We start from the raw sequence: 56,031 nt of genomic DNA on the forward strand, positions 1-56,031 counted from the left end.
CTTCCCTGGTAGACAACACTTCATACATGTTGTTTCAGTTTGATCTACAAGAATTAAGCACTTTCTGTGTGAACCCAAGGGAAAAGGACTCTTAGAAACTTCTACATACTTTCCTGCAGATTTTGTCTGATGCACCTTTTCCCTTTGCTGGTTTTTCTTTGTATTTTTTTTACTATATAATTTTACATACTCAGCCATGAGTATGACTATATGCTGAGTCTGATGAGTCTTTCTAGCAAATCACCAAACTTGGGGATGGTCTTAGAAACTTTCAGCATCCAAAGTGCTAACCATTACACCATGGAACCTCTTGGTCTTAGAAACCTTCAATGTCAAACCCTTTCATTTGTTCCCTGACTGGCAGGGTAAGAAACACTAGAGTGGAAAACCTGAAATTTCCCTTTCCCTAAGCAAGATAGTAAATCTTAAGTAACTGCACCCTAATTTCAGAGATTAGCACTACATTCTCAAACTCACAGTTTGCAGAGATGATAATCTCCACCATATCCACAGTTACTTCACTTGTTCACCCCCTGCAAAAACTGGATGGATCATAGTGATTTGATGACAATGGACTGCAATTTACTTAACCAGCTGGCAGGTCCAATTATAGCTGCCATACCAGTGGTTATCTTTACTGGAGTAGATCAGTATAGCCTTCAGCACTTGGGAGGTGGCTATTTTTCTGCTGAATGCATTCATCTTAAACTCCATCACAGAATAAAATCAAAAGTAGGTCATCTTCTCACAACAGGGCAGCAGAATACATTCACTGTTTTGCCCCAGAGCTATGTTAACCCTTTCTTTTGTAACATACTCCACAAAAACCTCAACATAGAACATTCTGTGGAGCATAATGTTAGACTGCCATATTGATGACATCATGCTAACTGGGTCTAATGGGCAGCAAATGAAAAGGACCCTAGATGGCCTAGCAGGACACATGCATGTCAAAGAGTAAGGGGTTAGCCCCATGAAGATTTAGGGGCCTGCCCCATCAATAAGGATTCTAGGGGTCTGGGGCATCCAGAAAATTCCCCCTGAGGAATTACAAATACAAATTATCTCTTGAATCTCTTGCCACTGAAAAAGAGGCACTGTCTTTAGGGACCTCTTTGGATTTTAGAGGCAGCATATACCATTTTGGAACTCAAAATGCTACCAGGTTTGAGCAGGGTGGGAGTAAGAAAAAGACACATATTAGGTTGAAACTATAATACTAGCCAATATGATGTGATACAGTCAATCTGATGTTGCATATGCCAATGCCAATAATGCATAAGGATGCCAATAGTGAAATGCCAATAGTGCATGAGGATGCTGTGCAGAGCTTCCAGCAACCCACAGCAGGAGGATTATAGTATAAATCTTATAGTGCAGATCCATGCCTTCTATTTATATAATAGATAGCTTCTGTGTGTTTATAATAGATGGTGTCATGTTTCTGAGCCCTAGTAGAGACTGAGTGGCTGACTATGTGACACCAAATGATCATCATGCCATGAGAGCTGCTCATTATGGGCTAGATACCATCAGAGCCACTAAATCGTAAGATTAGAGAGGTATAGGAGCTGAGCTTTGGCAAATGAATTTGCTGGTTGGCTCAGCACCTAGAAGGAATGCAATTATATTAGAAACAAGAAAACTGACTTACTGGACATATATAAAGTATGGAGTTCAGCAAGTACAGAATGCATATTATTTTCTTCATAATTTACAAAAATTGACTATGTTGTATATAAAAAATTTTCAATAAATAGCTAAAGATGAAATTTATATGAGCATATTATCTGATCACAAGGAAATTAAGCTAGAAATCAATAACAGAAAGATGTTTAGAATATCCCATGTGTTTGAAAATTCTAAAATTCAGTTTGAAATAACCTGTGGGTCAAAGTAAGCATCACACTAGAATTAGAAAATATTTTGAACTGAATTATTTTGATATATCATAACAAAACATGATGATGCAATTAAGGAGTATTTAGAGAAAAGCCAAGAGCCTTGAATAAACATATTAGAAAAAAGAAAAGGGTAAAGATTAATGAATTAAATATCTTTCTCGAGAATGAGAAAAACAGAAGAAAATAAATCCCAAAGAAGACAAGAAAATAATTAAGAAGAAACTAATAAGATAGTAAACAAATATCTAAGAGAGGGAATCAAAATACCTAAAAGTTGATTCTTTGAAACAGTAATAAAATTGGCAAGCCTCTGGCAATACACAAGAAAACTAAACGGAATGCACCAACAGCCAATATCAGGAATTTAAACAGGAATAGCAACTCAAATTTTGTAGACATAGACAACAAAAAGGTAATAAAGAAATATTATGCACAAAGCTATGCCAACAAGCTAAAATTTTAGTTGGAATAAACAAATTTCTAGAAATAATAGATTAACCAAACTATTCACCAAGATTAGAAAACACAGAAAAGTAAGATAATTCTTTAGGTTTAAATTCAGGACCAGTTGACTGTACTACCAAAAATTGAAGGAAGAAATAATTCCAATCTTATACAAACATTACCATGGAAAAGAAAAAAAAAAAGGGGGAGAACATTCCCTTAAAAGTTGTAGCATAACCCTGAGACGAGGAAAGGAAAATTAAAAGCCAATGTCACTCATTGACATAAAGTAAAAGAGAAAAAAAATCCCATGAAAAAATTTTACAGACACAGAAAAAGGATTTGATAAAATTCTGCTTATAATGGGGGGAGATTCTCAAACTAGAAATAGAAGACTTCCTTAATCTTTAAATGATATGAAAACATTTACAACAAAACACATTAATTGTGAAATGTTAAAAGCTTTCTTCCAAGATCAGAAACAAGACACAAATGTCCACTATTACATCTATTTGATACTGTACACAGGTTTAGTGAGCACAAGGCAAAGAAATACAAGTTACGAAGAATGCAGAGGAAGAAGAAAAGTTGTTATCATTTGTAGATGATATTAAGGAATACAAAGAAAATCCAAAAGTACCTACAGATAAAATATTATCATTAAAAGGAGTTTATTAAGATTGCTGAATTTGAAAAGTTAATAACATTGATTTGTTTTATAAAATATCAAAGAGAAATTGACATTTAAATAAAAATAGAATTTATAACCAAAAAGAAAAAATCAAGTAGTTAGGAATAAGCCTCACAAAGTATAAGACTTCTATGGAATAATCATATGACTTTGTGAAGAGACACTAAGATGACTTATATAAATGGAGAAATATTGGGTTGGCCATAAAGTATGTTCTCGTTTTCCCAGAAGATGCTGCAGAAAAATCCAAACAAAGTTTTTGGCCAACTCAATATATAGTGTTCCTAATTGGAAGATTCAGTATTATAAATTGAGGCTTAATTCAGACTTAAATTGAAGAAAGTAGGGAAAACCACTACACCACTCATTCAGGTATGATCTAAATCAAATCCCTTACGATTATACAGTGGAAGTGAGAAATAGATTTAAGGGACTAGATCTGATAGACAGAGTGCCTGATGAACTATTGACAGAGGTTCGTGACGTTGTTCAGGAGACAGGGATCAAGACCATCCCCATGGAAAAGAAATGCAAAAAAGCAAAATGGCTGTCTGAGGAGGCCTTACAAATAGCTATGAAAAGAATAGAAGCGAAAAGCAAAGGAGAAAAGGAAAGATATTCCCATTTGAATGCAGAGTTCCAAAGAATAGCAAGGAGAGATAAGAAAGCCTTCCTCAGTGATCAGTGCAAAGAAATAGAGGAAAACAACAGAATGGGAAAGACTAGAGATCTCTTCAAGAAAATTAGAGATACCAAGGGAACATTTCATGCAAAGATGGGCTCGATAAAGGGCAGAAATGGTATGGACCTAACAGAAGCAGAAGATATTAAGAAGAGGTGGCAAGAATGCACAGAAGAACTGTACAAAAAAGATCTTCACGACCCAGATAATCACGATAGTGTAATCACTGACCTAGAGCCAGACATCCTGGAATGTGAAGTCAAGTGGGCCTTAGGAAGCATCACTATGAGCAAAGCTAGTGGAGGTGATGGAATTCTAGTTGAGCTATTTCAAATCCTAAAAGATGATGCTGTGAAAGTGTTGCACTCAATATGCCAACAAATTTGGAAAACTCGGCAGTGGCCACAGGACTGGAAAAGGTCAGTTTTCATTCCAATGCCAAAGAAAGACAATGCCAAAGAATGCTCAAACTACCGCACAACTGCACTCATCTCACATGCGAGTAAAATAATGATCAAAATTCTCCAAGCCAGGCTTCAGCAATACATGAATCGTGAACTTCCAGATGTTCAAGCTGGTTTTTGAAAAGGCAAAGGAACCAGAAATCAAATTGCCAACATCCGCTGGATCATCGAAAAAGCAAGAGAGTTCCAGAAAAACATCTATTTCTGCTTTATTGACTATGCCAAAGCCTTTGACTGTGTGGATCACAATAAACTGTGGAAAATTCTGAAGGAGATGGGAATACCAGACCACCTGACCTGCCTCTTGAGAAACCTATATGTAGGTCAGGAAGCCACAGTTAGAACTGGACATGGAACAACAGACTGGTTCTAAATAGGAAAAGGAGTACATCAAGGCTGTATATTGTCACCCTGCTTATTTAACTTATATGCAGAGTACATCATGAGAAACGCTGGGCTGGAGGAAGCACAAGCTGGAATCAAGATTGCCAGGAGAAATATCAATCACCTCAGATATGCAGATGACACCAGCTTTATGGCAGAAAGTGAAGAAGAACTAAAGAGCCTCTTGATGAAAGTGAAAGAGGAGAGTGAAAAAGTTGGCTTAAAACTCAACATTCAGAAAACTAAGATCATGGCATCCACTCCCATCACTTCATGGTAAATAGATGGGGAAACAGTGGCTGACTTTATTTTGGGGGGCTCCAAAATCACTGCAGATGGTGGTTGAAGCCATGAAATTAAAAGATGCTTACTCCTTGGAAGGAAAGTTATGACCAACCTAGATAGCATATTCAAAAGCAGAGACATTACTTTCCCAACAAAGGTCCATCTAGTCAAGGCTATGGTTTTTCCAGTGGTCGTGTATGGATGTAAGAGTTGGACTATATAGAAAGCTGAGTGCCGAAGAATTGATGCTTTTGAACAGTGGTGTTGGAGAAGACTCTTGAGAGTCCCTTGGACTATAAGGAGATCCAACCAGTCCATCCTAAAGGAGATCAGTCCTGGGTGTTCATTGGAAGGACTGATGTTCAAGCTGAAACTCCAATACTTTGATCACCTGATGTGAAGAACTGGCTCACTGAAAAAGACCCTGATGCTGGGCAAAGAGTCGGACATGACTGAGCGACTCAACTGAACTGAACTGAACTGAACTGAATATTTTAATGTTATCAATTCTCTTCTCTCCCAGGACATTACTTTAAACATTACAACATTACTTTAAAATTCATATGAAAGAATAAAATAAGAGCTAGGAAACTTCTTAAAAAAAACAGTAGGATAAAAAATTTGACTTCCTTATACTTGACTTGTTATAAAGCTGTCTTAATCAAGATAGTCTGCTTTGGTGCACAGGCAGAAATTTTGACAAGTGTAATAGATTAGGAGCTCAAAAACAGATATATATATATATATATATATATATATATATGGAATGTTTGAATATTACAGAGATGGCAATCCAGAATGTCTTAGTCTACTCAATAGCTAAATACCATAGACTGGTGGCTTAAACAACAGGTATCTATTTCTCATCATTCTGGAGGCTGGTAAGTCAAAGATCAAGGTGCCATCAGTTGGTTTCTTGATGATGGCCTTCTTCCTGGCTTGTAGGCTACAACCTTCTCTCTTTATGTACATATGGTAGAAAGAAGCAGCTCTGGTGTTTCTTCCTGTTCTTATACAGGCACGAATCTCCTGCTTCCCTAATGGTACTGTGGATAAGAATCTGCCTGCCAGTGCAAGGGACAGGGGTTCCATCCCCGGTCAAGGAAGATTCCACATGTCTCAGATCAACTAAGCCCATGTGCCACAACTACTGAGCCTCCACTCAAGAGCCCTGGAGCCACAACTGTTGAGTCCACTGCAACTACTGAAGCCCACAAGCCTAGAGCCTGTGCTCTACAATATGAGAAGCACTACGATGAGAAGCCAGAGCACCAAAACAAAGAACAGCTGCCACTCAGAGCAGTTAGAGAAAGCAGCAATGAAGACCATTGAAACCGTAGGTAAATAAACAAACAAACAAAACGTGAGGTAGCTCAAAATTACTTGTAAAGACATCCACAGTTTAAAAAAAAAAAAAAGGGCACTAATCACATCATGGACTCCATCCTCATGACTTTACATAAATCTAATTACTGCCCAAAGACCTCATCTCCTAATACCATCACAGTTGGGGCCAGGGCTCAATATATGAATTCGGCAGGTGGAGCACAAACATTAAGTCTACAACACAGATCTATGGGAAAGATGAAATGTTCAATTAAAAGTGATTATCCATACAAAGATTAAATTGAGTCTTAATTTAAAAATCAACTTCAAATGGATCTAAGACTCAAATGTCAAAACAAAGACAAAACCCAAAACAACTTTTAAGCTCTTAGTGGAAAATACATGTATTTTAGACCTTGGAGTAGAAATAATTTCTTTAAAAAGACACTGATGATAGAATAAAAGATTTGTTGTTGTTCAATTGCTAAGTCATGTCCAACTTTGTGAACCATGGACTGTGGCATGCTAGGCTCCTCTATTCTCCACTATCTCCTAGAGTTTACTCAAATTCATGTCCATTTAGTTAGTGATGCTATCTAACCATCTCTATTTGTAATAAAATCAAGAAATTTTATTAATCAATAGACATCTTTAAAGGTGTGAAAAGGTACAAACCAGAAGAGGATAATCACCATATACACACTGACAATTAATATCAAGAATATATCAATATAAAGAAATTCTACAAACTAACATAAATAAAAATAACAATAGAAAAATGGTAAAAGACATGAACAGACATTTCACAGAAGAAACATATAACCATTAGACACATGAAGAGAGATGTTCTTTCACTGTAATCAGAAAAATACAGATTAAACCAAGATAAGGTAGATTTATTTTTTTCTTTTACTCACAGTTATTTGACAAAAATTTAAAAGCGTAACAATGCCAAGTGTTGGAAAGCACGTGGATACAAGAGATTCAGGCCTATATAGTGCAAGTACATGTAAAAACCAGTACAACTACTTTGAGTTGAGTATTATCTATTAAATGTAACAATTCAGTTCAGTTCAGTCGCTCAGTTGTGTCCGACTCTGCGACCCCATAAGTTGGAGCACGCCAGGCCTTCCTATCCATCACCAACTGCCGGAGTTCACCCAAATTCATGTGCATCGAGTCGGTGATGCCATCCAACCATCTCATCCTCTGTCGTCCCCTTCTCCTCCTGCCCCCAATCCCTCCCAGCATCAGGGTCTTTTCTAATGAGTCAGTTGTTCGCATGAGGTGACCAAAGTATTAGAGTTTCAGCTTCAGTATCAGTCCTTCCAATGAACACCCAGGACTGATCTCCTTTAGGATGGACTGGTTGGATCTCCTTGCAGTCCAAGGGACTCTCAAGAGTCTTCTCCAACACCACTGTTCAAAAGCATCAATTCTTCAGTGCTCAGCTGTCTTCACAGTCCAACTCTCACATCCATGCATGACCACTGGAAAAACCATAGCCTTGACTAGATGGACCTTTGTTGGGAAAGTAATATCTCTGATTTTGACTATGCTATCTAGGTTGGTCATAACTTTCCTTCCAAGGAGTAAGCGTCTTTTAATTTCATGGCTTCAATCACCATCTGCAGTGATTTTGGAGCCCCCCAAAATAAAGTCAGCCACTCTTTCCACTGTTTCCCCATCTACTTGCCATGAAGTGATGGGACAGGATGCCATGATCTTAGTTTTCTGAATGTTGAGCTTTAAGCCAACTTTTTCACTCTCCTCTTTCACTTTCATCAAGAGGCTCTTTAGTTCTTCACTTTCTGCCATAGGGGTGGTGTCATCTGCATATCTAAGGTTATTGATATTTCTCCCGGCAATCTTGATTCCAGCTTGTGCTTCTTCCAGCCCAGCGTTTCTCATGATGTACTCTGCATATAAGTTAAATAAGCAGGGTAACAATATACAGCCTTGACATACTCCTTTTCCTATTTAGAACCAATCTGTTGTTCCATGTCCAGTTCTAACTGTTGCTTCCTGACCTGCATATAGGTTTCTCAAGAGGCAGGTCAGGTAGTCTGGTATTCCCATCTCTTTCAGAATTTTCCACAGTTTATTGTGATCCACACAGTCAAAGACTTTGACATAGTCAATAAAACAATGTAACAATTACTCCTAGATAAATACTTGAGAGCCCCAGAATTTCTATTCCTAGTTACATAGCCCTCAAAATTCTTCCACATTTACATCAGGAAGTATATATAAGAATATTTACCTTTACATTACATTTTGCTCCTGGGCAACAGGAGCAAAAATCAGAATGCAATCTGTATGTCTATCAGCTGAATAAATAAATCATGGCATATTCACAAAATGAAATGTTTCACAGTAGTCTAAATAAATGAATTACAGTAACACAAGATTATTGGATTTTAACAATATTAAGAGAAAAACAGTACCAAAGTATCACATACAGCGTTTTACTCTTATTATAAAACAACTTATTTGTTAAAAAAAAACCTTTATTTAAAACAACTAGAAAAATATATTTGTGGGAGTAACATAATACCAAAAAAAAAAAAAAAAGGAACAAGAATGATGCACCTAAAATTCAGGATGATAACCATCTTCATTTGGTGGGGACCAGGTAGGTCCTCTCAGTAGGAAGGGCTATTTGTACGATTAGATATATACTACTACCAAGGTCCTGGCATTTAGTGGGGAGGTGCCGTGTTCACAAATTCTTCTTATTATTTTGATAGATAACCACATATATAGATATACAGTTAAATGATATTGGACAGGTAAGTAAATAAACAATGCACTTCAGGTATGGACTACTGATGACAGTTTATCATAATCCAATTCTGTGAATTTGAGGTCCAACCGGATAAAATTGGAAAAAAATAGCACATGTGATAGAATATAAAGCACATACAATAATTTTTCTTGCCAAAAATGTTTAAGTTCAACCAAGCCTTTAGAACAACCTCCCAAGGAGACACAATCTTGAAACCCAGGGGCCTCCCTGCCTAGCTCTTCACAGTAACAGAACAGAATCAATTTGGGGGGAAAACACTTGGAAATAGTGCAAGGTTATTATCGACACGGATCAGCTTTGACTCCAGATGGCAAAAAGAAGTGGAAAGGCAAGCATAAAAACAGAATCAGAGAATAGAAAAATAAAGAGCAGTGTGTGCTAAAATCCTTGAGCCATTACAAAAGACAGCAATGGCATCGCAGCAGCCTCTGAACTCAAAACCAAAGACAAACCCTGCTTCAGGACCACTCCATGACCAAGTGGGCACCTGAGTCCTAGAATATTCCCATGTCTGGGTGCTAAAGACACAGAGAAGGCTTTTTGTGGGCAACACCTCCAAGAACCTAAATCAGAGCCCAGAGCGTGGGATGATGAGTCTGCCCTTAACCGAAAGGCAAAAAGAACTCTTTGTTCCAAATGCACAAAAAAATTTGTAAATCAATGATCAAACAAGTTAAGTGAAAGGATGCTTCAATTAAAGTCTGCTCAGAGTCCAGGTTTCTGGGGAGGGCCCAGTGAAACTACTTTAGGCTGGAATAGAAACTCTGACTATATACACAATTATCCGGCTTCCCTATAACTGAAATAATACTCTTTCTGAGGATAATTTTTTCCCCACGGAATGTGCATAATTATTAACAGACATCAATTTTCTACAAAACTACTTACCTACCTGTGAAATTTTTTGTCTCAAGGTTCAGACTAAAGCCAGTAATACCAAATTTTCTGAAGGTATTTTGAAAAAAGCCTTTATTACCTGTTGCCATAAACAAAAGCATCAGAATAGATGACCTCAATCAACCTTTAAGAGAGAGGGATACAAAAGGGCCTAAGTCTGCTTTTTAAACATTATTTACATCACTCACAAGGAGCATGTATTTAAAAGTGCTGGCATTAGGACAGAACTGAAAACACAGTGGAACATGGAGCTCAAAAGGCAGATCACAGACATGAATGATAGTTTCACACTGAAATAATTTACTTTCTAAAAGGACTCTTAGAGAAGCTTTCTGGGCCATGACACATGAAGCTGGAGAGATCAGAGAGACCAGAGAGTGACAGACTTTGAAAATAGGGATTTCAGAGTTCAGAGGGTGCTTGAGTTGGAAATGCAAGCTCTGAACAGAGGGTACTTTCTGACTTGAGCAAAAAAAACCTGTGACTGTTTTATGTAACAACTTCCTGATAATAATTATCACTCCTTCTTAGAGATCTGGGCCAGAAGAAAAAGAACTTGCGTTTCTTCAAAATTGAACAACTTGGGGACATTTTCTTGTTTAATTCAAGAAAATGCTCAGGTTTGATCCACATAGAGTACAGGGAACTGAACTCCACAGCCAGATATGATCCTTCTGATACTTAACTGTTATAGCTTGGTATTTGATATCCCATGAAAGTTGGAACAGAGAATGAATTTCTAGCTAGAGTATCACTGTACCATTGCAAGATGCAGACCATCTGGCCGTGACAGTAGACCAAAGGGTATAATAAATATACCAAAGGGATAAGATATTTCAAAGTTGAGGAGTACCAGGTAATTCCCTGGCCCATGACCAGTGGTTAGGACTCAGCACTTTCACTGTTGTGGCCCAGGTTCAATCCCTGGTAGGGAACTAAGATCCCACAAGCCAGAAAACATGGATAAAAAAAAAAAAAAAATATGAGGGATACCAGAGAAAACTCTAATTTGAAATTATATATATGCACCCCAGTAATCATAGCAACACTATTTACAATAGCCAAGACACAAAAACAATCTAAATGCCCATTAAAAAAATGAAATAATGCCTTTTGCAGCAACATGGAGAGGTTTAGAGTTTATCACATTTAGTGAAGTAAGTCAGACAAAGACATATCACGTGATATCATTTATTTGTGGAATCTAAAAAAAATGATACAAGTGAACTTATTTACAAAACAGATTCACACAGACTTACAGCCATCAAAAAGCAATGGCAGAGGGATACACTAGAAGTTTTGGATTAACATATACACACTACTATATATAAAACTGGTAAACAACAAGGGCCTACTGCATAGCACAGAAAACTATACTTAGTGCTTGAAATAACCTGTAACAGAAAAGAATCTTGAAAAGTACATATATGTACACACACATATATGTGTAACTAAATCACTTTGCCATACACTTGAAATCAACACAACATTGTAAGTTAACTGTACTTCAATGAAAGAAATTTAAAAAGTTGAGGGATACATTTATATCTTGTGAAAGCGACATTTAAAATAAGGCTAGGCGTCAGACATATGGATTTGACCAATTTAAATCTTAGACATAAACACCATCTCAGGACTTTCCTAGTGGCGCAGTGGATAAGAATCCATCTGCCAAGGCAGGGGCCACAGGTTTCAATCCCTGGTCTGGAAAGATTCCACATGCCAAGGAGCAGCTGCACCACATGCACCACAACTACTGAAGCTCTAGAGCCTCAAGCTGCAACTACTGAAGCCTGAACGCTGCCAGGCCAGTGTTCACAACTAACAAGCCCCTGTGCCACAACTAGTGAAGCCTGTGCGCCTAGAGCCTGTGCTCGGCAACAAGAGAAGCCGCTGTACTGAGAAGCCTGCACACCACAGCTACAGAGTAGCCTCTGTTCTTGGAAACTAGAGAAAGCTGAGTATAGCAATGAAGACCCAGTGCAGCCAAAAATAAGTAAATAAATTAAGCAGCGTGTACCTGTAAAAAAATATACCATTTTACCTCAAATAATAGTAATGAATAAATAGTAATCTGTGAGGTAATAGACATTACTACTACTCAATATGTCAGGAAATTTGGAAAACTCAGCAGTGGCCACAAGACTGGAAATGGTTAGTTTTCATTTCAATCCCAAAGAAAGGCAATGCCAAAGAATGCTCAAACTACCACACAATTGCACTCATCTCACACACTAGTAAAATAATGCTCAAAATTGTCAAGCCAGGCTTCAAAAATACATGAACCGTGAACTTCCAGATGTTCAAGCTGGTTTTAGAAAAGGCAGAAGAACCAGAGATCAAATTGCCAACATCCGCTGGATCATCAAAAAAGCAAGAGAGTTCCAGAAAAACATCTATTTCTGCTTTATTGACTATGCCAAAGCCTTTGACTGTGTGGATCACAGTCAAATTCTGAAGGAGATGGGAATACCAGACCACCTGACCTGCCTCTTGAGAGACCTATATGCAGGTCAGGAAGCCACAGTTAGAACTGGACATGGAACAACAGACTGGTTCCAAATAGGAAAAGGAGTATGTCAAGGCTGTATATTGTCACCCTGCTTATTTAACTTATATGCAGAGTACATCATGAGAAACGCTGGGCTGGAGGAAGCACAAGCTGGAATCAAGATTGCCGGGAGAAATATCAATAACCTTAGATATGCAGATGACACCACCCCTATGGCAGAAAGTGAAGAACTAAAGAGCCTCTTGATGAAAGTGAAAGAGGAGAGTGAAAAAGTTGGCTTAAAGGTCAACATTCAGAAAACTAAGATCATGGCATCCTGTCCCATCACTTCATAGCAAATAGATGGGGAAACAGTGGAAAGAGTGGCTGACTTTATTTCTGGGGGCTCCAAAATCACTGCAGATGGTGATTGAAGCCATGAAATTAAAAGACGCTTACTCCTTGGAAGGAAAGTTATAACCAACCTAGACAGTATATTAAAAAGCAGAGACATTACTTTCCCAACAAAGGTCCATCTAGTCAAGGCTATGGTTTTTCCAGTGGTCGTGTATGGATGTGAGAGCTGTACTATAAAGAAAGCTGAGCGCCGAAGAATTGATGCTTTTGAACTATGGTGTTGGAGAAGACTCCTGAGAGTCACTTGGACTTTAAGGAGATCCAACTAGTCCATCCTAAAGGAGATCAGTCCTGGGTGTTCATTGGAAGGACTGATGTAGAAGCTGAAACTCCAATACTTTGGCCAGCGAAGAGCTGACTCACTTGAAAAGACCCTGATGCTGGGAAAGATCGAGGGCAGGAGGAGACGGGGACGACAGACAATGAGACGGTTGGATGGCATCACCGACTCAGTGGACATGGGTTTGGGTGGACTCTGGGAGTTGGTGATGGACAGGGAGGCCTGGCATGCTGCGGTTCAGGTTCATGGGGTCGCAAAGAGTGACGCAAAGACACAACTGAGAGACTGAACTGAATAAACATTAGTAATAGACATTACTAATAATTACACAGTAATGTCATTATGACATTATTAACCTTATTGTCATAATCATTTCACAATAAACACATATATCAAAGCATCACATTGTATACCTTAAACAAGCACAATGTTATCTGTCATTTATATCTCAATAAAGCTGGGGTTCTGAGAAGAGAAAGAAATACCATGGAAGTAATTTAAATGACAGAAAGAAACCACAATATAAAAACAAAAACACAATTAAAGAAAATATTTTGCACACATACACATCACTCATTTTACACACATACACACATATAATTTGGATGCTAATCTTTTGTTCTAAACTGTATTCTAGAAAATCACTCTTTTGACTGTAAAACATCTAGACCATCAGATCCTTAAGAACAGAAACCAGACCATTAATATCTGAATCCCCAGAGCTCAAATAGTATACTGTAAATAGTGTACATTCAATAAATACTTCAATTTAGGTAAATAATTTAATGACCAAACACTCAAATTTCTTTAAGCACAATATTTCAAGTTACTATATTTTTCTCTGAGAACAGGTCTGAAGTGCTACAAGCTGTACCTCAATATTGAACCATGAATTAAGCAAGAGTAGAAAACAATTCTGACTTAGGTTTCAATTCCTTACTCCCAAGCACTCTTGCTTGTCTCAAATTATTTCTATTGAAGCTATTTAGTTAAACCTTTAATGGACAACATGTGAAAAGGTCCACTGACAACAGGGCTAATCGAGACCAGCCCATGGATGCTGGGCAAGGGCCTGGAGCCTCTGAAAGGTCCACTTCCTGCGGAAGTCATTCCTGTTCTCTTTCCTGCTTTAATGAAGACCTGCTTGAATATAGCCTCACTAAGTAGCTATTGATCACTTATGTATGTAACATATAACTTAAATGTATAAATAACTCAGAAATAGAAAAATGGTTTTCTTTTAAGGAAAAAGCAAATGGAAGACCAGCCATTGCTCTGGGGCACACCAGACATGACACTGAGCATCCCTTCCCCAAATGTCTGCCACAGCCCCTGTTTGTCAACATCCATCACCCTGACCCTTTTGCCTATGGCAATATGGCTAGTTACTATGCAAACTTGATAGACAGCAAAAAACTGAAGGAAATTGGGGGTTCCACACCAGATGTACATTTCACCAGCAGTGATTTACACACATGCTATGGACGATCATTAAAACGGGAACCTGCCAGTTTTTAGCTTTACAAACTGCTTAAAAACACTTCTTAAGGAGAGTGACTCTGCTGCTCTTGAATCAGCAAGGAAATGTGAGGCTTACTTTAGTAAGAATGACCCTCTTACACCATAGGGCCAAAGAACAGATGCACGAGCGTGTAGGGGTCAGATAGACTATGTCGTTTTAATTTTTGTCAGTGCCTATATACATGCATATGGTATAGTTTAATAAAGTTGTTTTTAATGTTTCATTGTTTTGTAAGGTCTTATGTATAATCACCAGTAAAATTCACAGATAACCAGTACAAAATTTAGAAGGTTCCAACACTGTAAAAAACAAAAACGACTAGGAGTTATGGATCCTCAGGTAAGCTTCAGAATGGGTCCGCTCTAACATTAATCACTGTGAATTGCAAACACTTAAGTTCTGTCTAGTTCTGTTTGAGAGGAGAGGACTTCATTCATCCACTGGTAATATCACTTGATCACCATTAGGGAACAAAAAGTTCTCATGGCTTTTGCACTCGCTGTTCCCTGGAAAGGTTTCTCACTGGTGGAGGCAGAATGAATGATCCAAGGGGGATCCTCTGTCCATGGAATACTCCAGGCAAGAATACTGGAGTGGGTAGCTAATCTCTTCTCCAGGGGATCTTCTCCACCCAGGGATCGAATGCGGGTTTCCTGCATTGCAGGCAGATTCTTTACCATTAGCTACCAGGGAAGCCCCCCTCCCTAAAGAGGATCAATAACCCCTAAATGGGCCAACAGTAAATCCTGGAATTCTTCCCAGCCCAGGACCCTGAGACTGGAAGCTAAGAATTGTTGTCAGCTACATGGGTCTTCATCAAAGCATTTAAGCACAGCTCCATTCTTCACCACTATTTCAGTCTAAAGTAGAGCAGAGGGGAAGCTCTTTGGGAGAGAAGAGGAATGAAATTTGATACAAAGGCTAGGCTATTTCCCAGAGACCTAATGCCTAACTAAGCCACACCTAAGAGTATGGAATATGATCCCACTTTGAAAATGAGTAGCATTATTTTAAGAGTAGAGCAATCCTGGGGAAATCTGGGATGCCTACCCTGAAACTTTAACAAATGTGGAAGCCACATCAGTATGCAAGTATACTCTCCTCTTAAAAATCAAGATGAGAAAAAAAAAGATAAAATCTTGCCATTTGCATCAACATGGATGGACCTTGAAGGTATTAAGTAAAATAAGTCAGACAGAGAAAGACAAATACCATATGACTTCATTCATATGTGGAATATGAAAAACTAATAAACAAACAAAATCCATAATAAATGAACAACCCAAAACCAAACAAAACAAACATAATTACATTACAGAGAACAGAGTAGTGGTTTTGGGTGGGGGGAGGTTGGCAGGGAGGGTGAAGGAGGAAGACAAACTGGATAAAGGGGATCAATTATATGGTAATGAAAGAAAAAATAAATTATTTTTGGTAGTGAGCACATTGTAGGGTACATAGAAATAAAAATATAATGCTATAAATCAGTTACTCAGTAAAAAATAAAATAAATGAATCATTGTAGATGCAAAAAATTGTAGATGGATATTTTGGTTTTCAAGCACCACACAAAAACTTTTTAAAAACTTTAATTGGCTAGAACAGTGCACATTTTAAGCAGAGTTTTCCAGAGACCCTGCATCTTGAGTGGACTAAGCAATCATTTATAAGCACCTTCAGAAACATGCTTAACTCGGTGTTTTCTTGTGACATAAGATTAAACACAGGAACCAAGCTCTATTTAATTCACACAACACATAACCAACCAAACTGCACGTACATATGCAGATTTATGCAAAAACTCAACTATAATTCTTTTTCCCCCAACTATATTTAGCTTTTCAGATTAGGTACCTAGGACCACCCACTCATGCTGTGTATCTCACCAAACATATAAGAGCAGCAATTTTTCTATTTGAATACAATTATGGGCTGAAATTATATGATATAAAATGAAGTTTCTTCTACAAAGTTTAAGAGTATAAGAAGGAAAGACAAAAACAAAGCTCCCAGGAAGTCAACAATAATACCGCACTGGTCTAGAGCTTCATGAAACCGAGTTACAGTCCCCAAAGTCTTGTACTTGGATTCCGACTCACCAAGATACTTCAATATGCTTCAAACTGGCTCATCATCATTTTCCTGCTGTATTCATAAGCCAAAAATAGTGCTGCATTGGCAGGAAACGCTCGAATCAGAGTAGCTTTCAGACCAGAATATAAAGCTGCTATTCCTTCGGTTCTCACAACACTTAAAAGAGTTCTGATGAATCCTGTCTGTTTTCCAAACATGGAAAGAACCTGAATTCTGGATTTGATACAATCCACGGGGTATATGACAAACCAAAGGCAAATGCCAGCAATTCCACCACTTAACATCAAGGGGACAGGGCCTAGTTCATCTTTTGAACCCCCGGAGGCAAAAAACGATCGGCTCAGTTCATAGCCACCGAAGAAGAAGAAATAGCCTGGTACTACTTGAAACAGAGTACTGGTGAGTCCGTGGTAGAAGCCCCAGGGGCCATCCTTTCTAAGGATACTCTTCACGACGGACCAAACTGTATCATGGCTTTTGGCTATCCTCCCTGACATCTCCAGTTCGTGCATGGTCTGCAGCCGGCACTTCACGAGCTCAGTGGGGCACAGGGCCAGCGCGGCAAACGCTGAGGCGATGGAACCTGCGGCCGCAGTTTGCAGATCATTCAGCTTCGCCTGCTCGTCCAGTCCAGCCACTTTCCTAACGAAATGTTGGCAGAAGCCGTAGCACATGAAGAGGACCGAGTTCTCGGCGACGTAGGCCATTAGCGCGGGGCCGGTCCCCTTGTAGAAGCCCCGCAAGCCCACCTGGGAGTACGTCTTCAGGGCACAGTCGGTGAGGCCCTTGTACAGGCCGGGGAACGTCTGCATCTTCACCTTCATAGTGTCGAAGGGCTGCCCGGTCAGGACGCACGCTGTGCCCCCCAGGGCCCCCGCGGTGAGGTCGATGGCAGCCTGGATAGCAGGACTGGATTTCATGTTCGCCCACCCGCCGGTCTCCGCAGAAGTCCACTCTCTGGAGTTTAAGACGGGCGTCCTGTGTCCCACCCCCTACTCTTGGCTGTCTCTCCCCAGCTGGAGTAGCCGCTTAACCCCAGATTAGGCCTCGGGCCGCCCTCCCCGCGCACCGTGGCCCAGCGCTAACCCCCGGCGGTGGCCCAGCGCGCGCCGCTCCTCGCTCCGCGTGACCGCCGGACCCCCGACGCTGCGGTCTGTTAGCTCCGCCGCCTGTTAGCTCCACTCAGCCAGGCCGTCCCAGCTCCGGCGGGCTTGAGGACGGACTAGATAAACACTTCAAATGAATTACAATACAGCAGTTGAAAGCTATTCGATAAATTCCTGAGATTAGGGGAAGAAACTCTAGGCGCTGCTGCAGCGGAGGAAGAAATGCCTTCCTATACGGCTAGACCCCCGGCCTCCCGCATTTTCTACTCGGCCAAATAAAATGGGAGGTGCTCCCAGTTGATCGCGACTGGAGTCAAAGGGTCAATCTTCAGAGACAAAGGTTTATAATAGAGAAAACAAACAAACACGGGTTGGGGGGCCGGAGGGTTGTTACCTGACTGTCGGTGTATCCTACAGGTCAGAAAACCCTTAATCGTCTCCGGAGAGGAACAGCTTCGCAAATGTGCCGACCGCCGGGCCTCTCTCCAGTTGTGGCGCTTCGCTCGCCTGGGGACGGGAAGGGAGGCCTGAGGCGGACGGAAGCTTTATTTCGTGGCAACATCGCCGAGGCTCTGGGCCTGGATCCCTGCGCGCTAGTGGACGCAGAGCCCTTATTATTTCTAGAGGTAGGGCACGGCCTTGTACAATCGGCTTGGAAAAGAGATATTTATATATAGCTAAGAAAGTTGATAGAAAAGAGCTGTGTGGTTCTGGTGCTTCCGGGCTCTCGTTGAGGAGCCATGCACCTTTGTGCAACATAAGTTCTGGGTGTAATTGACCACAGACCTAGTAGGCAAGATGTGGTTTGGGCCATCAGGGAGGGTACCGCTGCCAGGACACTTTTTCCTCCCAGATGCTTATAATCCCAGCGTTGGAACCAATGCTCTTAAAGTTTAAGTTCTAAGCCCTAGGCGGTATTTAACTTTGGGGGTTAAAAAACAAAATGGGGAGGGCTTAAATGATTCATTTTGAAAGCTTTCTTTGATCCTTTGGCTATCAGCTAATATTTTAAAGTGCAGCACCTAAAAGCAGATGGTGCATGGATAGATAAGTGTTTGTCATCAGGTAGACTTCATTGCCATAGAAAATAGTGACCTGGTCTTTTCTTTAGAGTGCCCAAATGTACCTGGATTTCTTTTCCGCGGTACCACATGGTTTCTTCAGAGAATAATCTTCCAATATGTCTGTTTGTCCGTGCTTGGGGATGGGGGAGGGGGCAGTGTATGCCTTAAGTACTTATGTAAGGAGACCAAATGGGAGAAGAGGGTTGACATTCTGCAATCAGAAAAGACTTTCACACAATTCCCTTGTTTAAATGCTGTAGAACCCAGCCTTCATCTGGGCCTTCTTTAGTTCAGTTTACCCATAAAATAAACTTTCCTTCTGTGGGATGGGTAAGGAAGTCATCTGGCTTCCTCCAGTGAGATACGGTTCCTGGATATCCAACCACTCTGAACACAGACTTTTTATTATTTGACTGCATTGCCGGGCCTGTGGGATCTTAGTTCCCCCACCAGGTATCTAATCTGTGCCCTCCACAGTGGAAGCTGGAATTCTAACCACTGGACTGCCAGGGAAGTCCTAGAACTTGGGCTTTAATTAATCTTGTTTTCAGCCGCACACCTTCCCTTTTCCTTGGGAAATGGCCTGCACAAACGGCCAGGCTCACAGTGTCTATGTCAAGTGGGTTTGTTTCTCCTTGGTATACCTCCTTGTAGACATTTAGCATGAAATTTTCTGCCACCTCTGAATTAATCATTCCTTCACCTGCTTTGGTCTTATCAAAACAGACTGACATCTCTCATCCCCTGCTGTCTCACCTCCTATTCTTTCCCTTAGGGGCTGCTATGCTGTATCAGCAGGCTTTCTGGGAGAGAAAAGAGATTCACAAGAACAATGTGCCATTTTAAACTAGAAAAAAAAATTTTAGTCCTATCATATTTGAGTCTTTAAAAAATGTTTTGGCTTTTAAAACTGTCCATTAATGACATATGGTTTATTGTTTATTTTTTTATTTTTAAATATTAAAAATTGTTTTTTTATTTTTAAAGCACATACTGAGTTTTTACAAACACAAGAGATGGAGGTTACTGCAGTAAATCATTAAGCTTCTGCATTAAGTTCATGTATGTGTATATTTTGGAAAAACCAAATTAGTAATCAGTGCCAGGGATCATGCGGGCATTAATAGAAAAATGGTCTGGAACGTCACTGAACAGTCAGACATAGTTGTACAAATATTACAGCCAGAACTCAAGTTCCATAAAATATACTAAACAGCTGGACTTGGAGCTGTACTGTATATACTGTTTACAGAATATACTGTAACACTGCCCAAGACAAAAGGCAGTCTTAACCATCTGAAACCATTTTTTCCTGATTCTAACTTAATCAAAATTATGATGCTTCTGTTTTAAATTTAAGCACATGTACTCCCAAGCATACATGGAAAATAATGGCAATGAAATTTCCATATTTTCAGTGAAGTCCATCACTCTTAAGAAGATGCATACCCACATCACAAGTTCCCTAGATATCTGATTGAGTAGCCAGATAGGTTACCAGAGAAAGTAAAGTCTGAACTGAGGGCTGAGTAACAAAAAGCTAGCCATGATCTAGACGTTCCAGAAAAAGGGAAATTTAAGTGTAATAAAAGCAAAGCTCTGTAGTGTGAAAGAGCTGGGCATCTGTAACACAGAAAGGCCAACATCTATACTTCCTGTGTGGTGAGCAGTTTTCCTAGTCTGTTTTTACACAGAATTCTTACTGGATACTAAAAAACATTAAAAAGCAGAGTTCAAGACACAGTCCTTCAGAGACTTGTCACAATTTGTCTCAATTTTTCATCTCAAACATTTGATCTATAAATTCAAAATGTCTAGGCTTTATGACATTTAGAACTGAACATAAAGACCCCCATGTACCTAATCTATAAATACAACGAAAAAGAAGGCCACAGTGATATGCTTATTGCAGCATTCTGTATAATAGCAAATTTAAAACAGAACAACCTAAGCGACCAGTAATAGGGGAGTGAGTAAAATTAAGAATTTGTAAAATTTCTGCATTGCTTAAAATTTTCAGTTTTTTCTCTTTTAAACTTTTTAAAAAAAATTCAATTTCTGTTCACAAATTCAGAGAAATATTGAAAACTGTAGCCCAACTATATATCACACTCATCAGACAAGGGAGCTGTGAGAAAAGTGAGTCTTTTTTGGAAACTCTGGGTTTACATGAAGGGAAATGGATCTTAAGTTGTTCTCTTTTGAAGTTTATGTAACAGATAATTACTCTTCATTATGGAGGCCTTATGCAAAACCATAAATAAATCAAACAAAAAAAAAAGCTACAGTAAACTCAGTATGTTTATGCTGTAGATGTATGTATTGAAAAACTGTTTCTGCTGTAGTTTAAGCTTTGATTTAGATTCTTTAATTTGAAATCAGTCAACATTTAAGTTTCTTCATAGACTTTTCTACCATTTTGATCACTCTTTCATTCAAGTTTGTAATCACTGCCTAGAAAATAGGCAATAATTTGCTTCTATTCCAGGAATTGTTTTCAAATCCTTTGTATGTATTAACTCAATAACCAAAATCAAAGGTCCCAAGGTAGATGATATTATTACCTCCACTTTAGGTAGAGATGAGGAAATTGAGGCAAACAGATTTACTTGCCCAAGATCACTCAACTCAGGCACTACATCACCTGACCTTGTGATTTTAACTGCTTTTCTCTTCTTTAGTGACTAAAAAGGCAAAATGCCTAATCTCAGTGAATTAACAGCTTAGTAAGGATATGAGCAACAGGTAACTTAGACTCTGGTATGACAGGTGTGCATAAGAGTACTTATCCCAGTAGACTATTATAGAGGAAGAGGAGTAATTAAACTCCTTGAAAAAAATGTAAATAAGCTCAGGATTGAAAACAGTGGGAGAATGGGAGATTAGGCTGGAAAAAACATTCAGATAGTTTAGGAAGGCTCTTTATTTCCTACCCTCCAAATGGAGCAGGTGGACTGGAAACATAATGTAAAGGTGGTACTGCCCAATTTCTTTGCCCTTGCTGTGTTCTTTTCTTAAAATCGAACATAATTGCTTCTTTTCCTACAAAACAGAATCCAATTGGTCAATCTATTAAACCCCACCAGGAAACCACTTCAGAAGAGGATAATATCCACTACCCCGAAAAGAGCAAGACACATTATAAAGTGAAACTTAACTTGCTTTTATTTATTGTTGAACATTACGAAATGACTTGCAATGCAAAAATACGAAAAATTGCTTTGAATAGCTGGAAAATTAGCTATAGCATCAAAAAACATAAGCAAACAAACTTTACTGCCTCCAGACTAGACTCTATTGATTTACCTCAGATGTCATCACAGAGTAGCAATGGAAGCTTCTAATCAGAGAAACAGCCACAAAGTCCTGCAATGAAGCTGTGATTAATAACTAAGTTGAACTTTTCACTCCACTAATCCTACAACTCTCTACATTTATCTGTCTATACATTCCTACTTCCTACAGGATAAACACCTAGCAAAGTGGTTCCAAAAGACAAATGAGTTAGAAATTCACATTTGTCTACAAGACAAATCCAAAAGAATACAGTGGAAGAAACTGCGAACTACTGCAGTTTTACAAGCGATGAAAACAAAAACATTTTCTCTTTCAATGCTGACCTCTCACAGTAATGAAATTAAGTATGAAACCACTCCTCACTTCTCTAGGAGTGATTCTAGCTCTTCTTGCAAAGAGCTGAGCTGCTCTTTTTCCCGGTCTTCCTTCTGTTTCAGTTCATCCAGCACAGCCTGAAATCTGTTCTTGAGAGCCAGGTTTTCCACTTTCATGATGAGATCCTCCTGTCGCTTTGCTCTGTCCTGGGTCTCTTGGAGCTTGCCTTTCATGTTATCAATCTGTTTCTGAATTCCCATAACCAGCTGATTGGTTCCCTCGTTTTCTTGGTGCTGTTCATCTGATTCATTTAGTTTGTCCTGTAGCTGCCTTTCCAGATCTTCTTCAGTGTCTATGATGTTTATATCTTCTTCATCTTGATGCTGTGTCTCATCTTCATCTTCACTGCTGCTGCTGAGGTCATTGAATATCTCCCGAAGCTCATCATGTTCTAAGGAGTCATGGCCCTGCCTATGCCCAGACATTCCTGGGGAAGAGATATCAAGGCCTTGATTTTCTGTTTCTTTTGTCTCATCTTCAGCAATTATTTCCCAGCGGGTACTGACAGCTTCAGCATCTGTGCTCAGCAACCGCTTTACTTCTTTTTCCACATCTGGAGACTCAATATACTTTTTCTTTGCTGTCTTACGGAATCTTCTCTTTCTCACATTTTTCAGAGGCAGAGTAATTCCATGGTTCCATACAAATTTTTTCTCTTTGTCCTTATCCTTCTTTTTGCTTGCTTTGGGATCAGCAGTAGCAACTGGTTCCTCCACAGGAGGATACAGATCACCATCAACTGTAGAGACAAGCATCTGACAGACATCAGCTGTCTTGTAAAAGGTTTTTTTATCAATGGTTTTCAAACTCTCCATAACACACGGCAGGTCTACCAATTTTGCGGCCAAAGGGACTCGGTCCACTCTGACAATTCCATGACGCCCATCAGGGTGTAACTCAATTGACAGTCTGTCCTTCAAGTTGACATGGCCAGACTGTACCGCCCGCCTCACAGTAGAGGCATACTCCGGGGGTAGGCGTAAGATAAACTGGCTCTCTAGTTCATGAGGAGCATCATCTTTGCTCTTACTCATTTTTATTTCTTTGTAATTCACTTTTTCTCTAATAACGACTTGTTGCACTAAAAAGTTCCAGGTACTTCACCAGAAAGACCAGTTCTTTATAAACGTGAATCCTTAATTACAAAGAGTTCTAGGTAGAACATCAGCTAAGCATATATTTTTAATTATGACCCAAGTCTTTCTTAAAACGCCGTGACTGAACACCAGTTGTTACTGATGCATTGTCTTATTCAGTTATGTCCATTTAAATCTATTAGCTGCAACGCCAAGTTTCAACCTCTAGATGCCGCTGCAGAACAATGCAGAGAAAGCAAATGGCAGCTCCTACGGATTTTCGGCACAGAAAGTAAGGCTCAGCAGATAACGCCCAAACCACAAACTCTCCCGGAACAAAGATATTCAAAATGCGGGGCGTAGTGAGCTCTCTTCGCCTCGGGTACTTACAATCCAGTGACGATTATAAATCCAGATTCTCCGGACAGGAACGAGCGGAAAAAGCCACTCAGAACAAGGCCGGGAGCCGAGCGTCTCTTTCTTGATTCCTTTGTTCTTCCCGGCACTTGGCAAAGCGATCCGCTATTGATTATCGGTGAAATGACTCGGAACCAGCAAGGTGAAATCTCGCAGAGAGCCGCAGCTCTGAGCGCCAGACTTTGCAACTCCGCAGCTCGGCGTGCCTCTGTCCGGAGCTGCAGAGCGAGCGGAAAAGAAAGCGTTACGTCACCCCGCAGAACTGGAGGAGTCTGTGAGTGACAGCACGCCTTGGGCGGAAGTGCAGGCTGTTTCAGCGCGCGCAGGCGCAACTCGCGATTACGCCGTTCGGCGTGGCTTGTTATCTCGCGAGATTTTAGATTTACGAGAGGGTGGGGATCAGGTTTCCAAAACAGCGACTACCTTTAAAGTGTTTACGGAAAGCAATTCTAAGAAAGATTGTCTCACCTGCTTCTGCTAAGCCAGCGCTTTTACTAGCTCGCCGGGGGCCGGTTACTTCCTAGGCTTCCGTGTGATTGCTGGAGATAGGCCGTCCGTGCTGAAATAGTGTTTGTTTCTGGAAACATCTCGGAGTCTCCCAGACTATGTTCTTAAATCTGGAGCCGATAAAAGAATTCATAACTAATCATGCCTGTGGATTTTAAAGTACCTGAATCAGTGGCGTGAGGACGTGCTGCCCACTATGTAATTCTGTGTTTGTTGATAGTTAAAGTGTCCTTAGGGGGCTTGTGACTCACGGTCTGTTTGTGTTTTGGAGACTTCCTGAGGCAACAAGGGTGATTTCTTTTATAATGTGTTAGGTGTAGGTATAAATGTAAACAGGGAACGTAGTGTTCTTCGGGAGGCCCGTGTTCATTGAAGACCGTTGTCTGAAAGACAAATGGTCTGATTAACCTTTAACTGAAGTATTACACCCTGCCACTAATTTGCCAGTAATTTTTTAGTTTGGAATTAAAAAAAATTCACCTCTACTGTTCAGGTAACTTTTCTACTTGCCTCTTTAGGTTGTCAGGTAGTCTTAACATGGATTTATAGTACTTCAGACTAACAGTGTAAGAGCTTTCACTTCTGTTCATTTCCATTTATTAATAGGGTCAATTTGGTAGAGTATCACAATCATTAAAATTAAAATTATATTCTCTAAAATATCAGCACCTGCATCTTAAGTTTAAGGGGACACGCTTAAAATGTGATTAACATATAGAAAATTCACTTTATTTCTTTTGTACTTATTGTCTCCCTCACCTAAGATTGGAAGGTCCATGATAATTAGAAGTCTAACCGTGTGCTCATCTGGTCCCAGTGCCTCATATCAAAACGTGGGAGATAACAAATATTTGGTAATTGAATGAAAAAATTGACCCATCGGAAGAATATAATCTAAATCCTCTAATAATTTGTGAGAGAAAATACATTCTGTATTGCCTTAAAATGAAAGAGAGTCACTTGATAGACATTTCCTCTCCAGTCAAGGGTCCTACTAATTGTTAGGAGGCCGGAAGTTTGCAAACAGCAGATGTGAATGTGTCCCATTTGGTTTCAGCAGACTGTGATATTGCATATCATGGGGTGGAATTTAAATGCTTGACCCCAGTTTGGTTTTTCATGCTAAGTCTGAAGGGAAATTATGCACTTGCACATAATTGTGCTTTAGTTCTTTGTTCTGTAATGTGTTGAAGAATGTTCAGTTCAGTTCAGTGGCTCAGTTCTGTCCAACTCTTTGCGACCCCATGAACTGCAGCACACCAGGCCTCCCTGTCCATCACCAACTCCCGGAGTCCACCCAAACCCATGTCCATTGAGTCGGTGATGCCATCCAACCATCTCATCCTCTGTCATCCCCTTCTCCTCCTGCCCTCAATCTTTCCCAGCATTAGGGTCTTTTCCAATGAGACAGCTCTTTACATCAGGTGACAAAACTATTGGAGTTTCAGCTTCAACATCATTCCTTCCAATGAACACTGAGGACTAATCTCCTTTAGGATGGACTGGTTGGATCTCCTTACAGTCCAAGGGACTCTCAAGAGTCTTCTCCAATACCATAGTTCAAAAGCATCAATTCTTCGGCACTCAGCTTTCTTTATAGTCCAACTCTCACATCCATAATTGACCGCTGGAAAAACCATAGCCTTGACTGGACGGACGTTTATTGACAAAGTGATGTCTCTGCTTTTTAATATGCTATCTAGGTTGGTCATAACTTTCCTTCCAAGGAGTAAGCGTCTTTTAATTTCATGGCTTCAATCACCATCTGCAGTGATTTTGGAGCCCCCCAAAATAAAGTCAGCCACTCTTTCCACTGTTTCCCCATCTACTTGCTATGAAGTGATGGGACCGGATGCCATGATCTTAGTTTTGTGAATGTTGAGCTTTAAGCCAACTTTTTCACTCTCCTCTTTCACTTTCATCAAGAAGCTCTTTAGTTCTTCTTCACTTTCTGCCATAAGGGTGGTGTCATCTGCATATCTGAGGTTATTGATGTTTCTCCTGGCAATCTTGATTCCAGCTTGTGCTTCCTCCAGCCCAGTGTTTCTCATGATGTACCCTGCATAGAAGTTAAATAAGCAGGGTGACAATATACAGCCTTGATGGACTCCCTTTCCTATTTGGAACCAGTCTGTTGTTCCATGTTCAATTCTAACTGTTGCTTTCTGACCTGCATACAGGTTTCTCAAGAGGCATGTCCGTGCTGATGTATATATAATTTCCAGGATGATCTATTTCCTCTTTTTGAAGAAAAGTTTCCAGTGTGCTAGTCCCTTAATTGTACCCAATTTTAGTTAACTCATGGATATGAATTTAACATGCTGGCTTCTGCATAATGCTTTATTTAATCCTATATAACCTGAGGCCGGCCATGCTTATACATGAGAATAATCCAAATATTGCTTTGCATTTCAATTGCCTGTGAGTTTTATGATGCTCAAATAGCTTTATCACAGAAAATAATTTGAGATAAATTGTGGGAAATTTAGATTTTCAAAAATTATGATCTATTTCAGTTAGTAAACCTTGAAATAGAAGGTTGTCAGAGATAATTGAAAGAATCAACTGAAGTTACCCCAAAAGTATCTACCTCCTTCAATTGTGAAACATATTTTCTGCCTTTACTTTAATACATTTTCTGAATGTCATTTATAAGGGGTAATTACACTGATCCTAGAGCTAAGAGCACTGCAATATCACCATTACCTTAATGTCTGTTGATAAATTCAGTTTTTTTTCATCAAATCCATTTGACATATAGAAACCATTGAGTTAATAAAAGAATTACACTCCTGTGGTTGTTCCATAGAATATCTGTGATACTGGTGAACCAAATATTTCTGTGAAGCAGTAAATTGCCCACTGTGGGAACAAGCCTCAAAGGGCTTCCTACCTGTGATAAAGGAGTATCACGATCAGGCTAGTGCTGTATGTTTGAAAATTCCTTTTAATACACTTTCAAGTTCCTTATACTATGGAGGTTATGTGGGTGTTGGGAGAAGCCTTGTTTATATTTTGGAAACTGAAAATTATAGGAGTGAGGAAATAGCAAATGCCCCCCAAATATACCTTATATACTGTTCCAGCAGTATACAATCAGTAAAAAGCAGGTTAACGATAATGTAGCAGCCTCTTGTATCAAACAGGAAGCTTTCTATAGGAAAAAAGGTCAACCTACACTGGTTTAAACAATAAGAAAATGTGTTATCTCAAAAACTAGATAGTCTAGAGTAACTCTGTCCAAGAGAAATACAACGTGAGCCACAGGTGAAAGCTACATATGTATGTTAAATTACCTAGAGGCCATATTAAAATGCCAAAAAAAGCACATTAAATTAATTTCAATAGCATTTTATTTAACCTAATTATCAAAAATATTGTTAAACATGTAATCAGTATAAAATTATTAATGACATATTTTACAATCTTATTTTTTACTGACTCTTCAAAATCAGGTGTGTATTTTACACTTAAGGCACATTTCAGTTTGGACTATCCACTGGCCCAATGGCTACATGTGGATGGGTGGTTACAGTATCAGACAGTGTAGTTCTAGAAGTATGGCTGCCTCTAGGCAGGATAGAATCATGGTCTGGCATGAATTGTTAAACTGTTGCTAATTTTGGAGAATGAGCATTTATTTATATTTTCGTATTTTTTCAGCCTTACCCTCACCTCCTTGTAAACTTCCAAAGTCTGTGGTCATAAGAAACCTGCCAGCAGTAACTGAGGAACTTCCTTCCTTGTCCATGGTAAGTTCAGAGAGTGGTTCTTTCCAACCAGAATCTGTCTTTCAGTTTGATTGGACCAGCTTAGACCATATGCCTATCCCTGGCTCAATCATAGTCACCAGCACCAGAGGAATACCTTAAGCCTGTATTTTCAAAATGGTGGGGAGGAAAAGACATTCACTGATGTCTGATTCACTGATGATTGTTGCACCTGTGGGATCTACTGGCATCTCATGGGTGCTGCTAAATATCCTATAATGCATAAAACATCCTCCCTACAACAAAGTTATCTAACTCAAAATATTGCAGTAGTACCAGGGTTGAGAAACCTTGCCCCAAGCTTGTTATTTTTTAACTCATGGTTTTTAAAAAGACATCTATTTACTTGGCTGTGTTGGGTCTCAGTTGCCACACTCAGGATCTTCGTTGTATCCTTTGGGGTCTTACTTCCCAGACCAGGGGTTGAATCCATGTGCCCTGCATTGCAAGGTGGGTTCTTAACCACTATACCACCAGGGAAGTCCCACACTGGGACTATTTTTTAATTATTCATTGCTTTAATACATATTCCTAAACACGGGCAAGAGGAATGAGATCACCAGTATTGGCTTAGATCTATCAGAACCTACTATCACTGTGAATAGTTTCAGCTGCCCCTTAAGTACACAGAGGGTGGCCCTCTAAAAAGGAAGTGTTGGTAGAGAGGAAAGGGCATGGGCAACTGTCATAATCTATTTGGATTGCTGTATCAAAATACCATAACTTGAGCGGCTTATAATCAATGGAAATTTATTTCTCAGATCTGAAGGCTGAGAAGTCTGAAAAAGGCAATGGCAGCTTTGGTGTCTGATGAGGGCAGGCTTCCTGGTTCATAGGCGGTAGTCATTTTTTGCTCTGACCTCACATGGTGAAAGGGATGGGGGAACTCTCTTTGGCCCATTTTACAGAGGCACTAATGCCATTTATGAGGACTTCACTCTCATGACCTAATCACCTCCCCAAAGCCCTACCTCTCAATACCATCACATTAAGTTCCAACAAATGAATTTTTTTGCAGGGTGACATAAATATTCAGTCTATAGAGGTAATCAGTAGTATCCATGAGAGAGCGGATTATTATGAGGATTATAATAGTATATGTAATCTATATACTACTAATCAATTCAGTCGCTCAGTCATGTCCGATTCTGCTGCCCCATGAATCGCAGCACTCCAGGCCTCCCTGTCCACCACCAACTCCCGGAGTTTACTCAAACTCATGTCCATCGAGTCAGTGATGCCATCCAGCCATCTCATCCTCTGTCGTCCCCTTCTCCTCCTGCCCCCAATCCCTCCCAGCATCAGAGTCTTTTCCAATGAGTCAACTCTTCGCATGAGGTGGCCAAAGTACTGGAGTTTCAGCTTTAGCATCATTCCTTCCAAAGAAATCCCAGGGCTGATCTCCTTCAGAATGGACTGGTTGGATCTCCTTGCAGTCCAAGGGACTCTCAAGAGTCTTCTCCAACACCACTGTTCAAAAGCATCAATTCTTCGGCGCTCAGCCTTCTTCACAGTCCAACTCTCACATCCATACATGACCACAGGAAAAACCATAGTCTTGACTAGACGGACCTTTGTTGGCAAAGTAATGTCTCTGCTTTTGAATATGCTATCTAGGTGGGTCATAACTTTCCTTCCAAGGAGTAAACGTCTTTCAATTTCATGGCTTAAATCACCATCTGCAGTGATTTTGGAGCCCCCCCAAAATAAAGTCAGCCACTGTTTCCACTGTTTCCCCATCTACTTGCCATGAAGTGATGGGACCAGATGCCATGATCTTAGTTTTCTTTTTCTTTTTTTTTTCTTTTATTTATTTATTATTTTTTTTCATGATCTTAGTTTTCTGAATGTTGAGCTTTAAGCCAACTTTTTCACTCTCCTCTTTCACTTTCATCAAGAGGCTTCTTAGTTCCTCTTCACTTTCTGCCATAAGGGTAGTGTCATCTCCATATCTGAGGTTATTGATATTTCTCCTGGCAATCTTGATTCCAGCTTGTACTTCCCCCAGCCCAGCGTTTCTCATGATGTACTCTGCATACAAGTTAAATAAGCAGGGTGACAATATATAGCCTTGACGTACTCCTTTTCGTATTTGGAACCAGTCTGTTGTTCCATGTCCAGTTCTAATTGTTGCTTTCTGACCTGCATACAGATTTCTCAAGAGGCAGGTCAGGTGGTCTGGTATTCCCATCTCTTTCAGAATTTTCCACAGTTTATTGTGATCCACACAGTCAGAGGTTTGGGGATAGTCAATAAAGCAGAAATAGATGTTTTTCTGGAACTCTCTTGCTTTTTCCATGATCCAGTGGATGTTGGCAATTTGATCTCTGGTTCCTCTGCCTTTTCTAAAACCAGCTTGGACATCTGGAAGTTCACAGTTCACGTATTGCTGAAGCCTGGCTTGGAGAATTTTGATCATTACTTTACTAGCATGTGAGATGAGTGCAATTGTGCAGTAGTTTGAGCATTCTTTGGCATTGCCTTTCTTTGGGATTGGAATGAATACTGACCTTCTCCAGTCCTGTGGGCACTGCTGAGTTTTCCAAATTTGCTGGCATATTGAGTGCAGCACTTTCACAACATCATCTTTCAGGATTTGGAATAGCTCAACTGGAATTCCATCACCTCCACTAGCTTTGATCGCAGTGACGCTTTCTAAGGCCCACTTAACTTCACATTCCAGGATGTCTGGCTCTAGGTCAGTGATCACACCATCATGATTATCTGGGTCATGAAGATCTTTTTTGTACAGTTCTTCCGTGCATTCTTGCCACCTCTTCTTAATATCTTCTGCTTCTGTTAGGTCCCTACCATTTCTGTCCTTTATTGAGCCCATCTTTGCATAAAATGTTCCCTTGGTATCTCTAATTTTCTTGAAGAGATCTCTAGTCTTTCCCATTCTGTTGTTTTCCTCTATTTCTTTGCATTGATCGCTGAAGAAGGCTTTCTTATCTCTCCTTGCTATTCTTTGGAACTCTGCATTCAGATGCTTATATCTTTCCTTTTCTCCTTTGCTTTTCTCTTCTCTTCTTTTCACAGCTATTTGTAAGGCCTGCCCAGACAGCCATTTTGCTTTTTTGCATTTCTTTTCCATGGGGATGGTCTTGATCCCTTTCTCCTGTACAATGTCACAAACCTCCATCCATAGTTCATCAGGCACTCTATCTATCAGATCTAGGCCCTTAAATCTATTTCTCACTTCCACTGTATAATCATAAGGGATTTGATTTAGGTCATACCTGAATGGTCTAGTGGTTTTCCCTACTTTCTTCAATTTAAGCCTGAATTTGGCAATAAGGAGTTCATGATCTGAGCCACAGTCAGCTCCTGGTCTTGTTTCTACTAATAGTATATATAATATATATATACATAATATATATATATATATAATTCCAAAAGAACACAATGGCCAATAAGCACATTAGAACATGTTTAACATTACTAATTATTAGGAAATGCAAATGAAAACAACAGCCAGGTACCACCTCATACCCACTATGATGACTGCTATAAAAAAAACAGAAAATAATAAATATTATCGAGGATGTAGAATCAGGAAACCCTTGTGTACTGTTAGTGGGAATGAGGTAAAATAGCATAGCCACTGTGAAAAACTGTCAGTGGTTCCTCAAAAAATTAAAAATAGAATTACTATATGATCCATCAATTCCCCTTCTGTGTATAAACCCTAAAGAATTGAAAGCAGGGTCTGTAAGAGATCTTTATCACCCTTGTTCATAGCTGCATTATTCACAATAGCTAAAAGTTAGATACACCCAAGGTATTTATCAACCAGTGAATGCATGAGCAAAATGTGATATGTATACATACAATGGAATATTATTCAGCTTTAAATACAAAGGAAATTCTTTTTATAAAATTGAAATATAATTGACCTCAGTTCAGTTCAGTTCAGTTCAGTCACTCAGTCGTGTCCAACTCTTTGCGGCCCCATGAATCGCAGCACGCCAGGCCTCCCTGTCCATCACCAACTCCCGGAGTTCACTAAAACTCATGTCCATCGAGTCAGTGATGCCATCCAACCATCTCATCCTCTGTCATCCCCTTTTCCTCCTGCCCCCAATCCCTCCCAGCATCAGAGTCTTTTCCAATGAGTCAACTCTCCGCATGAAGTGGCCAAAGTACTGGAATTTCAGCTTCAGCTTCAGTCCTTCCAATGAACACCCAGGACTGATTTCCTTTAGAATGGACTGGTTGGATCTCTTTGCAGTCCAAGGGACTCTTAAGAGTCTTCTCCAACACCACAGTTCAAAAGCATCAATTCTTTGGTGCTCAGCTTTCTTCACAGTCCAACTCTCACATCCATAAATAACCACTGGAAAAACTATAGCCTTGACTAGACGGATCTTTGTTGGCAAAGTAATGTCTCTGCTTTTTAATATGCTATCAAGGTTGCTCATAACTTTCCTTCCAAGGAGTAAGCATCTTTTAGTTTCATGGCTGCAATCAACATCTGCAGTGATTTTGGAGCCCAGAAGAATAAAGTCAGCCACTGTTTCCACTGTTTGCCCATCTATTTGCCCTGAAGTGATGGGACCAGATGCCATGATCTTAGTTTTCTGAATGCTGAGCTTTAAGCCAACTTTTTCACTCTCCTCTTTCACTTTCATCAAAAGGCTCTTTAGTTCCTCTTCACTTTCTGCCATAAGGGTGGTGTCATCTGCATATCTGAGGTGATTGATATTTCTCCTGGCAATCTTGATTCCAGCTTGTGCTTCCCCCAGCCCAGCGTTTCTCATGATGTACTCTGCATACAAATTAAATAAGCAGGATGACAATATACAGCCTTGACAGACTCCTTTTCCTATTTGGAACCAGTCTGTTGTTCCATGTCCAGTTCTAACTGTGGCTTCCTGACCTGCATATAGGTTTCTCAAGAGGCAGGTCAGGTGGTCTGGTATTCCCATCTCTTTCAGAAAATTCCACAGTTTATTGTGATCCACACAGTCAAAGGTTTTGGGATAGTCAATAAAGCAGAAATAGATGTTTTTCTGGAACTCTCTTGCTTTTTCCATGATCCAACAGATGCTGGCAATTTGATCTCTGGTTCCTCTGCCTTTTCTAAAACCAGCTTGGACATCTGGAAGTTCACAGTTCACGTATTGCTGAAGCCTGGCTTGGAGAATTTTGATCATTACTTTACTAGCATGTGAGATGAGTGCAATTGTGCAGTAGTTTGAGCATTCTTTGGCATTGCCTTTCTTTGGGATTGGAATGAAAACTGACCTTTTCCAGTCCTGTGGCCACTGCTGAGTTTTCCAAATTTGCTGGCATATTGAGTGCAGCACTTTCACAACATCATCTTTCAGGATTTGAAATAGCTCAACTGGAATTCCATCACCTCCACTAGCTTTGTTTGTAGAGATGCTTTCTAAGGCCCACTTGACTTCACATTCCAAGATGTCTGGCTCTAGGTGAGTGATCACACCATCGTGATTATCTGGGTCATGAAGATCTTTTTTGTACAGTTCTTCTGTGTATTCTTGCCACCTCTTCTTAATATCTTCTGCTTCTGTTAAGTCCATACCATTTCTGCCCTTTATCGAGCCCATCTTTGCATGAAATGTTCCCTTGGTATCTCTAATTTTCTTGAAAAGATCTCTAGTCTTTCCCATTCTGTTGTTTTCCTCTATTTCTTTGCACTGATCACTGAGGAAGGCTTTCGTATCTCTCCTTGCTATTCTTTGGAACTCTGCATTCAAATGGGAATATCTTTCCTTTTCTCCTTTGCTTTTCACTTCTCTTCTTTTCACAGCTATTTGTAAGGCCTGCCCAGACAGCCATTTTGCTTTTTTGCATTTCTTTTCCATGGGGATGGTCTTGATCCCTGTTTCCTATACAATGTCACGAACCTCCATCCATAGTTCATCAGGCACTCTGTCTATCAGATCTAGTCCCTTAAATCTATTTCTCACTTCCACTGTATAATCATAAGGGAATTGATTTAGGTCATACCTGAATGGTCTAGTGGTTTTCCCTACTTTCTTCAATTTAAGTCTGAATTTGGCAATAAGGAGTTAATGATCTGAGCCACAGTCAGCTCCCAGTCTTGTTTTTGCTGACTGTATACAGCTTCTCCATCTTTGGCTGCAAAGAATATAATCTGATTTCAGTGTTGACCATCTGATGATGTCCATGTGTAGAGTCTTTTCCTGCATTGTTGGAAGAGGGTGTTTGCTATGACCAGTGTGTTCTCTTGGCAAAACTCTATTAGCCTCTGCCCTGCTTCATTCCGTATTCTAAGGCCAAATTTACCTGTTATTCCAGGTGTTTCTTGACTTCCTACTTTTGCATTCCAGCCCCCTATAATGAAAAGGACGTCTTTTTTGGGTGTTAGTTCTAAAAGGTCTTGTAGGTCCTCATAGAACTGTTCAACTTCAGCTTCTTCAGTGTTACTGGTTGGTGCATAGGCTTGGATTGCTATGATATTGAATGGTTTGCCTTGAAAACGAACAGAGATCATTCTGTCATTTTTGAGATTGCATTCAAGTACTGCATTTCGGACTCTTTTGTTGACCATGATGGCTACTCCATTTCTTCTAAGGGATTCCTGCCCACAGTTGTAGATATAATGGTCATCTGAGTTAAATTCACCCATTCCAGTCCATTTTAGTTCGCTGATTCCTAGAATGTCGATGTTCACTCTTGCCATCTCCTGTATGACCACTTCCAATTTGCCTTGATTCATGGACCTAACATTCCAGGTTCCTATGCAATATTGCTCTTTACAGCATCAGACCTTGCTTCTATCACCAGTCACATCCACAGCTGGGTATTCTTTTTGCTTTGGCTCCATCCCTTCTTTCTTTCTGGAGTTATTTCTCCACTGATCTTCAGTAGCATATTGGGCACCTACTGACCTGGGGAGTTCCTCTTTCAGTATCCTATCATTTTGCCTTTTCGTAGTGTTCATGGGGTTCTCAAGGCAAGAATACTGAAGTGGTTTGCCATTCCCTTCTCCAGTGGATCACATTCTGCCAGACCTCTCCACCGTGACCCACCCGTCTTGGGTGGCCCCACACGGCATGGCTTAGTTTCATTGAGTTAGACAAGGCTGTGGTCCATGTGATCAGATTGACTAGTTATCTGTGATTATAGTTTCAGTGTCTGCCCTCTGACCTACAACACTATATTAGTTCCAGGTGTACAACATAGTCATTCAGTATTTTTGTACATTACAAAATAATCACGACCACTGTAAGTCTAGTTGCCATCTGTCACCATACAAAGTTATTATGATTTTATTGACTATACTGTATTCCCCATGCTATCGATTTCATCCTTGTGACTCATTTATTTTGTAACTGGAAGTTTGTACCTCTTAATATTCCTCACCTATTTCACTCATCCCCACACCCTTGTGACAGCCACCTGATTGTTCTTTGTATCTATGCATCTGTTTGTTTTATGTTTTTCTTTTTTCGGTTCCCCATATAAGTGAAATCATATGGGATTTGTCTTCTTCTGTTTGACTTACTTCACTTAGCATTATATCCTCTATGTCCATCCATGTTGTAGCAAATGGCAAGATTTTTTTAAAAGATTTATTTATTTATTTTATTTTTTACCTGTGGTGACTCTTCATTGCTGCACTTGGGCTTTCTCTAGTTTTGGGAGCAAAACTTTGTTGCGGTGCACAAGCTTCTCATTTCCCTGGCTTCTTTTATTGTGGAGCATGTTCAAGGGCTTCAGTAGTTGTGGCACATGGGCTTAGTTGCTGCAGAGCATGTGGGATCTTCTGGGACTAGAGATGGAATGGTGTCCCTTGCACTATAAGATGATTCTTAACCACTGGACCACCAGGGAAGCCCAAGATTTTGTTCTTATTTATGGCAGTATACATATGCCATATGTACATATATGTACACCACTTCTTATTTATCCATTCATTTATTGTTGGACAGTTAGGTTGCGTCCATATCTTGGTTGTTGTGAATGGTGCTGCAGTGAACATAGCGGTGCTTAATCTTTCCAAATTAGTGTTGTTATTGTTATTATTGTTATTTTCAGAAACATACCCAGAAATGGAATTTCTGCATCATGTGGTAGTTCTGTTTTTAATTTTTTTAGGAACCTCATTCTCTTTTTAAAAAGGAAGGAAATTCTGATATAATAATGCAACATGGATGAACTTTGAGGATATTATGCTATGTAAAATAAGCAAGTAAAAAAAAGACAAATACTGTATGATTCCACTTATATGAGTTATTTAGAATAGTCAAAATCATAGAGACAGCAAGTAGAATGATGTTTGCCAAGGGCTGGAGAAAGAGGAGAATGAGGAATTACCATTTAATGGGTAGATGGTTTCAGTTTTATGAGATAAAAAAGAATTCCAGAGATGGATAATTGTGATAGTTGCATGACACTATGAATGTACTTAATACTACTAAACTGTACACTTAAAATGGTTATGTTGGTAAATTTTGTTTTATGTAAAATCATAATTGAATAATGCAATTACTGATACTTTAAATTTTTTGTTGGTATTTTCTACTTTTTATAGTGGTGATTTCTTTTATATTATAGAATATACAGTGAGAATTTCCTTTTCTAATGTAAAATTGTTTTTACAATGGATAATTTCTTGAGTAAAAAATGTTTAAGAAAAAGAAACTTCAGTAGTATTCTTCAAAAGAAAATGTCAAGAGGGAAATTGTGTAAGAATTTTAAGCTGATGTGAATTTTAATAAATTTAAACATTTGTTTTAAATTTTGTAGAAATACCATTTTATTGATATTTTATCAAAAAGAAATAGTGACCGGTAGCCTTTATACTGAACCAACTGGTATTTTAAAATAAATCCCGGAAATAAAGGAGGACTTTCAGAAATAACAAGCGGTAGATATCCTACTGGACCTCTGGGTGCCGCTGTCGGCCAATCCGTGGCTGGAGTGAAACAAAGGGATCCACTAGCGATTCTGACGCAGCAATGTCCGCAGACTTTTGAGAAATGCACCAGGAGCAGACTGCACACCATCTCTCCCGCAATCTGCTCCAGATATCTGGGTCTAGAAGGTGAGAAAGAGCCGCTGCCTTTTCTTTCCAGCGCACTTTGGTAATCCGAGGAGCAGCTGTAGTGAGGTGTGTTCAGACCTACAAAGCAGCATCAAGAAGAGATGGAAGTCTCCTTACAGGGAAGACACGGGAGCGAAGGAAGCGCTCTTTCTTTCCCGATGTCTTTGTTCAACTTAGTGAACTGCGCAGAAGAGGCACTGTGAGATTCCTTCCGGGAGACGTAGCCAAGGATTTAAAAGTGGGGATTCGCGCCAAAGATCTACCTCTCGGTGACCAGAACCATGGGTGAGTGCTGAGCAAGGAGCAGGGAGGAGCAAAAGAATGACAGGATAGATGTAGCCAATAGGCCAAAGGGAGTCCCTAGGACCCTTGAATTCTGAAACCTTCACTGGAAATTATTTTACATAATAAAAGTAGTTATATAAATATTTTATATTTTATATATTTATATATTTTATGTAAACTATTTCTATTAAAGTAGGGCTTCCGTGGTGGCTCAATGGTAAACAATCTGCTTGCCAATGCAGGAGGCTCAGGTTCGATCCCTGGGTTGAAGCGATCCCCTGGAGAAGGAAATGGCAACACACTCCAGTATCCTTGCCTGGGAAATACCATGGACAGAGGAGCCTGGTGGGAGATAGTCCATGGGGTTGCAAAAGAGTAAGACACGACTTAGCAACTAACCAACAACAATTTACCCTAGATATAAATAACATATGGCTTTGAGCACAGCCATTTTGTATTGCAAATTCTGGAAAATATCTTAATAGGAGCAAAGTTTACTTCCAAACTGCAGTAGATACGGATGCCGCAAATAATTCTCTACAAGTTTATCAGATTAGTTTCAGTTAGACAGCTCTCTTACTGCCAAAAGTAAAAGAGAACACTGGGGCAGTAAACTCTCTGGTTATTTATTGGGAAAATCTGGACCAGTGTAGCAGAGCTGTCATCACTTAGTGGTTAAGAGAAGATTCAGGGGAAGATGCAGGTCTTGGATGCCAAAGCCAGTCCTCCCATACTGAGCTACAAGAGTACAGCAGTCTGTCTGCCAGAGAACCTCCTTGTCTGCGTTCTTCAGGTGATCCCTGCAGACCTAGATGACACCCTTAAGGTAGAGTTCTCCACTTTTCACAGTCTCACCAGGCATACAGAATATATTCCATAATGACGGCACTGTCTTTGACTTTGAAGAATGACAGTTACATCACAGCATAGAAGAGAAGACTGGGGACAGTTAAGGGCCTTTTTCACAATCCTGGTTGAAATGGGGTTGAGAACTATAATGCAGTGCAGGTGACTTTCAGCTGGATGTTTAGTCTTATTAGAGATAAGAACTATAGTTGGTGTAATCAAAACAACAGGACTCAGAGACTTGCTTGAAAAGAGCAGTGAAAGATATAGAGAGTAATAAACAGAGAGCCAAACAATTCACCAATGAGAATTAGTAATTCTTTTAAACCACTGGCAGATGAAGTTCTAAACTGGGGGCTGACTTGGAATTATGAGGTAACTGACAAGGACAAGCTGTCCCTCTCCTCCCACACAAGCATCAGCCTGAATATAACCCACATCAGCAAAAACGCTCTAGTTTTCCAACAGGTCTACTGTATGGTCCAGGAGACTGCAAGCACTCACCCAGCACCCTTTAGTGCTGCCCATTGCACACTTTAGTGCTTCCAACTCAAATTTGGTGCTCTAAGTACATCCTGTTTTTCCTGACCAGTGACCTGGTGCTGTTGTCTGACATGTCAGCGAGTGTAGAGCACAATGGTGTTCAATGCAGCCTACCTTTGAGCTGACGCTATGCCCCTCGACCAGGGCTCAGTGACATCCTGAGTCAGCCTGTAATAGTGGACTACCACTGCCAAAACTTAAAGAACACTCACTATGCCAGGAGTTGCACCTGGAAGTTGTGTCCCTCTTCAGTGGGGCACTGCTTACTGTGCAGCCGGACTACCTGGTCGCCAAGATGGACACTGACTGGGCACAACACCTGCCTGTCCTGCAGGTGCTTCAGACCACCTGATCTGACTCTTCAACCTGAGGATGCCCAAGAGTCAGATGCCCACTGGGGCACTATGGATGACAGGGATGTTGCTCTTGGGGACTTGCTGGTCACTGTGCTCAATGACAATATTCGTCACACTGCCGCTGGTCTTTGCAGGAGCTATGGACAGACTTCCATGACCACCTGGCACCTCCTACCAGAGCTGCAGTTTTACCTGGTTATGGCCTTTTGGCCTTGATCTCCATGCTCTTCTTCCTACAGTGACTCTGGCCATAGCCCAGTGCCTGCACTGCTCTTCCAGCCCTGCTTTCAGCCTGGTCCAAGCCTGGATTTGGAGTTGCTCCCACTTTAGCAGGAGAGATTTGCCCTATTCTTACTGTCAATTTATGGCTTGACTTCAGATCTTGCAATCTTAATTTCTTCAAATTAACTTGGAAACCTTTTAACTGGATAGTTTCTGTAGTACCATCAGTGAAGCCTTAAATATTACATTGGATTCAAATGTATACGTGTGAATTTTAACACTTTTACTTCATAAATATCCTGCTGTAAGCAGTTCTGCTTACTTTTGTTGTCTTTAGAGGTGAGGGGAGCTCTACAAATTCACTTGCTAGTTTCTATGTATATTTTGATTTGTTTCATTAGCCAGAAAATTCCTTTGGGCAAAATTTTGTGCCTATTAATGTATGGTCTGAGAAGTTATGTTTCCTGCTGAAGAGTTCTTTCTTCGAAATATTGAAGGAAGTTCACGGCATCTTTAAGTTTCTGCTCTTGGGCTCCATTATACTTGTCTTTGAGAAGTGGAAAATTGTAGATTTGGTTATATAAGAACATAGATTGTCTCTCCCAAGAACTATTCTGGCCTTTGTTTCCTTTCTTTCATCATTTTCCAGACCCTTCTTAGTCATGGTGTCCATGGGTTGGCTGCCAATATCTAGCCCAATTTGTTCCTGAAAAATGTCAACCTCTAGAATGCAGAGATCATTCTTTCCTAACTTCTGTGTAAGTTTAAATAAATGACACTAAGTCTGAGACATTTTAGTTAGTAACCATTTACTAATTTTGCAATGAGTAAAAGAAGGAAGGCAGTATAGTTTTAAAATCTTGCTATTTTAGAAAACCAACTTCTTTTGGAGAATGTATTAAGTGTGGATGTAGGAAAATACATGTTATTCTAATATAGACTAAAAATAAAGATGTGGCATTTTTATTTTCAGTTTTGAAAAATAATATCACTGCCTCCTGTGTCTCTTAAAGTCTAAATTAGATATTCATGTGACATTTTTCCAATGGAATGTCAAGAACCCAGTGTTTTTTGTTTGGTTTGGTTTGGGTTTTTGGCCACAACTCTTAGTGCCTGGACCAGGGATCGAATCCATGTCCCTTGCACAGTCTCTCTTCTTTTTTTTTTTTTTACAGAGTCTTAATCATTGGACTGCCAGGGAAGTCCCAGCCCAGTGTTATTTTATTCAAAATATATTACTTTCAGCTGAGTTAAAGGTCTTTTTAAATTCCATATTAAAGGTATTTTTAAATCCACATAATACATAGATACTACAGTAAAAGAAAAATAGGATGGAGTAAAAAATATGTCCTTCAAAACTCCCAAGATTTCTGCTAAATATTCAGAGCACAACATATAGGAGGTAGGACAGTCTGATGTATTAAAGTCTTGCTTACACTCTGAAAATTTATTTTTCCTTTTAATTTTTTTTTCATCCTCTAGTCAAAGGGCAATTACTCTTCTCTATGGCCTGTGAGATGACCAGGCGGTCAACATACATTCCAGAGGTGGAGGGATGATTAGTCTCCTTTGTGTTATTTCCCAAATAGCAAACAGGGAATGCTTGGGAATTCCCAGGTAGTTTGGGAATACTACTGGAATATCCAACAGAGCTTGGATTCTACTGTATGTTACAATTTAGCAGTAAGTAGATGTAATTAATTAATGAACATAGTAGTTTCTCCTTTTCATAGTGTTAATGTATTATGCTTAGCGAGTTTCTTGACAATAAACTAAGACTTAAGGAAACGTAGATCAGCTGAATGAGAAGAGAAAGTTCAAGTATTATCTAGGAGTGCAGTAACTGGTTAGGACTCTGGGTGCCGCTGTTCACCAGTCTGGAAGATGAAGGCAGCACGCATACACCCAGGGCGGGAGGGGGACTTCTTGAACCACCATCACTGCCGGATTGAAAAGTCTTTCTGAGGCTGCCCTGATCATACTTCTGGACCACTTTCTGCTCTGAATTCTCCTGAAAATTCTGTTTAGACTCAGAGAACAGGGAAACACTACTCTTGGTGCTGGACTGAGAGAATACGAAGCAAGAGAGCAATGGCGATTCGAGTGAAGGTGCTCGGCTGCCGCAGGCTGGTCCTACTGTACCTTTTTCTGGGGCTGTTGTTGGAAGCCCAGGCTGGGAAGATCCGCTACTCGGTGTCAGAAGAGACAGACAAAGGTTTCTTTGTGGGCAACATCGCCAAGGATCTGGGGCTACAACCCCAGGAGCTGATGGAGCGCCGAGTCCGAATCGTCTCCAGAGGTAGGAAGCAGCTCTTTGCTCTGAACCCGCGAAGTGGCAGCTTGGTCACCGCGGGCAGGATAGACCGGGAAGAGCTCTGCGCTCAGAACGCGCGGTGTCTGGTGAGTTTTAACGTCTTAGTAGAGGATAAAATGAAGCTTTTCCCTGTTGAAGTGGAAATAATTGATATTAATGACAACACTCCCGAATTCCAGTTAGAAGAAGTGGAATTTAAAATGAATGAAATAACTGCTCCAGGTACCAGGATCCCCCTGCCTTCTGGGCAAGACCTTGATGTGGGTATGAATTCGCTCCAGAGCTATCAGCTCAGCTCCACCCCTCATTTCTCCCTGGATGCTCAACAGGGATCTGATGGGTCCCAACAGCCGGAGATGGTGCTGCAGAGTCCCCTAGACAGGGAAGAAGAAGCTGTCCATCACTTCCTCCTCACTGCTTTTGATGGGGGCAATCCAGCCCGTTCAGGAACCCTCCGAATTCGGGTTCAGGTGGTGGATGTAAATGACAACCCTCCAGCGTTTACACAAGCAGTGTACCACACGAGTGTACCCGAGAACGTGCCTCTGGGCACTCGGCTGCTCATGGTAAAAGCCACAGACCCAGATGAAGGTGCCAATGGGGAAGTAACATATTCATTTCATAATATAGACCAAAAAATGGCACAAATATTTCACTTGGATTCTAACACGGGAGAAATAACAAGTCAAGAACCTCTGGATTTTGAAGAATACACAATTTATCCAATGGAAATTCAAGCTCAGGATGGTGCAGGCCTCATGGCCAGAGCTAAGGTGCTGGTCAAAGTTCTGGACATAAATGATAATGCCCCAGAGGTAACCATCACCTCTGTCACTACTTCAGTCCCAGAAAACTTTCCTCCTGGGGCCACAATTGCTCTTATCAGTGTGCATGACCAGGACTCCGGAGACAATGGTCACACTTCATGTTCCATTTCTGGAAATCTACCCTTTAAATTAGAAAAGTTAGATGATAATTATTACCGTTTGGTGACAGAAAAAACAATGGATAGAGAACTTACCTCCCAGTACAACATTACAGTAACAGCAACAGATCAGGGAACTCCGACTCTATCTACTGAAACACACATTTCACTGCAAGTGACAGATGTCAACGACAACCCCCCTGTCTTCCCCCAGGACTTCTACTCCACCTACATTCTAGAAAACAACCCCACAGGTGCCTCCATTTTCTGCGTGACAGCCCATGATGCAGACAGTAATGAGAATGCACAGGTCGCTTATTCCCTGGTGGAGGATACCATCCAAGGAGTGCCTCTATCCTCCTATGTCTCCGTCAACTCAGACACTGGAGTCCTATATGCCTTGCGATCATTTGACTATGAGCAGTTCCAGGACCTGCAGTTGAGATTGATGGCTCGTGACAGCGGGGACCCACCACTTAGTAGCAACGTGTCTGTGAGCATATTTGTGCTGGACCAGAACGACAACACACCGGAAATCCTGTATCCTGCACTCCCCACGGATGGTTCCACTGGTGTGGAGCTGGCACCCCGCTCTGCAGAACCAGGCTACCTTGTTACCAAGGTGGTGGCAGTGGACAGAGACTCTGGCCAGAACTCCTGGCTATCTTACCGCCTACTCAAGGCCAGCGAGCCGGGACTCTTCGCGGTGGGGCTGCACACGGGCGAGGTGCGCACAGCGCGGGCCCTGCTAGACAGAGACGCGCTCAAGCAGAGCCTGGTGGTGGCGGTCCAGGACCACGGCCAGCCCCCTCTGTCGGCCACCATCACGTTCACTGTGGCTGTTGCTGACAGCATTCCAGAAGTGCTGGCCGACTTGGACAGCATTGAAACTTCCTCCCACCGGGACAACTCCAGCTTCATGCTGCACTTGGTAGTGGCTGTGGCCGCGGTCTCCTGCGTCTTCCTCGCCTTTGTCATCGCGTTGCTGGTGCTCAGATTGCGACGCTGGCACAGACTGCGTGCGCAGACTTCAGCAAGTGTATTGGCGGGCTTGCCCACCTCTCACTTTCTGGGTGTGGACGGGGTGCGGGCTTTCCTGCAGACCTATTCGCACGAGGTCTCGCTCACCGCGGACTCTCGGGGGAGTCACGTGATCTTCCCGCAGCCGAACTACGCCGACACGCTCATCAGTCAGGAGAGCAGTGAGAAAAAAGATTTTTTGTCAGTACCCCAGTCTTTACTTGAAGACAAAAAGGAAACATTTTCTCAGGTAAATCTTTTGTAGTAAATTTATCTAGATAAAGATAATTTCTGTGTTTACTTACTTGCTTTCATTCTTTACTGCTAAAAAGTCTCTATTTCCCATCTTTGTGTTTGTCTTTGTGTTTATATTTACAGATCATGGGAAATCATTATTAAGTGTTTCTATCCAAGTATAATTGTTTTTTTCATTGAAAAGGAGATCCTAATTAATCATAATGTAGTTGGTTGGGACAGAGTTGTGGAAAGAGCATTGCATCAGAAACAAAGAAATTTGGCTTCTAACGTTTTCTTGCTTGCTTCTGGCCAAGTAATTTTTTCTTTACCATGCTCTTATCTGACAATGATAGAGTTTGACTAGGTCTACAAATATTTATGTGACTGATTCTGTTTTTGGATATCCTTAGATTATAATTATCTCCTCATCTACTCCTAAATTTAATGTATATGTCATCTATTGGGGTGCTGTTTTATTTGGGAATATTTGAAGAGGTAAAGATTGTCTAAAGTAGTATTTTAAGTTGTGTTAACATAAAATTATGGAAATTTAGGTAACCTGAAAATCTAAACTATTGTTGAATATCTTATCCCTTTGTTTACTGGTTTATTTATATATGTTTTATGCACACTTAAGAATACACCAAATGTTTAAGTAAGTTACAAAATGAAGTAATAAAATGGACGACAGAAAATTTTCTCTGCAATGTGAGAAATAGTTTGAAGCCTCCTGACTTGTATATTATGCCTGTAATGTAAACAACTAACAAAAATTAAATATATATTCCACTTTAATGTATTAGCTCTTCACAAGAAATGCATCATAAGTCCATGCTTTAAAATACTCGGTTCCAATAAATTAAAGAAATACATAAAATATAAAATGAAAAAGCAAAAGCATAATAAGGCAAAAATAAAAATAAATAAATGGACCAAAGATGGGACAGAAAGTGGTGAGCCAGGCTAACACTAAAGTGGGAATTCTGGTCTTGGACTTACCTTGATTGGACAAATCTGTATACAATCTTATACACAACAAATATAGAATGACCATTTTTATATGAAAATATGGAGAATCTGCTGCTGCTGCTGCTGCTAAGTCGCTTCAGGCATGTCCAACTCTGTGTGACCCCAGAGACGGCAGCCCACCAGGCTCCCCCATCCCTGGGATTCTCCAGGCAAGAACACTGGAGTGGGTTGCCATTTCCTTCTACAACAATTTAATACATAATCATCACATGCACAAAAGGTGGCAGAGAAAATTTCAAAGTACCAATAATATACGTGCTTTATAACATGTGCTTAAATCACAAAGTGGGTAGTAGGGGGATAGGGGAGAGTTATTAATAATAAAAAGGTACAGACCTTGCATTGTAAGAAGAATAAGGCTGTAGGACCCAATATATAGAGTGGAGACTATAGTTGATAACATTATATTGTATAATAGAAATTTGCTAAGAGTGTAATTTAATTCTCTCTCTCACACACACAAAGGTAAGTATGCGAAGTGATGAATGTATTATTAGCTCAGTAGGAAGAATCCTTTCACAGTTTGTATATATATCAAATTATCATGTTGTACACTTTAAGTATCTTAAAATTTTATTTAAAATTGTAAAGCTGGAAAAATCACAAAGCAAATACTTTAAAAAGAAAACAAAATGAGCATTTAAATCTATACCACTAAACTACTATTGGATTTTAAAAATCACAATGGAAATAAAAATTCAAAAATTAAAATATTATTTATTAAAATTGTGGAATGCCTCTAAAAGATATTTAGGGTTAAGTTTATAGGCAACCATAAGAATTTCAAAAAACAAAGTATTAAAATTAGTGAAGTTAGCTCAACAATCAAGAAATAAAGCAAGAAATATAATATCAGTATAAAGAAAATAACAAGAAAGGGAACAGAGTATAAATTATTGAAATGCAAACCAGAGAGAATTCTGATGGCGAAGCAACAGAAGCTGACACTAATGGAGAGAAATTGAATCTTCTGTCAAGTTAAGTGCTGGGACTAATATTGGCTAGGCAGATAGCAAGACTAAAATTCATTTTAGAGATCTTAAAAGAAGACCCCAAATTCTGATTATAGACCAAAGACCTGGAAAAAGAAAAGGAAAAGCAAGTGAGCCTGGGAAAAAATAAAACAGCTTAATACGAAACAAGAAGCATGAGTGGGAAATAATATACTGTGTAAAACCAAATGTTGTCAAAGACAAAGAAACAGAAAAAATCTTTAGAGAAACTGCAAATAAGGGATGTCAAGTGGTTACTTAATGAGACTCAAAAGTATCAAAAGAGTGTTGAAGAAAAAGTTTTAAGAAACAAAATAGAGGTTCTACTAGAAAACATGGTGAGTCGATAAGAACTGTTTCCAATAAATATTTCATCAGTGTTCTCAGAGAAATGGATTGAAAATGAAAAAAGTTCAACAGGGAAGAATTCAAAAGGCAAAAAGCCTGAAATGAGACCAGAAGTGTGCAATCTTGCTGAAGAATTGATTCGAAGTCCTATCTACTGTGACTTGTGACTAAATGGAGTTTATTAATTATGGATGCAAGAATATTCCAATGTAAGAAAATCTAATATAAAACTTCATATGAAAAGGTTAAAGATAAAAGCTGTTCATTTCAATAAAGGCATAATAAAGGTCTTGAGAACATTCAACACATGTTTAAAATCTTTTAGCAAACTGAAAACTGAAGGAAATGTACTTAAACTGACAAAGAATATTTGTCAAAAACTTATAGAACTATCCAAAGCAATCTACAGATTCAATTCAATGGCTATCAAAATCCAATGCCTTTTTTATAGGTAGAAAAAAGTCTATCCCAAAATTCATGTGGGGTATCAAGGGACCTCAAATAGCCAAAACAGTCTTGGAAAAAGAACAAACCACCTTAAGTTTCCTTCATGTTTTTGCTGCCTCTCACTCCAAGCATTCTAGTTGGTTAGTCCTTAGTTCTAGAACGCTACTCTAGCCTCTTTCTTGATTCAGTCATACCCTTTAGGATCCAGGTTCAATCCTGTCCTGAAAAGTGTTTTCTGACCACCCCTTCCACCCAGGCTGAATATCCTTCCTATGTATTTTCCCATTGCCCAGGGTTTCCAACCATCATAGCAGTTGTCATACTCTATTAAAACACTCCGTTTACTGTGTCCTCCCTTATCATGTAAATTCCCTTGAGAACTGGGACTGTGTTCATCAGGTGCACCAGTTCTGTCTACAGTATCAATCAGGCAAAGTGTCAGGCAAAGGTTAGTCACTCAGTTAAGTGTCTGATAACTCAATAATTTAAATACAGGTTATGGAAAAAATACAGGTTTCGAAGTTCAATACTAAGCCATTAAGCACAGAAATTTAAAATATATAACATTAGAATATAATGTAGCTAATGTTTTTAGATTAATCTTACTTTCTCCCAATATGGAATTAGAGGTTGAAGATGTTTGGTCTAAGGGCAGAGGCTACCTGATTAGTGCCTCCAAAGTTCAACAGTGTTTTCCTTGCTACTATAAAGATCACATTCATTCACACCATTCTTATTCATTCTGAAGGAAAAAAAAGACTCCTGACTTGAAAGAGCAATCTCTCAGGTATCTTAGAACTGTACAATTCTTCAAAGCATCTTGAAAGTGACAGGAGTAACACGAAGTAACTGGATTTGCCTGGGAGAATGCAGAAATTACTTAGGCCTCTGGGCGTCGCTGTTGACTACCTAAGAAGTAACCCCGAGACATCCAATCCAACATTACGATTTCCATTACACAAAGGGCTGGGCATTTGGCCCGCAAGGTTCGGGGCGGCAAAGAAATTCAGTGCAACAGCCCACTAGTTCTCTCCACAAAGACCTGGGTCCCGTGAATGCTGGTCACCTCAGACCCTGAGGAATAAAGATTGGAATCCCGAGCTGGAGGCCGGAAGTTGCCTGGGAGAAAAGACTGCAGCTCAAGAAATGGCGGCTCTGCTAAATTTGCCACATCGCAGAAGGTTTGTACTGCTGTGCCTTCTTTGGGCGGCCCTGTGGAAGGTTGGAGCTGGGCAGATGCGCTATTCAGTGCCAGAAGAGATAGAAAAAGGGTCATTCGTGGGCAGTGTTGCCAAGGATCTCGGGCTAGAGCCTCTGGCACTGGCAGAGCGCGGAGCCCGCATCGTCTCCAGAGGTAGGACGCAGCTCTTCGCTCTGAACCCGCGAAACGGCAGCTTGGTCACCGCGGGCAGGATAGACCGGGAGGAGCTCTGCGCCCAGAGTGCGCGGTGTCTGGTGAGTTTTAACATACTCCTGGAAGATAAATTGAGTATTTATTCAGTAGAAGTGGAAATAAAAGATATTAACGATAATGCCCCTCGCTTTGGAGTAGAGGAAGTGGAGCTAAAAATTAGTGAAACGACTATGCCAGGATTCCGGATCCCTCTTAAGAGCGCGCATGATGCAGACGTCGGAGAGAACACTCTCCAAAAGTACGAAATTAATTCAAATGACCACTTCTCTCTGGACGTGCGAAGCGGGATGGATGGTAACAAGTACCCGGAGCTGGTGCTGGGACGCGCTCTCGACCGTGAGGAGGAGGCCGTACACTACCTCGTTCTCAAGGCTTTGGACGGGGGCGACCCTATCAGATCTGGCACCTCCCGCATCCGCGTGACGGTCTTGGATGTGAACGACAACGCTCCTGTTTTTACACAGCCCGAGTACCGTGTAAGTGTTCCAGAGGATACTCCCGTAGGCACACGGATACTTACAGTGACCGCCACTGATGCAGATGAGGGATACAATGCCCAGGTGACATATTTTCTGGAGAAAAACCCTGAAGAAACCTCAGAGGTATTTGAGCTTAAGTCATCATCTGGAGAAATAACAATCATAAAAAGCCTAGATTATGAGGATGCCAAATTCCATGAAATTGATATTGAAGCTCAGGATGGTCCGGGCCTTCTGACCAGAATGAAGGTCATTGTCACAGTTCTGGACGTGAATGACAATGTCCCAGAATTCTACATGACATCTGCTACAAGTTCAGTTCCTGAAGATTCTCCTCCAGGAACCATAATCGCACTTTTCAATGTACATGACAGAGACTCTGGGCAGAATGCATTTATCACATGTTCACTCCCAGAGAACCTTCCTTTCAAATTAGAAAGGTCAGTGGACAATTACCACCGATTGGTTACAACTAGAGTCCTTGACAGAGAACAGTTTTCCTCTTACAACATCACTGTAACTGCTAAAGATGGAGGGAGCCCATCTCTATCCACAGATGCTTACATCTTGCTGCAGGTGACAGACATCAACGACAACCCTCCCACCTTTCCCCACACATCCTATTCTGCCTACATTCCTGAAAACAACCCCAGAGGTGCCTCCATCTTTTCTGTGATGGCCTGTGACCCCGACAGCAACGACAATGCCCATGTAACTTATAGCTTGGCTGAGGACACCCTTCAGAGTGCACCCCTGTCCTCCTACATCTCCATCAACTCTGACACCGGTGTCCTCTATGCACTGCGTTCCTTTGATTATGAGCAGTTCTGTGAACTTCAGTTATGGGTTACAGCACAGGATGGTGGGAATCCACCCCTCAGCACCAACGTGTCTGTGAACATATTCGTGCTGGACCAGAACGACAACACACCTGAGATTCTGTACCCTGCCCTCCCCACGGACGGTTCCACGGGTGTGGAGTTGGCACCCCGCTCTGCAGAGCCTGGCTACCTGGTCACCAAGGTGGTGGCAGTGGACAGAGACTCAGGCCAGAACGCCTGGCTGTCCTACCGCCTGCTCAAGGCCAGCGAGCCAGGGCTTTTCGCGGTGGGGCTGCACACCGGCGAGGTGCGCACAGCGCGGGCCCTCCTGGACAGAGATGCGCTCAAGCAGAGCCTGGTGGTGGCGGTCCAGGACCACGGCCAGCCCCCTCTCTCGGCCACCGTCACGCTCACGGTGGCTGTGGCTGACAGCATCCCAGACATCCTGACTGACCTAGGCAGCCTGAAGCCCTCAGTGGACCCTGGCGACTCAAGCCTCACACTCTACCTGGTGGTGGCGGTGGCCGCGGTCTCCTGTGTCTTCCTCGCCTTTGTCATTGTGCTACTGGCTCTCAGACTGCGGCACTGGCACACGTCGCGTCTGTTCCAGGCTTCGGGCAGCGGGTTGGCTGGCGTGCCGGCGTCTCAGTTTGTGGGCGTGGACGGGGTGCGGGCTTTCCTGCAGACCTATTCGCACGAGGTCTCACTCACGGCGGACTCTCGGGGGAGTCACGTGATCTTCCCACAGCCGAACTACGCAGACACGCTCATCAGCCAGGAGAGCTGTGAGAAAAAGGATTTTGTTTCAGAACCTCAATTTCTACCTGAAGATAAAGAAGAAACATTTTCTCAGGTAAACTCTCTTCCTAACATTCCTGTGAGTTACTTTGCTAAAAGACATGAATTTACCTAATTACTTAGCTGTCTCCACAGTTTACCATACCTTTTCTATTTCCCATATTTCTTTGTGGACATGTTCAATTTTTAAGAAATAGTCCTTATGAATTATTTCTCACTAGTTCTAAGTGTTCACATGGTGTAACAGGGAAGAGGAGCTAGAATCATTGTGTCATTAGTATAAATTGGGAATTAGTAGCTGAAGATGATATTTAGATTATCAAAAGAGCCTTAGGTTCAAGAGGGAGGGGTCATATGGATACCTGTGGCTGATTCATGTTGATGTATGGCAGAAACCAGCACAATATTGTAAAGCAATTATCCTCCAGTTAAAAAAAATTAATGCATTAACAACAACAAAAAAAAACAGCCTTAGGAACTGGGGTATCTGGTTTCTCCTACTTTCTTTCTCATCCCTTAGCAAACCATCCCAATCCACCCGAATCAACAGTTCTTTGTTAGATATATGAATGTTGACTTTTGTTTCCTCAAATATCTCCCTCTTTTAAAATTTAATACTTTTATGCTTTATATTTGTTTATGAATATTAATAAATACTGTAGTTGTTTGTTTTCATCTCAGTCTTTGTTTTTCCTTCAGTTTAGCAGTGAGATTCCTCATATTTTTTTATTTGAATGATCTTCCCTATTAAAAGATGTGTTTAAGAATAGATATGCTTCACCATGTTTCAGGAAGGTATGTCACGCAATCTCTGTTTAGTTCAGAATGTCATTAGCCTCTAAAGTAGCTCTGTGTTCCTTTAAGAGTAATTGAGTTATCATTTGCTGTATTAATATAATACATGGTTTGTATAATAGTTAAGATGTGTCTGTTTCCTGTTATTTTATTTTTCTCATATGAGGAAACAACATTGCCTTTTTATCTTTAAAAATAATATATATCCTCAAGGGATTCAGAGACCATATCAAATAATTGCCCCTAAAGATTCTCCTTTTACATTTCTCGTCTCAAAGTTTCCTACTCACAGCAGCTGTTGAAAATGTTTCCAGTTCCTCCACCAACATCAGTCCCCCTTACAACCAAGTTTTCCTCCCCCATTCCTCTTCCCATGTTGGCTTTTAGTATGTTAGTTATATACTTAATAACAAAGAACAAAAAATACACTTCTGTGTAACTGAGATCATCTTTTATTTGGAAATAATCCTGTACTAAGTCATGTATATAATGGTGCCATCGTTCTTTAAGATGTGATTCTTCACTGTTTAAGGGCATCTGAGGGAAATTGTGTTATTACTATTACATCAGTTTCTTTGAGATAAAGTTGGCACTCACTGTGGAATAATAGTACAAACTGGGGAAAATTGAAAACAAAGTTCCTTTTAGTGTATACAGTAACTCTTCTTGAAATAAATGCCTTATGCATCGCTATATAATGCATCATGATTGAAGTGACAAATGAGTTCCTATTATTGTGCTTTGGAGAGGAAAACAAATACAGGAAAGGGGTTTCTGGAATACAAAACAAAAGTTTATCTCTACTAGTTTCAGTTTTGGTCCTTAAAAACATCTTCACACTCTAATTTTAGGCAAAACAGACTACTTTCAGTACCCTGAAGTTCTGTGGTTTCTCTCTCACATCTAGGTATTGCCATATTCTTCTGTCTTATATCCAGGCCTTACCCCTCCGTGATCCATTCCTCTCAGGTTTCTTGGGAAAACCTTTGCTAACCTCCAAGGCCAGGTTGGAGGCCCTCTTATTGCCCTCGGCCTCTGATCTTATGTCAGTATCTCACTGCACTATAATTCCTTGTTTGCTTTTATATCCTTATAACTCCATGAAGGAAGTAGCTGTGTTTGTATCGTTAAATCCCCAAGTATTGTCAGATACTCAATTATATATATGTTTAATGAATGGGTTAAATGAAAAATACTGAAACTAAAATGCCAAGCTATGAAGGACAGATTTCAAGAGGCATACCTTATAAATATGACTGATATTTCTGTGCACTTCTTAAACTTTGAACATTTCATAACAGTAACTAAAGCGTGTTTGAAGCAATATTAGTGGCATTCAGGTTAACTCATGGATTATTAAGGAAGATACTTTAAATCTTTTGACATATAGTGATTCAGTTATGTAAAACAAAAACTGAGCTCATTACCTCTGAACAAAAAGAATTTCAGGTGCTTGGAAACTTAAAAATTTCTTAGATTTGTCAGAGCGTGCAGTGAACGGTTATGCCTCTGAGCGTCGCTGTTCACCACTCAAGAAGGAAAACGCCGCTGAAGAACTAGTCCTTTTCCTTGTTTCCAAAGAGCAGAGAACCAGCAAATCACACTCGGAAGATCTGACGCTGCCTCAAAGCTCACCCCGTCAGTCAGCCAGCTCTGTGACCTATAAATTAGGCCCACGAAAGTCTTCGTTCCTTGAGAAAATAAGACTGAAGTCTGCCTTGGGAAACTGGAACCCAATTCAGAGAAAATAATTCACCAAAACGGAAATGACCAATTACCAGAGATTCAGAAAGTGCGGAGGACTGGCCCTGCTTTGCGTGCTTCTGGGGACGCTGTGCAAGACCGGATGCGGGCAGATCCGCTATTCGGTGTCAGAGGAGCTGGACAAAGGCTCCTTCGTGGGTAACATCGCCAAGGACCTAGGGCTGGAGCCCCAGAAGCTGGCGGAGCGGGGAGTCCGCATCGTCTCCAGAGGTAGGACGCAGCTCTTTGCTCTGAACCCACGAAGCGGCAGCTTGGTCACCGCGGACAGGATAGATCGGGAGGAGCTCTGCGCTCAGAGTCCACAGTGTCTGGTGAGTTTTAACATCCTGGTTGAAGACAAATTGAACATTTTTGAAGTAGAAATAGAAATTAAAGACCTTAATGACAATGCTCCTGATTTTCTGACGGAGGAATTGGAAATAAAAATTAGTGAACTAACAGTTCCTGGAACTCGATTTCCACTTAAGACTGCCTTTGACCCAGATGTGGGCACGAACTCTCTGCTGAACTATCAGCTCAGCCCCAATGACTACTTCTCCCTGGCTGTGAAGAGTGTCACTGATGGGGCCAAGTATCCAGAGCTGGTGCTGCAGCGGGCTCTTGACCGGGAGGAAAAGAAAGTTCACCAACTTGTCCTCACTGCTTCTGATGGTGGTGACCCTGTCCACTCTGGCAATTTGGGCATCCAAGTGACAGTTCTAGATGCAAATGACAATCCACCAGTATTTACCCAGCCTGAGTATCGAGTAAGTGTTCAAGAGAACCTGCCGGTAGGCACTTGGCTGCTCACAGTGAATGCCACTGACCCTGATGAGGGATTCAATGCTCAAGTATCCTATGTACTAGATAAAATGCCTGGGAAAATCGCTCAGATTTTTAATCTCAATTCAGTGACTGGGGACTTAACGATATTAAAAAATCTAGATTATGAGGATGCTACTTTCTATGAAATTAAAATAGAAGCACAAGATGGACCAGGTCTTCTTTCAAGAGCTAAGATTCTGGTCACAGTTCTGGATGTGAATGACAATGCCCCAGAAGTTACAATTACTTCTCTCACAGAATCAGTTCCAGAAGAGTCAACTGCTGGAAGGGAAATTGCCCTTATCAACGTGCATGATCGGGATTCCGGGCAAAATGGACAGGTCACAGTTTTTGTCCTGGGAAATATGCCATTTAATTTAGAAAAATCAATAAACCAATATTACCGCTTAGTGACCACCAGATCTCTGGACCGTGAACAGGAGTCTGAATATAACATCACTCTGAGAGCTACAGATGGGGGTAGTCCGCCACTGTCCACAGACACACACATCACCCTGCATGTGGCAGACATCAACGACAACCCACCTGCTTTCACTCATGACTCCTATTCTGCCTACATTGCTGAAAACAACCCCAGGGGAGCCTCCATCTTCTCTGTGACAGCCCAGGACCCTGACAGCATTGAGAATGCCCACATTACCTATGCACTGACTGAGGATACCATCCAAGGGGCGCCTCTCTCCACCTACGTCTCCATAAACTCAGACACTGGCATCCTGTATGCTCTGCACTCCTTCGACTTTGAGCAGATTAGAGATCTGCAGGTACTGGTGACTGCTAGTGACAGTGGGAACCCTCCACTCAGCAGCAACGTGTCTTTGAGCCTATTTGTGTTGGACCAGAATGACAACACACCTGAGATTCTATACCCTGCCCTCCCCACTGATGGTTCTACTGGTGTGGAGCTGGCACCCCGCTCCGCAGAGCCTGGCTACCTGGTCACCAAGGTGGTGGCAGTGGACAGAGACTCGGGACAGAACGCCTGGCTGTCCTACCGCCTGCTCAAGGCCAGTGACCCAGGGCTCTTCGCCGTGGGGCTGCACACGGGCGAGGTGCGCACAGCGCGGGCCCTGCTGGACAGAGACGCGCTCAAGCAGAGCCTGGTGGTGGCAGTCCAGGACCACGGCCAGCCCCCTCTCTCGGCCACCGTCACGCTCACGGTGGCTGTGGCTGACAGCATCCCAGACATCCTGACTGACCTAGGCAGCCTGAAGCCCTCAGTGGACCCTGACGACTCAAGCCTCACACTCTACCTGGTGGTGGCGGTGGCCGCGGTCTCCTGTGTCTTCCTCGCCTTTGTCATTGTGCTACTGGCTCTCAGACTGCGGCACTGGCACACGTCGCGTCTGTTCCAGGCTTCAGGCAGCGGGTTGGCTGGCGTGCCGGCGTCTCAGTTTGTGGGCGTGGACGGGGTGCGGGCTTTCCTGCAGACCTATTCGCACGAGGTCTCGCTCACGGCGGACTCTCGGGGGAGTCACGTGATCTTCCCGCAGCCGAACTACGCGGACACGCTCATCAGTCAAGAGAGCTGTGAGAAAAGCGAGCCTCTCTTGATATCTCAAGATTTACTGGTAATGAAAGGAGACCCCAACGAGCTCCAGGTGAGTTTCTTTCTTTCTTTTAATATTTTTAAGAACAGTTATGCCAATGTGGTTATTATAAATTTTTAATACACATTTATTTGAAAATAAAGCAATGAAGTAGTCATTGGTTCTTTTGTTTAAATGTATTCCTCTCTTCTGGGATTGTGGTGGGGCTGCACTTCCTTGCCTGATATAGCTGAGTGGGCCTAGTAAAGAAGTATGTGACTCTCTTCCCAGAGGAAGTCCTAGTTGTCATTTTAAGAATTATCAGATCTCTAACTTATTATTTGAAATTGTGACTGTGCCTCCTATCTAAGTCCTTGAATGACTGCAATGAAAGAAGAGCCCTGTGGTTGACTCAACATTGATTTGTATACCTGTGATAAGTAGATGTTTTTATTTTAAATTGCTGTAATGATGAAGTTTGTCACTTCAGCCTACCTAGCCTATCCTGATAAACAAGTATATAGTATTTTAGGCTCTAATAATATGATGCTTAACTCCTTCCAAGACAGACCAAACTGGATTCATCCTGATAACATAAAAACAACAGGGTAAAAAATATAGAGGCTTGTCAAATTCTTTTACCTGGCATGTAGTCCCTACTTGGTATACTTAAAGTGTGTGTATTTGTGTGTATCCATAT

General features: G+C 40.9%; 4 protein-coding genes across 5 annotated transcripts; 2 read left to right on the forward strand and 2 right to left on the reverse strand.

Moving 5' to 3' along the window:
- Positions 1 to 16,080: 16,080 nt before the first annotated feature.
- On the reverse strand, positions 16,081 to 17,640 carry LOC102267152 (mitochondrial ornithine transporter 2). The gene has a single exon (XM_005900217.2). It carries the CDS (start codon positions 17,608 to 17,610, stop codon positions 16,705 to 16,707), a length of 906 nt encoding a protein of 301 aa, XP_005900279.1. The 5' UTR covers positions 17,611 to 17,640; the 3' UTR covers positions 16,081 to 16,704.
- A 4,359-nt stretch (positions 17,641 to 21,999) lies between these two features.
- TAF7 (TATA-box binding protein associated factor 7) lies at positions 22,000 to 24,073 on the reverse strand. The gene has a single exon (XM_005900218.3). The coding sequence runs from the start codon at positions 23,564 to 23,566 to the stop codon at positions 22,517 to 22,519; it is 1,050 nt and encodes a 349-aa protein (XP_005900280.1). The 5' UTR covers positions 23,567 to 24,073; the 3' UTR covers positions 22,000 to 22,516.
- An 84-nt stretch (positions 24,074 to 24,157) lies between these two features.
- LOC102277898 (protocadherin gamma-A1) lies at positions 24,158 to 47,786 on the forward strand. Of its 2 annotated transcripts, XM_070374503.1 has the most exons (4): positions 24,158 to 24,299; positions 28,196 to 28,284; positions 37,374 to 44,103; positions 47,655 to 47,786. In XM_070374503.1, exons 3-4 carry the CDS (start codon positions 41,686 to 41,688, stop codon positions 47,670 to 47,672), a joined length of 2,436 nt encoding a protein of 811 aa, XP_070230604.1. In that variant the 5' UTR covers positions 24,158 to 24,299; positions 28,196 to 28,284; positions 37,374 to 41,685; the 3' UTR covers positions 47,673 to 47,786. The 2 variants fall into 2 exon arrangements, with proteins under 2 accessions (XP_070230604.1, XP_070230605.1); XM_070374504.1 differs by lacking the exons at positions 24,158 to 24,299; positions 28,196 to 28,284 and having other exon boundaries at positions 37,179 to 37,627; positions 37,870 to 44,103.
- Positions 47,787 to 48,052: 266 nt separating this feature from the next.
- Positions 48,053 to 52,980, forward strand: LOC102267707 (protocadherin gamma-A2). Its single transcript, XM_005911792.3, has 2 exons — positions 48,053 to 50,473; positions 52,795 to 52,980. Exons 1-2 carry the CDS (start codon positions 48,053 to 48,055, stop codon positions 52,828 to 52,830), a joined length of 2,457 nt encoding a protein of 818 aa, XP_005911854.3. The 3' UTR covers positions 52,831 to 52,980.
- The last annotated feature ends 3,051 nt before the right edge of the window (positions 52,981 to 56,031 follow it).

This window comes from Bos mutus, chromosome 7, assembly GCF_027580195.1.
Source record: "Bos mutus isolate GX-2022 chromosome 7, NWIPB_WYAK_1.1, whole genome shotgun sequence".
In the NCBI taxonomy this organism is placed as follows: Eukaryota; Metazoa; Chordata; class Mammalia; order Artiodactyla; family Bovidae; genus Bos; species Bos mutus.

Excerpts from the sequence above, each read along its gene's own strand:
- LOC102267152 (XM_005900217.2), bottom strand. The coding sequence starts at position 17,610 with ATGAAATCCAGTCCTGCTATCCAGGCTGCCATCGACCTCACCGCGGGG.
- TAF7 (XM_005900218.3), bottom strand. The coding sequence starts at position 23,566 with ATGAGTAAGAGCAAAGATGATGCTCCTCATGAACTAGAGAGCCAGTTT.
- LOC102277898 (XM_070374503.1), top strand. The coding sequence starts at position 41,686 with ATGGCGATTCGAGTGAAGGTGCTCGGCTGCCGCAGGCTGGTCCTACTG.
- LOC102267707 (XM_005911792.3), top strand. The coding sequence starts at position 48,053 with ATGGCGGCTCTGCTAAATTTGCCACATCGCAGAAGGTTTGTACTGCTG. Across the intron at positions 50,474-52,794 it reads AAGAAGAAACATTTTCTCAG|AGCAGAGAACCAGCAAATCA; the intron begins GTAAACTCTCTT and ends TTGTTTCCAAAG.